This window comes from Anopheles moucheti, chromosome 3, assembly GCF_943734755.1.
Source record: "Anopheles moucheti chromosome 3, idAnoMoucSN_F20_07, whole genome shotgun sequence".
In the NCBI taxonomy this organism is placed as follows: Eukaryota; Metazoa; Arthropoda; class Insecta; order Diptera; family Culicidae; genus Anopheles; species Anopheles moucheti.
The window spans coordinates 48,470,067-48,521,834 of NC_069141.1; the positions used below are offsets into that span (position 1 = coordinate 48,470,067).

General features: G+C 39.7%; 4 protein-coding genes across 6 annotated transcripts; 1 reads left to right on the plus strand and 3 right to left on the minus strand.

The window, feature by feature from the left end:
* Positions 1-16,277: 16,277 nt before the first annotated feature.
* On the plus strand, positions 16,278-24,740 carry LOC128305053 (uncharacterized). Its single transcript, XM_053042338.1, has 2 exons — positions 16,278-16,404; positions 24,127-24,740. The coding sequence occupies exons 1-2, from the start codon at positions 16,278-16,280 to the stop codon at positions 24,738-24,740; spliced, it is 741 nt and encodes a 246-aa protein (XP_052898298.1).
* Positions 24,741-29,365: 4,625 nt separating this feature from the next.
* Positions 29,366-30,488, minus strand: LOC128301999 (rutC family protein UK114). Its single transcript, XM_053038697.1, has 3 exons — positions 30,287-30,488; positions 29,913-30,142; positions 29,366-29,667 (listed from the first exon to the last, which is right to left on the minus strand). Exons 1-3 carry the CDS (start codon positions 30,349-30,351, stop codon positions 29,549-29,551), a joined length of 414 nt encoding a protein of 137 aa, XP_052894657.1. The 5' UTR covers positions 30,352-30,488; the 3' UTR covers positions 29,366-29,548.
* Positions 30,489-30,556: 68 nt separating this feature from the next.
* LOC128301998 (uncharacterized) lies at positions 30,557-34,221 on the minus strand. 2 transcript variants are annotated; one of them, XM_053038696.1, is made up of 3 exons: positions 32,754-32,902; positions 31,594-32,691; positions 30,557-30,648 (listed from the first exon to the last, which is right to left on the minus strand). In XM_053038696.1, the coding sequence occupies exons 1-3, from the start codon at positions 32,899-32,901 to the stop codon at positions 30,602-30,604; spliced, it is 1,293 nt and encodes a 430-aa protein (XP_052894656.1). In that variant the 5' UTR covers position 32,902; the 3' UTR covers positions 30,557-30,601. The 2 variants fall into 2 exon arrangements, with proteins under 2 accessions (XP_052894656.1, XP_052894655.1); XM_053038695.1 differs by lacking the exon at positions 30,557-30,648 and having other exon boundaries at positions 31,399-32,691; positions 32,754-34,221.
* Positions 34,222-34,995: 774 nt separating this feature from the next.
* LOC128301867 (spermine synthase) lies at positions 34,996-40,995 on the minus strand. 2 transcript variants are annotated; one of them, XM_053038520.1, is made up of 5 exons: positions 40,503-40,995; positions 37,630-37,738; positions 36,643-36,765; positions 36,091-36,527; positions 34,996-36,023 (listed from the first exon to the last, which is right to left on the minus strand). In XM_053038520.1, exons 1-5 carry the CDS (start codon positions 40,785-40,787, stop codon positions 35,853-35,855), a joined length of 1,125 nt encoding a protein of 374 aa, XP_052894480.1. In that variant the 5' UTR covers positions 40,788-40,995; the 3' UTR covers positions 34,996-35,852. The 2 variants fall into 2 exon arrangements, with proteins under 2 accessions (XP_052894480.1, XP_052894481.1); XM_053038521.1 differs by lacking the exon at positions 37,630-37,738 and adding an exon at positions 39,138-39,249.
* Positions 40,996-51,768: the final 10,773 nt, after the last annotated feature.

Consider the following 51,768-nt stretch of genomic DNA (forward strand, 5'->3'; position numbering starts at 1 on the left):
TTGGTAAGAATAAACTGTTAACAGGTTATTTAATTTCATGTTTTATACTTTAATGAAAATTTTATGCGGAAAAGAAATGTGTTAGTGGTTATATATGAATTTCTTTGTAAATTAAATTCCTCATACTTGATCTTCATGGAAAATAATACCAACGATTATGATCGAAAGTGACCTAAAGAACGTATCATCTGAATATTCAGATACTTAACTGAAAATAACTTTAAATTCAAGTTATATAATTTTAAAGTGAAAATAATTTTAAATCCTTTTTTTTGTTTCGTTAGAACGGCCTGGCCGTATCGACTTATTTTACCACGTAGCCGGATAGTCAGTCCTTGCTACGGGGGATTGGTCCGGATGGGATTTTGGTCCGGGCCGTTCGTGTGAAGACCGGCTCCGCTACCATCATGCATCCGGGCCGCCCCTTTAAATGTCTTTAAATCTTTTATCATATTTGCAAAAGTCTTGTGCATGTTTACACACTCTTAAAGGAATGTTTTAAAAATTCTTTTTTTTAATTCCTTTTCTCTAGAATTTCAAGACCCTCAAAACATGAAAAATGTTAACTTCAAGAATTGTTATTGTACATTACGTTTTAGTTTTGTTTTAGTAACTACGAATAGGGTGCATTTCGGTTAAAATTTAAGATAGTCCGAAGTTGCTTACAGTTTTGTTAAGCACTGTATTTTCTTTCTTAAATCAATAGTCGCAATATGTTTTCCTACCATTGCAAAGATCCAAATAACCTCCTAATGACACAAACGCTAGCAAAGAAAAAACTCACCATCTGTTCTAATCCATACTGTGGCAACACAAGTGCTACATCTCATCACAAACACGAACATTGCTGCGCTGTAATCACCAACATCACGCTTGACATAGTGCCAATGACGTGGGTGCTTCGTGATAACAGAACCTTTGGAAAGTTTCGGACGGTTTGGAACATCCATCATATGTGAACATATCTTGGGTGAGTTGTGTCTGGAGGAAAAAGCTTACAGATCTCTCTACAGGACGGTTCGAATGCTGACCATGCTTGCTGAAACCTCTACCGATGGGAAACGATTTTGGTCACGATTTATGTGCGGCAAACAACTAAAACCGCACACGAACTTACTCGATATCTACGGTTCGTATCGGAAACATGCATTAGTTTCGATAGTTCGGTCAAATCGAGGTCAAGCTACCGTGCTTTTTATCTTTAAAGAGCAAGCTGTGTACTTTGCATCACCAGTTGCTGCCCTCTGCATGTGGGACGAGTGTTGACCAAAGGTAAAAATGTTAGTCGAAAAGACAAAGCTAATGATATTGTTCTGCTTTACTCTCAAAAAAGCTCCAGTGCAAAAGTTTTAATATGTTCCGTTGGGACAGATCACTCGTACGTGGAACTTCTTGGTCGGTTGGATTATGCGGGACAGCTTTGGCTAACTTTCTAACCACCGAGGTTAACCTTTTGGTAAGTGAGTTAATTTGTGTGGTAAAAGCTAGAACCACCAGCTAGAAGCATCATCGTTTGCTTTCTCAGGGGCGAGTAGCACTCAAGGATGATATGTTGATGTAGCGAAAAAAAGCACAACATTTTCAATGTTATGACTTAAAGTTGCAATATACATTCGATTTCTATGATATTTTTTTAAGTAGTCTATACTTCACAAAGACAATTTTGTTCTGTTTTACAAAACCTAATTTACATTTTTCGGCAGGTGCACATTCCAAAGTTAATTATTTGAACCAGAAGAAACAACAACCATTGTGCTAACCAGCGTTTAAATTGGTAGCCTTTCCTGCTAGCTTCTTATACAAACTGTATCATACCGTTGCGTCTTTTTTCCTGCAACGAAAAAAGAAACACCGCAAACCCAAACGAAACTTCACTTCAAAGCTATCGAGCCAGAACCGATTCGATTGGGTAAAAATGGAAGCATGAAGTGTAATCGAAATTGCTATCTCTAGCCATGCGACGGTATAGCCCCGGTACAACCGTATTGAACCGACGACAGCTACAGAAGGACGTACAGCTAACGCGCTGGGTCGAGTTGTAAACGATAAAACTGAAAGCAAAAAATGTGAGAAATAACGATAAACTCAGTATCTAACGAATGTTTACGCTCAACGCAAGCAGCCACAACAGGAAAAGAGCAGAAAACTCACATATACTACGGAAAGCAACGAAATCTGGTGGGGGTCAATCGTGAGTCAATACCAAACGCGTAGCAGGTTTCAAAGCCAAAGAAGAAGAAAAAACTACACAAAAACCAAAACTTTCAAAGAAAAAGTTACGGTAAAAAATGAAAAGAAAAACTTTCATATGGGTCGAGCGTGTGCAAATTGGCTAAAGCATAAACTAACCATACCGCACTCTTCAACTTTGTTCAACAGGGGCTTTCTACTATACTCTGGTATACGGAACATCCCCAAAAACGAAGGGAAAGTAGCGCATGAAAGAATACCGGTATGTGTTGGGATAAATTACAATGAGTAAAACTGAGACTATAATCACATGACGACGCGCCTCTCGTTGACGCTTGATAGGCCGTGCAAATGTGCGCACGAGAATTGATTATGTACCCAGCGTGGAAGAAAACCTCGATGTGCACGTAATTTTACTTCCTTTAAGTGAATGTTGTTATGATTTGTTTTTTTGTGTTTTCATTATTTATTATTATCCATCATTCATAGTAGTAAGTAGCGAGTAAGGAAGGGTAAAATTAATTAGGATTGTTAACTTCTAATGTAAAGCAGTGTACACACTTGCCTTCTCCGTGTCTTTTTTGTCCTGTAAAGCAAAAGAGTACGTTTAGAAACGTCTTTCGTTCAACGTTACACTTTAAGCAAGTTTGCGAAAAATAGAAGCGGATATTTACAACAATTGTAACAGGTTTTGCAGAAGGCAAAAGAAATAGTAAAATCTTTCAAAAAAACAATCGATCAAAATGGCTGCGGGATATAAATGAGTAGAAGCGGATAAGGCGGACAGGCAAAGCAAGCGTTGGAATGAAAAAAGTTATTTACCACCGTTAACGGGTTAACATCAGTTACCATAGCCTGCTGTCTATTTAGAAACACTCTAGCAAACTAGGCATTGAATGAGCTTTTCACAACACAACGGTCTATTAGAAGCAGAACCAGCTGCACGAAAGGAATCACTTACCAACCGTTTTCCTTCATACTTACATCACGACATCAAAACCAATCAATCACCGAAAACCCTATCCTTCCTATAACACATTGCAAATAAATCCACAACACACAGACTATGCATACACCAAAGACGCTGGAAAAACGAAACTAAAGTCCGTGGAAGCGTAGCTAGATGTCTATTTATTTGATAGTGTACTACACAAAATAGTAGCCAAAATCCATGTGCCAAAAATTGGAACTGGGCGCTGGGCGCATAGTAAAACACACGGTACGGTACACATGTGCGCAGGGTAGAAAACAAATCCAATGTCGAGTGGAAAATCAAATTAACTCCCCAGCGTAGCCAACAGAGCTTCAAGTATATGTTGTTTGTTACGAGCTTTTAGACCGGGGTTCGTACGGGAAACGTTTGCGTGTGGTCCTGCAGTTGAGTGGATTAGTGAACGCCACACACGCAGAGCTGGAAATTAGACGCAAAGAATAAGAGGAAATCATTTTTGTTTAGCACTTTTCGAATTTTATTTGGTTTTATCATCCTTGTGAGTTTCAAACATACAAATTTATTGCCGAACTATCTTTGCTTTTTATCGCATTGTCACAAAAAGAAATGCAGTTTTCCAGCTCTGCTCATCGTATGGCAATTAGTTTAAAATCAACAAAAACACATGCGAAACAACGACCAGAGCAGCATTCTGAACAATTGTTACACGTAATAGTTATATCCCCGGCACTGTTCTAGCGTTTGTATACGGAAAACTGGTATAGAATACTTACACAGAAAAGATGGAGAACATCTGTTGCCTATGGAAAACAGTAAATAAATGTGGTTTTGATGTAGTTACCGGTGTTTGTCTTCTTGTAATAATAGATGGTTTCTTTATTTAATTTGAAAAGATTTAAAATAAGTGGTTGATCAGCGGTTTCAATTTGGGATAATTTGTATGAAAGAAGCATAAACCGTGCCTAAAAAACATGCTATCGTTAATGGAGACGCCTGGTAAGTCACAACATTATGAATTTAAACTGATCGATTTTGTGCTTGTAAAAAACATTTTCCACCATGTAACACTTTATGACACCATCTATGAATAACATATGTTTTTGAGCACTTTGCATATTACAAACAATTTTTAGCATTCCAACAAATGTTTACTTTCAAACATCAACACCGGGGAAAGAAAAACAGGTCATATCAAACATGACGCGCCATACTAAAGCTGGTAATAGCAAAAAAGTACCACACACATATTATGTCCCCATTTGCTCGTTTTACGCGAGTCAATAAAAATGTAAGCCGTCGACCACTAAAAAAAATATACCTCACCCGAAACGACCAACGCAAATATCTCTCTCCAACCGCTCGAGCACCAGAGCCGACCGAGTTATGGAATAATGTTAATAATAGCGACACCACTTGGATGATTAGAAGCCGCATCTTGGCACCTCTTTGCATGTATCATCGTACAAACAACAGGCAAAACAAACCTCCGTATGACATAATCGACCAACCAACGTTACGATCGCCTCCAGCTAAGGTAGTCTCTTCTGGGAAAGTGGTTGAGTGTTTCCCCACTCGGGATGTTATCGCAAAAAAACAATAGCGCGAGGAATGACATACTTTGACGGTGCAGCATCGTTGTTTATTTGTTCTTCCGCATTCCACACCAATGCTCGATCGGTTCGCGCTAACGACCCGTCGACGAGCGACGAAGACACAAAGGTACTCCACACGGAAAACCACATTTTGTGTCGCTATCAGCGTTGGCATTGCTGTGGGCGTTGCAACGTTGCACCATTGTCGAGTGGCAGATGCCTTGGAATGAATGGCCGGAACGCGGCTAGGAATTCCGACAATAGGTACAAATAATCCTCCCCGAAGGAAATGGTTCCTGCTTTTACACCATTCACATCCTTTGTTAGTGTTTTCAAGGATACTACAGTCTTTTTTGTCTCCCCACTTTCCTCTTAGCAAACAAAAGCCTTGCTTTATATTATTACGCTGGCATTGTTATTTTTCAAGGTGAGCTCCGAAGTGCTTTGTAATGAACGATACTGTACAAAGTATTGCTTACCAAATATATAAAGCTGGGAATATATACCTCATTTATAAATTGTATTGCAGGTAAATGAGGATGCAGAAGTAAAAGCGTTGTCTAAAAACATCATCATAAAGAAAAAACTAAAATTTCACTTTGTATAATTATAGTAATTTCGATATATCATACAGGTGTGACTAAAAATGGTCCTTCCTTTGCACGAGCATTATCCATCTTGTGTCAAGTTTGCGGAGCTTGCGTGACCGGAAATTAAGCCATGACTTGTACAAGAAGGCTTTTTCTTCTCTTTTTACTAAAAAGCACACCTTACACGTCAACGACATCAAGACATGGGTGAAATAAAAATATAAACACCTTAATTTGGCGCCATTGACCTTCTCAAGGTTTTCACTCGTATACTGCAAATAAAAAACAAAGCTGTATGGATGTTACATAAACCATACAAAGGATTAAGAAACGCAACGTGTTAAAATATTCGTTTCAGAACATTCGTTTCAGAGTCATCGCTTGTTTTTTCATATAACTTTTATGATTTGAGTAATCTAAAATTGAACATGACGGTATGAACTAATTTTTAAGCTGTACGAAAATTTTAGGATATTTGTTTACCCCTTAGCTTTTATCTATTTTCAATTATTGAATTCTCAATTTAATCTGTTTGTTTTGCTTTTATATGTTTTTTATGTAACTGTTGATATAAATAAAATTTTGATAAAACGCCCTTTTCACGCAAGTTTATGCTACAATCTCAATTTTCTCGTAGTCCCGACCCCAAAGAAAACATTGAAGGTCGAATGAACCAAAAGGATATCGAGACCCCAATGCTCCACATAATTATTTCACCGCCTGGACATAAATATAACCCAACTTGCAAAAATATCCCACTTCCAACTACACTTGAACCATTTACCAACAGAAACCAGTTGGGCGTTGGGTCACATCAATTTGACCAAGAAGGAATGCGAAAAAAGCAAAGTTCGTCGTCATCAAATTCGATGACGGCACAACTTTAGCTACCCCTCTTCGTGATGGAGTTTTCAAAAAAGGAAACAGCAGGTTAGGAGACTTATTTCTATTTCATACCACATAACGTCACCTCTGGATTAAGCAGGGAACGAGCGAGAATAGGGAAAAATAGAATAATAAAAAAAATCCTAGACAAGCTAATATGTATTCCGTAGGTGAGGGTGAGGTTTTATTGCTAGAAATAGACCCCACTAACGATGGAAGAGACGCCAAAAAAAGAAGGGACGAAAAGTGGCGGGAACCCGTCTATAAACGTTCATGATTTATGCTGGCTCGGTAACACCAGCACAAAACTTCGCTTGCGCTTCTTCGGCATTAACCTTCAAGATATCGGTACCCATGCCCTTTATGCTGGGGCAAGGCAAAGTTCGTGCCTTATGCCGCTACGAGCGCAAGCACGATAATTAAATCAGCCAACATGGATGTTAACTCCGTTACTCTCGGTGTGGCTCCCAAAAGCGGGAGCTCCCAAAACTTTTACCGCGCCGAGGGAAAAGCTGACAAATGAATCCACTCGGGTGTGATTTCCTGCTTGATTGCTTTACAATCAACTACCGATTGGTGCTACTACCATTAAAAAGGAACAAATCGTTTCAGGGTGTACGCATAAACATATTTTAAGTTCTCCGATTTTTCACTCCATGCGCGCCCTTTTGCGAACTCAATCGGAAAGGAATTGTCTGGTGCTGTCGGAATCAGTGCGATACGCCTCGATGCGGGACGCTCATTTGGACACGATAAAATGGTCTGAAATATGATTTATAGCACCATAATTTTCGGTAATAATTTGAAACGATTGCTGTGATTTCTGTAACGTTGCTTTGTGGCTTGCCCAGCGATACAGTTTTATGTATTTATTTTCCACATTTTATTATGGATTTAAAATCATTTTAAAAGTACTAAAAAGCAGAAATAAATAAAGCTAAAATTAAAATAGATTTATTATTGTAATCAAAACTAATAGTTATGCAGTATAGTTAACAAAACTAGGTTATTAAAATATTCATTATTCATGATCTCTTTTCTATTCGTTAAACCATTCACCAGTCATTTAACATTCGCTGAGCTCAATGACATCAACAGCGCTACTAGACTTTTGATACGCGTTGCGCTGCTTGGTCGGAACTTTCCAAAAGCAATCACACATTCGACTGATGAAGTGTTTAATTATCGACAAATTCTGATGCACACAATTAGGCACAAAGTTTACATAATCTACTCCTCACAACACCACACAGACCTGAAGATCGATCGAAATTGATTGAAACTTTTGCAGTACAGTTTCAACAAAGTTTTCTCCTCGAAGTTAAAGTACAGCAGGTGTGATTGGACTCATTCAATGTGCTCGACGAGTTGTTTCGTCTGGAACATGCGATCGTTTATTTAAATGGTTTGTGCTGGGGTCGCATTGAATTTCCCACATTTATCATTCTTATTGAAAACTTTTAGGGTTTGTTTGTTTAGGCAAAAGACCGTTTAAACAACTTCGTTTTAACAGTTGATTTGGTTATGTCGGACAGAATAACATGAAGTGATGTTTTTATATAAAATACAGAAAAAATGAAAAATCCTAAAATTTTATGTCGATATAGTGCACTCCCTACTTCACAAAAAAGCATGAATCAGTTCATCTAATTTCTAAAGAGCTATCATTAGCTTTACACCACCACAATCATACCCTTGAAATGCTTGATTATCTGACTTTTTTGCAATTACCAGGCTCATTTAAGCTGCAATAGGACCTTCGGGCAATTTTACATGATTATGCACGCTCTTCAAGGTTTAGCAGGGAACACCAGCAACGTCCTTGCGGAGATGCATTTATACTGCGATCCGCAGAACGGGTCGCAATGTCTGCGTGTTGCCAATGCTTGGTACCGGCTGATTCACCGATTAATATCGCCCGCAGTCGTCAACACTAACCATGAAAGCAACTTCCGTATCCGCATACTCCTTACCAACGTGCAGGGAGGGTAAAACATAAAATACAATGGCACGTTTCTGGTGGTTATCGATTTTCTCTCGCGTGCACTTGCGCAGCCAAATGCAAATGGGTACAATGCTTCGGGAGATGCAGTGAACCACCTTTGCGTGATCTTTTGACTTTTTTTGTGTTTACTCCTTCAGGCCTTACACGGGCAAGGTTAAGACGAGAATTAAGCAAGGAGCATGAGGAGTAATAACCGGGAGCAGGTATGGAAGCGAAGGAATTAATGGTGTGCACGTGCAATGAAACTAATCCAAAATGCTCACCTATACCTATGAGTCAAACACTACACCATCGATTATTTACAGGTATGACCGTTTTTCACTACTGGTGTGTAAGGTAGTTCTTTAAAGTACTGTTGAAGGGTGAATAGCTTAGCCGAACGCTTTGAAAATGTATAATTTTAAGACACATGTCAGCAACAATAAAATTCGTTTAGTAATCTCTAAAACAGGCAAATTGTAAAACAATTCAAGCTCCTTTTGATCTTTCCGGCGCTAGTTATCTCATATGCAATGTGGTTCTCTAGGATACCATTATTTGTGGTACTGATCAAACTGATAAAAAATCAACTGAAACAATGGAACTGATCAAAACTGGAGGAGCAGCACTAGAAAACGATAGTCGTCGAATTATTGCTGAGGTATGGGATAATTAATCGATGCCTTGGGATTGAAATCTTGATATCATCTACCCCATATACAAGAAGGGATAAAAGCAAAAGTGTACCAATTACAGGGTTATTCCGGTGTTGAATTCCACCTACAACATATTTTCCCTTATACTTCAATATCGTCCAACCGTTGAAAAGGTAGTTGGACACTATCAGAGTGGATTCCTAAACGGAAAATCAACCACTGATCAGATTTTCACCATGCGGCAGATCTTGAAGAAGATGGAGGAGCAGCAGCAACACTCCTTCCATCTCTTCATCGATTTCAAGGCCGCATACGACAGCTTAACCATAGGATAAAACTTTACGTAGCAATTAGCTCGTTTGGAGATCCGGTCAAACTTACCAGACAATGACCAACGTCACATGCCAGGTGATGGTGGATGGAAAACTCTCAGGGCCCATGGCTACCACTAAGAGTCTGCGCCAGCGAGACGGACTAGTTTGTCTACTCTTCAACCTAGCGCTAGAGAGGGCCATCCGCGACTCGGGAGAGGAAACTTCGAAGACCGTTTTCTATAAGTCAATTGAGATCCTGGCATACGCAGATGACATAGACATCTTTGGTGTACGGCTCTCCAACGTAACAGATGCTTACTTGAGCTGGCGACAGAAAACCTTGGGTTGGAGATTAACGAGGCAAAAACCAAGTTGATGGTGGTACCATCAGCGGCCCTGCTAAAAAATCCTAACTTACGCAGGGGTGATGTACAAATAGGTGGGCGCACTTTCGAAGTCGTCCAAAATTTCACCTATCTTATGTCAAAAGTCAGCACCGACAATCACATTGGTGTTGAAATCCGCGCTAGGGTGCTAGCTGCCAACCGATCTTTCTACAGTTTTAGAAAACTTCTCTACTCGAAATACCTGTCACTCTGAGCTGAGCTGAGCTGAGCTAAGCTCTAACCTCACCTCTGAGATATGGACTTTGTCCAAAACTAACGAAGCACTCCGGAAGGTTCCGGAGGGCTGGTCACGTCATGAAAATGACTCCGAACGATCCATCCCGTAAAGTGCTTTTAGATCGTCCACAGGCCCAAATTAAATTGAAGTGATGGCGTTGATGCGTCCGATTAAAAGGACAGGATAATGGATTGGCAGCCGGTTGCGTCTCTCTACCGAAAGCAATTTAGAGGACTATCACAGCAGGCCAAGATCGCGAAGTGGTTTTAGCGCCTGATAAGTAAACTAGTTATGATTCTGAATAGATAGACCACTTCACCATTACACTTTAATTCGTTTTGTTATTTCATTACATGGATGATATAACAAACATGCTAAACTACACTTTTATTTACGTTTCTACTATCTGTTCTCATGTGTTGAGCTTAAACAAACTTTGCCTATCAAACCAATAATACATGTACACGACATCTGCTATGCAGGGGAAAAAGTCCTTTTGTATTCTTAAACTTTCGCTATTATAAAAGTTTCGAGCGGATGTGCCAGTTTTCCGCAACCATTCAAATATCGCTTGGCATTCACTCGAACTGAAATACATCGCATCGGTATGGCTGCATCCATGATTAAAAATACACGAAACTAAACGATAAAAACTCCGGCAGCCACCATCCACGGCCAAGGTAAGCGCGATGGTCGTAAAAAGTTGAAACAAACAATTCTCTCCCTGCTTCCTTCGAAGGAATTTTTCCAAAGCTACCCCCAACTCACCGTGCACCGGGGTACGGAAATAACGGGCAAACTATTACGCCATGTCGGGGTATATGCCGACCAGCATACAGACGACATCCAAGACGACGACGTAATAGGTTAAATGTCTAGCGTACATTTGTTAACATCAATTTATGTCGCTTCGCCCGAAACAAGACAAACGCTGCGGGTATGTCCTGTCTATTGTTTCTAGCGTGCAGTAATGACGATCAGCGTCATTGAACATAAGGAATCTAACAGAGACCGCAACAAGCGGGTTGAATTCGTTGTTTTGTTGATGTTTTTAGGGCATACGTACCAGGTGACCTTGCTTCTATATTTAAATAATAAAACTATCACATTTTTGAAATCATTATCTTTAACTGCTTTTTTGTTTTTATTTAACTGCTTGCCTTTACCTCGAAAGAACGAAACAATCAAAAATATAGCTCAACTGATAAAAATGAACCTGAATAAACGCTTTTAACTTTCATCACATGTGAAACTAGTCTCGGCAGCGAAAAAGAAACACTTTAGCTAACGTATCCCATTTTTCACTCTACTTCATATTAGGGATAACTCCATCCATACGCGAATTGCGGTCAAGCCAACATGCATTTCGATCATGTTGGTGGTGAGAAAATAAACTGGGGTAAATCATCATTGCTTTTCCTTCCTAACTTACTTTTCCAACCCATCGTGTACCCAATTATTTTCCACTTTCGAAAACCAAACGCGGTACCAAACCATGGTGATGATTTATACATGGTGATGATTTATTACAAACCATCAAACTGTGACACAATTTCTACCTCCCGCTACTAAAGACTAAAAGAGCGATACAATGGATATTAGTTTGTTAGTTTCGCTTTGATCGTTAACGGTGCTCTGGGAGTAAATTAGTAAAAGAAACCAGCTGCAAGGTAAACCAACTCGTAAGTAGACTTAAGGTGTAACGATATTAGTTTTTTGATGTCCAAAGATATCCCAATAGACACCCATTACCACCATTGCGAGGCAGTTGTATTCTCAAAGTTTTTCGAAATAATTATAACACTTTATAATTATAAACACACTTATAACAATAATTCCATTTATATTTATCACCAAAAATAATTCTTTTTTGTAAGAAGTGTGACTTTTCCTTTCTTACCAAACAAACTGATTTAAGTTCGTTTCGAAGTATCAAGAGCAAAAACATTCAACGATAATAGCAAATAGCACAACGCTAGCGCAGAAATATTGTTGATTCATACGGTGGAATGTAACCATAAATGACGCGTGTAAATTCATCCACATTTCTATTCCTTTTTGCCAAAACATTCATCTTTGTCCGCATAGAGAACGTTAGCTAGCAACTTTTTTCAGCCAACACACACCCTTCCACCGAGAGCTATTAATTGCGTCACGTTCGGTTGCGAATCGCTTTCCTTTCCATATGTACATGTCTCCCACTGTCCACACTTTTTCCGCGTGCTTAATGCCTAATTAAAGTCCATTTGTAAGACCACATAGCAGAAGAACGGCCTCTTTTTGCTATATCTGCTTATTTCTTTCCCTTACTACAGACGTTTGTGAGCTGGTAGGTCTCTTCTCTGTATGAGTGTATAGAGACGCACGGCCGATCCTGTAAACCACAAACGTGCACACACAAACACATAAACCCACACGTAAACCAAAACGATAGGGCTTTCGAACTCACATCAACGCCGTTCGGACATTATGTGCCTAATCGTGTGTCTTGAGCCCCGTAACATTCCATGCTACCCCTTTTTTCTTTTCACCACCGAAAAATTCACCGGTCAGAGGGTTAGTTTTGGGCCTACCCAATGACTGGAACGCTCACACGGTCGGCATATAAGACACGCTCACTCCATCAACTACAGCCGTTGGATGGGAAAATATAGGTCTATCACGAGAGCGGTGAAGCGAGAAATATGAAGCCATCCTGCTGCTTGTGTTTGTAGTGGAACGAAGGCACAGGCCTGCCGATGTTAAATTGCTTTAAGCGAATCAACATGTCACGGGTAGTAGTACACCTGCTGCTTGACTTTCGGAACAGTTTTGCGATTCCGCTAATTTCGTCAACAGCTCTTGAAGGCGAAACGTACACCAAACAGCTTAGGACTTCTAGCAACACCATTGAAAATCAGACCTGTGTAAGACAGATTCATGAACAGCGTTTAATGTTAGACATAACCCTTGAAGGGAGTCCTTTGTCCAATTGTATATAATCCGGGTGAATGCCTATTGAAAATACTACATTTTAGGTCTAAACTTAGCAAACTTACTTGTAGACCTTTTATAAATCTCACAAAATAAACTTTAATAAACTTACCACCTAATGCAGTTGAAATAATAATGAAAATATTACGCCAAATTGATATTTCAACGATGGTTATTTTAAATGATACTCATAACTTTTGTTGTTAATGTAAATGGCTACTTGATTGATCTTGATTGTTGATACTTCCATTGATTAATAAGCACAATTGTAACATATCCGGACATCCAGTTAAAAGTGTTTTTAACCGATCTGACTGTTTCAGCTTGTTATTTCGTGTTATTATACTATACTTTAATTTATCAACACAACAAATATTCATAACTACAAAAAAAAACAGAATAAATACAACCTGTCAAACCACATCGCATCCAAGGGTTAAGTGAAAACCTTAGAACCCACACAGCGGGAAAGCAACAATGAAAGGGAAACGACATGGCACGATATAATTACATGATTGGCTTGTAACACCAGCCTTGCTACAGGATCAGCCGTACTTCAACATTGAAACAACTAACCCATACACACATACCACACTTTTCGCCCAGACGCCAGACGTAACCAAACAAGCGGAGACCCCAACATTAAGGCTTAAAATAGCCCTGCCTTGCAACAGGATAGATGAAAAAAAAACGATTCTACTAAGACCGCACACGCACACATACAAAACCAGTCACCATCGCTCACGTATTGTTACGAACACTATTGCCACGTGATGACCAACGTGTTTTTGTATGCCCGAAGACCCCACTTTTAGCTGAAGGTCTGGAACCGTTCAAAGTGTTTGGGGAAAACTTTTCCAACTTGCGGACCTGCGGAGAGGTAGAAAAACTAAATGGAACACGTAAAGCATTGTTTGGTAGAAACCCCCAGTTTAGTAGCCTTTGGACTCCACCGAGGTCTGGACTTTGGTCAGTTTTGTTGTGACCGTCAGGCGAGACGGTAATAAGTGACTCTAGAGTACAAAGACCTCCGACAACGTGAAGTTAAAAAGCACTCTAAGCAGTGATCGTATTCGGCAAAGTGTAATTTCAGTTAAACAGACCAGTGCGCATTAAATGACTCAACTGAATCGAATTCATCAGCTTCAAATAGAAAGAGTTTAGACAAAAGCGTTTCGTGTATTGTATACTAATAGTTTTTTACACTAGTGAACTGATTAGTGTGATCTTTAATTAAAGAGCTCAAAAAGAAACTTTTCTATGCAGTTGAACTTTTTCATCGATTCTTTGTCAAACACAAGTCAAACAAAAAGGTAATAGCTCCACGAAATCTGTGCAACTTACATTCACAACTACCCCAACTTCAAGCCTTTGGGAGGGACACTTAATGGGGTTGGGACACAATTTTCCAACGCGCGAAGTTTTCGCTTTGTAAAACGCCTTAGCTTTTAGCTGTAAGTTACATCCCTTTTTTGGGTCACCGATACCATTGTGTTGTGACCCAAATCCGAAATGGGGTCCAAAGTTTCCATTTGCATTGGATCCAACAAGAGCCTGTGTGGGGTTTTTTTTTTGTTTCACGTTCATTATTTTGGAGGCTGAATGGGAGTATGAACGGTTTTTTATTGTCCAAAAATTATACAGCACTACCGCGGTTAAACTGTGCAGCAGTCGGGAGGAAATATCCCAACCGCTTTTATCATCAGGTATATCTAAACTACAAATCCGTAAAGATAGTGAACGCAACACCGCAACGTTCCATCAGGTGTTGAAACAATGAGGGACCTCCCGAAGCTAGTACTGCGCCCCGCGAGTAGGTGGTAGGGCTAATTTATTGTTACAGAAGGTTGTGATTTAATTTGTGCCCCTTTACAGGGCAATATGTGGTTTGGCACTAAAAGTGTTCTGCATTATTTATATCTTCATGTTTAATTGAAATAGTGCGGAAATGTATGCGGTAACAGTGTGTTGATGATATGTTGCCTGAGTGAAAACTGGCGAAACTACACATCATGGTGAAAGCGGTGAATGTTTTAATCATTTCGATGTCATTAAGCAATTTAAAGTTAATTGTTTTTGTTGGTGTTTATTAACAAACTGCTCTTGTTGAAGTGATCGTTAAAAATGGAGGTACAATTTTTCTTTATATGAGCTCCATAATTCTTTCAGAAAATACTTTAATCTGGTTCAATTGATATTTTCTCTGTAATTTTTCATACTTTATGAAACGGAGATTTAGTTTTGTTTGTGGAACCTATTTGAATATAGTCCACCATTGATCGATTTAAAGATTTATAATTTAACACTCATAATAATAATCAGCGATACTTACACACTCCAATTCATACATTCATTTTTGGTTGGAAAATATAAAGATACTCGAAGCACCATTATTGTTATCTAATTCCTGAACGTTTCGTATTATTGCTAAATCCAATTTAAATTTTAGCACTAAAACCACTTGGCAAGTTCTTCATCATTCCGACGGGTGTATGCGATTTATTTTATCGAACAACACTTAAATATTCATTCTTTGGAAGCATGCCAACAAGTACCGTCCATTGATCTAACCGCTCAACGTTGATTGTAAAGCGAATTCACCATCAAGTTAATGTTACTTTAAGCAGCGGTGAAACGAAAAACACAAACGTAAAGTAACATTCAATTCCGATCAATCAACTACCTTACGAACTTTATCGTCACTCTTTGTGATCGTCTCGGGTTTCGTGGGTGGAACTATGCCGAGGGTATATTAGTGACTGTTCGCTCCACTTCCCTTACTTCACTGTCCCATATATACCCATTACAAACTTCGACTTCAACTGATACCGAATTTTCGCATGTGTCTTCCACAGAACTAACAGGAAAGGGAAAACTTTTCGGCCACGTGTTTCTCCATCATTCGGAAGATGTCCAGACAGATTGCGTTCCAGTAACAGAGTTAGAACCGTGAAACATCGTGAAGTGTGCCCATTAACGGAGCTGTCTCAAGATTCAAAACTCAACAAACAAAAGCATTTCCCAAGGAAGAGTTTCTTAACGGTTACTTAGTGGTGCCTGACCTTTAGTGGCATTTGTGCAGTGGCATCAATTAGACGTCTCGCAAAACTTTATCCCAAACAGAAATTGAAATCATTTACAAAACAAAATACACACAACCCATAAACTACAGTGCTTCCACCATTTTCGGATGCAACTTCACTACGCTGCAGCTGAGAAAATCAATCTACCAACTGCATCTCGCAAACATTCCCACCAGTTGGGGCCAGTGGGCCAGTAATTGAAGACAATTAGTTAAGTCAACGGCTTCGCAATCGCATTCGTTATCCGTTTGTCCGTTTGGTGAAAGTTGCTGAACAGGGACAAACTTTCACCCCAGCTATAGTGAAGTGCAATTTATCAGTGCTCCCTACCGACCCATATTCACGGGTGTGTGTACTTTTCGAGTGTGGTAAACGTGATAAAAGTTCCCTGTACTACGTGATAATCACGAAGCATAACGTTTTGCAACGACGCGATGGGTTGTGCAAGTAGTTCTCCGTTAATCAACGGTGGTGGTCCCGGTGGTGTCATCGAGACAGCCAAAGAAGCGGCCAGCAAAACCGCAAACGATGTGCTCCATGCCGGTGAAGCGGCGTTGAATGGTAAGAAAAGCTTAATCACTGCACTCGATGCAAGTTTGAATTGTGTTTCGTTCATTCTCATATTGGTAAGATGGGTTAATTGGTAAAGGTTTGGAAAAAGGCAAATCGCTTCTTAATTTATAAGTTAATGATTAAAGGAGAAGATAACAAAATATTGTTTGGGTTTACAAAATAGTTATAAATCTTTTTCTAAACTTGACGCTACCGTTACATTATGGGAATTTCATTCGTTTTCCTTTATAATGATTTAGACTCAACCTCTAAGGTAAGTGTACCAATAGAGGCGCTAGTACCAATAATGGCCGGAATCATACTCTAAGCTAGTTTTTTTGTATGCGTTTTGACGTTTTCATACTTATCCGCTTACAGCTCCTCAGACAAATGGCGAGCCATGTTAAGCCAAGGAAAAAGGATTAGAAAGTTTGTCAAACAAATGCAAAAACAAAACATTTTGCTTGTTGGTCTGAACCAGAATAGGCCGGGCTTACCGTATGCCAAAAATGTAAATAAACATTTTATTTATGAAAACAAAAAATAATATTGATTGAAACAGATGTTTTAATATAATTCATAATCAGACTTATAATTTGTTTTAAATTGACTTTGATTTGATTTAAAGTTGACTTTCTAAGCCTTCATCGATTTTTCTCTAATTGTGGTTCCGCAAGAATGATTCCTTATGTCATTCTGTATGTCAAAATGCTATATCCTTTACGAATCTGTTCAGAATGATACAGCCCGGTACCTGGATTATCTCAGATTTAGGCTGAAAGCTTAAGCTTTCTAACTTATGGTATGATCTGCCCCAATGATGGTAGGGGAATAAAATATCATCCCTACGACAAATTAAGCTCCACGAAGTTTGGTATAGTAATACGAAATGTTCTCTGATCCTTCACGAATCATTTGTATTGAAATAGCTCAAAAATTCAACTTTTTTAAATAGGCTGCAATATTATGCAAAATTTATTTTTCATTATCTTTTTCTTAAGGCTATAAATGGCAGGAAAATCATTAAAATCATATAAAGTCTTCACTAATATTCCAAACGGCAATTGTTGATTTTAGCAAATGTGCAGTCTTTGAATATAATTTAATCATTTTTTTGTTGATGTTGGCTATTGTGCCACTATAGGAACCAAAGTGTCATTACCTCATTGCTAAGGGAAAATTGTTGGTGATAAAGAGAAGAACGAAAAATAACACCATTCTAGTTATACAGCATTATAATAGGAACTATTCCATCATTATAGTTGCAATAGAAGGTTTACTAAAAGTTTTTTTTTTATGTTTCTCTATTTCGTGGCGATTATCGTTGTTTTCTAAGAGAAAAACGTAATTTCTATCATATTTATTTGAAACATACAATTTGTCTTCTTCGAAACTCCTGCAACAAGTTCCGATCGTTTGTATGCTTGTTGGTACAATTACTCTACAAAATTTTTATATTTAACCTAAGATTGGGTAAATGATAATTTAACGAGGTCTATGATAACACATAAACGGGGTGGAGAAAGAAGAAGGAACTAAACACGTGACACCTTAATTTGGCGGCATGTTAAGATCAGTTGAGTTCAAATCAAAATTAATTATGATCATAAACGAAAAAAAAACAATCTCAGCGAGCAAGCTCGATTACCACCAAGCCGAAATATTCATCCACCGAAAATTAATTTCTCACATTAATTCGAGCCGTTCCGAAACCTTTTCGTCTCCAGCCAATTGAAATGAAACGGACACTATTAGATTTTCACAATGTTTCAATCGATGCAAGCCCAAGCCCAGTACACCCAATACATACATAATATAAAGAGAACATAATTCGATTAAGTTATTAACAACTCAACTAAGTTAAGTCAATTAACATTCAAGTTAAGTAACAATTGCGAAATATTATTATTTATTGTTTGAATTTCATGGTCTTAGTCGTTAAAAATATACATTACACATACACAATATACAATACATTACAGATAGAACAGTAAAAGCAGTATAAACTTGAGAGTATTGCAACTATTCAATTATTTTTGTATTGTCGTATTTTCGAATGTTCGTAATATCTCCAACCTACTTTTGTAACCAAATTCATATGTATTTTCATAAAATCTGTTTTTTTTAAATAGAAATGTATTTCCTTTTGTTGATTTTCCGATGCTAGATATATTGATACCATGATCATGCAGGTCGTGATGAAGTATCTAACATTTGCGACAAGATCCCTATGTAAAGCGACTCTTTACTACATGAGTTATACAGCTTTAGAATTACATGCAGCAAGCAAAAGAGCATCTTTCATTATCATGTGAATGTTTGGATTGACTATGTTCAAAAACCGTAAATTGAGCATAGATTTGATGTTAGATTTTTACAAGAGATATTACCCTCCCCATCGTATGTTTTTGGCAGTATATCGATGCTCTCTAAATTGATGCACATTATTGCTCAAAATTGGTTAGATCTCGAAGTTGGAGTAGATATTTAAATCATGCCATATTCGTTACTATACAGCATGCATGATGCGTATCGTTTCGAATAAGTTTTCTGTTTTTACTACTTCTGAACTACTACTGAAATACTGCAAAATCATTCGTTTTCTGACAATTATTACGCATTACCAAAATACTGAAGAATTTCTACAACATCCTACTGTAACGCTTTCCGATAAAATTTGCTTTGGCTTCGATAGACTATTCAAACAATATATCCTTCTCGAGGCCATCTGACAGCAGAATACACACGATTTACTTTTCAATCATTCCTGCAGCGTGTTGACTGACATGGCTATTTATACCCGCCCGAGTGATCAACAAACCCCGAGAAGGGGATGGAGCGGACGATGGCGCTAGTATCCATTGTTAGCTCAGCCACCCAATTTAACAATCCAGCACCAGTAATGGGGGCCTGCTGTAATCGCAAATTCCATACCACACACCCGAATAGACGCATCATTACGAGCAATAAACTCTATTACGCTGGCGGACACCAGGCGTCTCCATTTCATTGGCATCCATGAAGCACCGGGCGGCTCCATCGTACCGATCGATAGCAATTTTTCAAGACCTCTACTATGAAGGGGCTACAATTCGGTTGCTAAAATGGATTGATTAGACTGTGGTTGATTGGCCCGGTGGGATTGAGCTTAAACATCCTTTTCTGATCATCTTTACCAAATATCGACATCAACATGTGTTTGTTGTGTTTGCAGTTGCTAAAGCTCTCTACAACTTCTACAACCGTACAATATGGGCACTATTCCTGCACCAACATTCTCGAACCTCAACAAAAGGTCAATGGTTTGTGGGAAGCTCACAAATCCACTCAAGTGAATCCTGCCAAATCAACAATTTTCGTATGGTGCCTGTACTAAACTCATCATAAAGCGTTTTCTAGCGTGTCCCAAGTGGTGATTGGACAGAGTAAGGAAGCTTTCGTGCTCCTGCTTTTTTCCATTCACCGAGGTGACGCTTATTTCCCATCTTTCTATGGTTCAGTCTTGCTTACAGTTCCATTTTGGGTACCGCCAAAAGCGAACCATCAATCTAAGCATTGATGCATATCTTAATTTTATTCATGGCTTGATTTGTACACGCTACCCGCTATCGTTTCAGGTACGGAGCAACATTTCACAGTTTCACGTTTGATTTTATATATTTTGGGTTTGCTGCAACTTGACGACCACGAACGAATCACCTCAACTGTCACGATAAGGAGTTGCACACAAGGGCTATAATTAGCACTTAGCTCAGTCAGTTACTTTTAAGGGTAATACTTTAGATTTATTTTATCAGTTTAGATTCATGTTTGCATGGGCCTGAATCAGCAGAAGAGATAATTCTTTAAAAGATTGATTTATGCTTCTACTAAACTAGTTTCTTTGCAGTTTGTTTAAATGAAGGGAGGTATATTTCAAGATAATCACCACTCCGAATGAATTAGATACTTTTTAGTTCGTCAGTTACTTCTTAAATTCTTAAATAAATAAACTCATCAGCTGATGTCGCGAGACTTATAAATAGTACCACTCAACTTAAGTTGCAAGACGCAATAATTCATTGCCCTTTTAACAACAATGGTCAGGTTTTACCCAGACCAACTAATGGTTTACTGCCGTTACCAACATTAACAACAAATCAAAACAAAACCTCGATTAACGAGTGTTGTGTTAGGAGAAATGGCACTCTATGAAGCTACTATTTGTAACTTGTTTTCCTTCCTCGAAATCAAATAAAAACTCAAAGCTCCCCTATGACATTTGCAGTGCCTTTGAAGTGGCTCTATTCGGTTTCGGTTTCTTTAAATAATGTCCCGAAATATAAAGCATAAAAGTCGCTGCAAGGCAAATGGTATCAAATTTCCTTCACACGCACACACACATACACTTATACGCGTGGTAGTCGCTTCACATTTCATGCTTTTTCTTAAACCTTGACAAAGACGAGAAATCATGAATAATTAATGAGCTTCCTCCAATATTGGTTGTTGTTTCCGTTTGGTTTTTGTTGTGGGATTTTTTGTCTTCCTTTGAAATTGTTCGAATTTTTCTCTTCTCTAGCGTTTTCTTTTTGTGTGTGTTTGTGTGTGCTTTTTCTGACCTACGTTTTTATTTTGCTTTCCTTTACCGATGACACTTTTGCTCCAGCCGTTTACCGTGGCTCGTTTACCAATTTCCTTCCGGTTGTTTTTTTTGTTTCATTTTCATTGTTACCAGAAAAGGCAGAATCGATTTCACGTGTTTCGTTTGTTGACTCTTTTCTGTTTGATGAATCTCTGTTTTCTGCCGTCCAGTCCGTTCGTTGTTATATGTGTGCGTTTTGTTTGTTTGTTCATTTTTTTTGTTTTTGTTTACCGTGGTTGTTTTCTACTGCCAACTTAATCCACTTATTTGTCATAGATTAGCTAATAGGTTTAAACTATTCAGCTTAAAGTTCAAGGACAAGACTCCGTTTTGTATTTGGAAAGTTGAATGTCATTGGATTAGACATTTTCAAAATAAAGTTACTTAATTCTTGACCTATTGCTTCAATACTTTTGTTTCGTGTTTCGTCATTTATTGGAAATTACACGCAGTATACCTTAATAACCTTAAAATTTTATTCAAACAAAAATGTATCTTAATTTCGTCACATTTTGTTATGCTTGAGTATTTACTGTTTTATTTTATTCAAAATGATTTTTACTTTCTTTAAAGAATCTTAAAAATTACTTGCCCGCTGGTTTATCATTCTTTCATCATTGGCCTTACCCTGTCTTGTCCCTGAAAATTTACCCCTTAGTTCCTAATTCTACAATACCTCGGCAAACAATAAATAAACAATGAGCTAACGAAATACAGCAAGTTCACCACATTTCCACGAGCAACCTACGAAAAAAAGGATAAGGCGTGGAAAAAACAGATAAACCAGTGCATAATGGAATTATCGCACGGGTGTGTCCCACGAGACAAGGACGGTAATTGAATTTGTGTGCCCTTGCTGAGCCTTGAGCTGTTTGAAATATGCAAGACGTTACTTTCAACACTTTGCTAATGATCGACGCACGAAGGAGAAAACTCCGAAGTGGTAATAAAATTTCACCAAGAAAATCTCTTACCAGTTCCGGACCCAGTCATGAATAGATTGCGGTGTTGAGATAACATTGTGGAGAACGCCACGGCAAAAGCCTTTTCTTTCTTGGTGGAACAAATTCATCTGATGCCTCGAAATGCTTGCCTTAGTTTCTAAACCCTTAAAAGAAATGACCGTACTTTCCCGTGGCACATTTCACTGTCCTAACCCATTAATAGGTATTGATCGTGGAACCCAAAATCCAGACGTCGTTGCTTTTTTTCTCGATGGTGATTCGCTTCCACAGCACCCAAGTGGCCATCGATTCTTAACTCATTTTCTTCCACTTTGCTCTTGGTCCGTTTTGGAACAACAAAAAACGCAATTACCCAACCGCAGAGCCTAAAAGTACACCTGGGACACGTGTTTCTTATGCATGTTTTAGGTACGCTGTGTCCGATGATTACGCTGTCTGTCGATGACCTTTAGGGCGTTCGGGTGTTGATGAATATCCTTGCCACAGGTCAAGGCAGTTCAACGTTCTTCAGTAATCCTAAAAAAGGACCTCTAGAACCTGTGTGCTATATTTTCATGCTTCAGTTGGAAATAAGCCCTGATGTACACGTTTCACTGTTAATCATTGATTTTTGACAGCGCCTAATGACAGTGACAAATAAAATATGACACTATGAACGCACAATTGTGGCTTCGTTCATGACGTCATAGCAATAGTTTAATAAACAAAACCTACTATAGTCATCGCGTTACCATAGAGATAAAAATTTAATCATTAATCAACCTAATTTATAATTCAAGTTGTAAAACTTAGAAAATAACTATTAGAATATAGTTTCTATTGAAATAGTTGAGCCGTAACGAGGTTAAAATCGCAACAGTGTTGCTTGATCTACGATGTTGACAATTAATTTACTGCACCATGCCCTTTAAACCATCTTTTCAGTCGCCACACAAACCAAGACCAAGGGTCATCAACGTTTTAATGAGCAAAAACTCAACCTAATGAAAGCACCATCGCGATTGAAGGAAAATTCAGATTTCGTCTTCGTAATGATACATCGAAAAAAATAAAATAAAAAAAAACTATCATTTGAATAGATTCACTTTGCATGGGATGAAATCAGATATAAAAATTGAATTTAGTTTTGCGGACTTGTTTCGACTCACAAATTGTGATTAATGGAGGAACTAGGTCAAATTTTAATATTAATTTTACACTATAAATATTGAACAAATCATATGCTTTAACCAAGAGTAATTCTTTTACAATTTGTAAATTTGTAGTATAATAAAATTTAATTTACAATTGCATCAAATATCAATATAATTACATTTAAATTCTTGTTGGTAAGTAGGCGAACAAAAGCTTTAAACAGCTTGTCATAATGCAACCTCGTTGCTCAGCGCACCACTATAATGTAACCGCTTTCAACCTCATGCTTGAAACAACCGCAAATCGTCTGACCGAATAGCAACCCAAAGACCGGCGTTTACCAGTGCTTTAGCATACCGCTGTGGCTTTTACGAAACTGGTTGCTTTTGTGAATTTGTGAGAAAAAAAACCCGCAACTCGCTTGAAGGTCGAAGAATCGCATACAAAGGTAATGGTGCAGCATGAAAATGAGAATAGAGAAGCTTTTTTCCTGCTTCATTTTCACCTATGCGCCACAAAAAAACACCCTCGTTTTCAAGCTGGTTGAATGTTAATTAATGTAATACACGTCTTCATTCCCATTTGAAAAGACTCTCCAGAGATCCTGCCAAGGACCAACGTAACGATACTCTCTTTGATATTTTGTATTTTTTTCCATACATGCCTAGGGGTTCTTTCTGTTGCGTACATTGTGGTATTGAAAAAGCAAAAAAAAACAGCATAGATTTATGCATATCCTTTCACTTCAGCATGTGTTGCACATTCGCCTGCTGGATGACGAGCGTAAGCGGACAGGTTACTTATTTATGGTATCCGGTTCTAGGTTGCCATTTAGCCGTAGCGGAGCGTTTGTGAATGTGCTTGATTCAGCAGTATGTGGTTTAGCATATGAACACGGATCTAATTTCTATTTTCAATTACAAGAAACACTAACTGTTCAAAACGCCTCCAGATATGGAACAAACTTCTCTTCTCTAATAAGTCCGCATGTCTTTGTTTTATTCTCAGATGTCGGTGAACACGTGAAGGAAGCGGTCCATAACGTTACGCACGAACTGGAGAACGTGCTCGGTGGCAAAAAGGACAAATCCGATCACGTTAACGAAGACGACCAGCCCGCAGCGAACGGGCACGATGATGCGGACAATCCGGACTATCAGATCATCCGTCTGAAGGGCTCCAAACAGAACAGTGTGGAGGAGACGGAGAAGATGGAAAACATGAAAAATGATCTGCTCACCAAGGCGCAAAGCTTCGGCGACGACACGGACCGGATGGCGGACGATCTGATGAAGGAAACCGAGGATCTGATGCGGGACGCCGAGACCGGCATCGCTCACCACGAGATGACAACACGCATCACCTCCTCCGAGGACGGTACGATCGAGATCCTTAACCTGGAAGGTAATGCGCCCAAGTCTCCGAACCATTCGATTGACAGTTTAAAAACTACTTCACCAGAGCCCGAGATCGAACGGATACTGGCCGGTGCTGGGGCGGACGATGGTGCCACACCCGACTCTCCCAAGGCAACGCTCAACACACTGTCTGTTCCCGCCGTCAAGGACAGCGGGATGCCGATGGACTCGATGCCACAAACTACGGACAAGCCGGACGTGTGAGTACGGTAGTGCCATCGCATCGGTTAGCAACGCCCTCATACACAACCACCATTCGCCATGTCCTTTCATCGACACGCTACACTCCTCTATCACAATTTTGTACATCACCCTAAACTTGAACATCACACAACGTCAAACCATCCTCTCTCATCTCATCACACAGCAATTTTTTTATCAACCATGAACCATGATGTACATTTTAAGAACTTTATCTGATATAATTGGAGCATTTGTGAGTTTGTAATTTCAGTTCTTTAGGTGTACACGATGTACCGGAACATTCGCAACCAAACCCATCCATATCGATGTAAAATTGCATTAATTTTTTATACTATCACCCATTGTCATTGTCAGACAACAAATTTTTTGCCACTCGTATTGTAAATAATCTTTATCGATGTAAGTAATTGTAAAAAGAATATGTTTGAAAATAAATGTACCATTACTATACAGTTAAATATCTTGCCTGTGTTCATGATGTGCATTTTTGTGTGAATGTGACAAAGATGACTTTCAAGTTGGCAAGTCTTAAAATTTGTTTTTATTTCCCACTCGGATAGTTCTTAATTTGGTTTATATATATAATAGGGCTCATTGGAATATTAGTATGTATAGTCAACCCGCTTAAAACGTGTATAATCCGTTCCGATATTTTAATAGTTATACGAAAAATTTGTTATGCAGGAGGGGCATACAATTTATAAAAAAGGTGAAATAATTTGTTACATAGCGAAATAATTCAAAGTGCATGTAACTTATTTTAATTTAATTTCATTTAACTTATGAAAACATAATCTCTTAATTTATTCTTTAGTTGCTCGTTTTTTGGGGTAATAACATATGAAAACAAACTCTCATGTTTCAATATATTTAAAATGTCTTCGGACAGTTTAATACAGTTTTTCTTGGCATTAGTGACTCCTCAAGTTTTTCGAAAGATTCGAGGTGCTCCGCTAGAAGTTGTCCGATATTATTGTTTCCAGTTGCCAATCTTGAAATAGTGACCTACGTTGCTACTGTATTAACTATTGGATCTCTCATGTCGTTGATCTGTGCAGATTCTGAAAATTTCATATCAGGCCAACGCTTCTTCACTGTGTTGGCTTTGATACCGAGCGGCAAAAAAGAGCTAAAGGAAATTCCTATATTTATTCACAGATATTTGCGTATCATTTAAAATGGCTAGTTTTGCTGATTTGTTTTAAAGTACTGTTTTTGAAGGAATAAAAGTTTTCTTTTAGATAAGCTAAGGTTCTATTGTTTTCTTTTATTTTAAATTAAATCTTATTAGGCGGCCCGGTGGCATGCTGGTGCGGAGCCGGTCTTCATACGAACGGACCGGACCAAAATCCCATCCGAACCAAACCCCCGTGGCAAGGACTGATTTTCCGGCTACGTGTTAAAATTATTCGATACGGCCAGGCCGTTGTAACAAGACAACAAAAAAAAATCCTATTAATGTTCCAGTAATCCTTATTTTTACATATTTAACCTAGTCTTAAACACACTACATATTAAAGGTCGGAATCGAATCAGCAACAATCTCTCGCGAAATTATATTTAAACGCTCCCCGTATCATGGAAATCGCAATTGAAAATTGAAATTCAGTAAGTTTGAATGACATAATTACACGTAATAAAATACTCAAAACAGTATTTTATTGTTATGGTTACTCCTTTTACCATAATAAGTTTTTCAAAGGAAATAAAAATTTTTGTGAATGTATAAATGATTTGAGAGAATAACCCAATATTTTTTTACATATGCTAACATATAAAAGACCTTAAAAGCTAGGTAAAAAAAATTAAGGTTAAAAAGTAGTGCTTCAGCAATACAAAGCACAATTTCATCAATCCTGATACCATTTAATACAAGATTTAAATAATTATTAAGGTATTGTTTGATATTTAAAAAACACATATTAAATACTAAAACATATATATTATATAAATATACTCATATTAGTGCGTTAATACTCGTTCGAAAATTTAGAAAGCACTGTGTCTGAAGCTTTTGAGATTTGTCTAGAAAGTGGATTGGACCAATCGATAATGAGTTGTAAGTATATAGTAAGTAAGAATGTACAAAACATAGCCTTATGGCTTACATAACTGTACAAAATGAAAATATTTTTATATGTCGATGTAACGCGACTAAAAGTAACACGGTCTACGCGTTTATATATTATAAATTAGAAAAAAAAACCTGATATCCCATGCGATCTGTGGAAGAGCATGTAAAATTACCTGTAATTATCTAAATTGTTAATTAAAACACACACAAAACTTTCTTCTCTACCACACCGAAAAATTATCTCATAAAGGTGACCTCATTCAATACTCCATGGACTAGTTCGGTTAACCAAACCACAATACTTCCCTCCATGAATTCATTCAAATGCATGATTAATGTCCTTATCACATTTCTTTCCCCTTCGTTGCGGACTTGCGTCCGCGTCATTGGTTGCGTCACTTTCAACCTTAAAAAAACTCTCTGCATCACCGTTACTTACCTTCACGGTACAGACAGCAGAGCACAACATTCGTGCCCACTTCACAGACATCGATCGATGGTGAATCGGTGACCAGCAGTGAAGAGTACTTCCGCATGGAGGTCCTTAAAGCAACATCCACGCATACACCAGGCCGATCGGTAGCACGCCGCTCAACCAACACAAACCGTCCTCCACCACCTTCCACTGCAACGGCCGACCGTGTACAACGTTTCATTTTCAAACTCAACTCCATCATCCTGAGCGACATCGAGGAGCGGGTGGACGAGGACGGTAGCATAGTGCGGCAGCTCGAACGAAACCCAGACCGGGTGGTTGAGCTACTCAGCAAGCCTTCCCTCGATGTGGACGACGATGATGACGGTGTCGTCAGAACGAACGAGACAAACGCCCGAAAGGAACGTCGAAAAATGCCCAACGGAATACGAAGACAGCAATCGATTTCGGTTGACGAGACCACCGATCTGGACCCTATCGAGCGCACAAAAACGCATCACAGCGACCCGAGCCAGGACGACTTGGACCAGGAGCAGATGGTGCTACTTCGAGACATCCCACCCGCAGTGAGACTGAGAGCATTGATGCGATTTAAATCGCTCGATGCTTCCGACCGAAACATGTCACTGGAACGGCCGGGTCGCCGTCGAATGAAATCCCTCGAAACGATTGATGCCAACGATGAGCAGGATGAGGAGGAGAAGGAAGTGGATGACAATGCCTTCACCGATGCGCCGTACGATGCAGAAGAGGAAGAACGCATCTGCGAGGAGCTTCTGGAGGAACTCCGGTTACTGGAACAGGCGGATCGAAACGAAGTTCTACCCGATAAGCAACCTATGAACGACGATGAGCTTGAGCCGAACGTCGGTACGTCCGGGACGGACCAATCGATTACCCAAACCGATGATGACCACAAAACTGCTTGGGAGAAGCTACAGGACTATCTACAACGGGTACCGAAGCGACGGAATAGTAATTACGATCTCTTTTACGACAGTGATGAGGACACGCTCAAGACACTGTTCAAGCGCCACAAGTTGAAACTGATGTTTCACTATAGCGACAGTTCGAGCGAACCCTCCGACGACACGCTGTGATGCAGTCTAGATTCGATTTTTAGTTGTGGGTGCATCGTGTCGCAAAGTTTTATGAAGTATTCTCCAGCGGTGACGCAGTTTTACAGTAGCCAAAGTTTTACGCACGCCCTAGCCCAGTTTCCCTGCCGCTCCGGGGAAGTACTCGTGTCAAAGAACATGCAAAGGAATCATTATTGCATTGTAAATTAGCGCTACGTGCTGTCAATTACAAAGGGAACGTAACACCGGGTTCGAAAGTACAGAAACAATAAATTGACCATGCATCGTTTGGCTGCAAAATTCCAACAGTATCAAAAGTTTTTTTTCTATTAGTTCCGCAACGTCGCACATTCCGTTGAGCGATTATTTGGTAAGTACCTAAAATAGTTAACCATAACATAACGAGTTGCTAAGTCATGCCTGCCATAACTGGTTGAATTTTACTACGTAGCTGATGCTTGCGAATTGATACCAGGTGAGAGACACCTGAGACAGGTTTAAGAGGTCCTCGCACGCAGATCTGAATGTCCCACTACGGATGAATAAAAGTCAAGAATAACTAGACCAAGAAGACCTAATCCAAGATCTCAGAAGACCCTGTAGTGCCACAGCGAGAGAGACTTCACGAATTATGTGCAACATCGGCATGTCAATCCTCATTATCTGTAGCTTAAATTGTATTTAGTTCAACACCAATTCCGATGTATCAAAGGATTCGCCATGGACCCAAACATTCTCGCAGACATAGAATGTGCTATCGTCGATGACGTTTTCTAGACTTTTAATTGCTCATATGCTTTGCCCCATGTTTGGCCGGGCTAATATGGAAAAGCTTTCTGTTGTACTATTTTCTGATATTTACGGGAAACAATAAGGAGTTTCCCAGGTATGTTATGACGCACGTACATGAGGCTCTTGTTGAAATTCAATTTGTTCAGAAAGTTACATTTTTTACGAGTGTGTGATCAAGGTTAACTTTAAATTCAATTCGATTCCTCGCTTCTCATACAGAAATACAAAATTTCGTTAACGATTTGTTCACCATTTATTACGGGTATGCTAAATCAACATGAGGTAAGTTTCACTGTTGCCAATAGACAAATTTATGTTTCACAGTGCTGCACGGGGAAAGATGTAGCAACGATGTTAACCGTAACCGCAAGCCATTAGTACACCGGATCTCGGTTCAACTATCGCTACGTTACATTTTCGAGTCTAGTCATTCGGAAATGTTTACCACAGCGCCGGTCAGCGCGATGGCCTCTATCTCGACGGCAGCGCCGAGGGGCAACTTGACGCCTCCGAAACATGTTCGGGCTGGGAAGCTGCCGCTGAACACTGGAAAAAAAAGAAAAACACCCACCCAGTTGTGGTGAAACATTTATGATTTGGCTTTTCGATTAGCATCGAAATCATTATTATCATAGCTTTGGTGCGCAGTGTGCGAACTGTGCACCGTGCTAAAAGGTTCCACACAACAACAGCCTCGAAGGAAGTTTAAAGGCAGAGGAAAGAGGAACATTACACAAACCACGGCTGCAGTGCTTATCATCATCGGAACCCCCTTGCATGTACGCCCCTACCTTTCCTGTACTCCTCGTTTACGATGGCGTAATCGTTCATATCGCCCAGCAGAACGGTCGTTTTGACAACCTTATCAATTCCGGATCCCGCCTCGGCCAGCAGGTTGGTCAAATGTTCTAGTGCTTTCGCCGCTTGTGCTCCAGCACCGCCCGGTACCAATTTCAGCGTATCCAGCTCCATACCGAGAAGACCGGAACAGTACACCGTGCGGTCTGCCACGATGGCTTGGCTGTAATGTGCAAAAACAAAAGACCAAACGTTACACCGACACATTCCACTGTTGCTAACATCGATAGCGTTTCGCGTCCACTCGTTATGGGGAACGATAGGGCACATCAGCAAACCACTCGAACGTTCCACATCGCATACGTACTTGTACGCTGCCACTGCTTTCGGGACCTTCTTGGTGGAGATCACTTTACGCACGATCGAGGACATTTTGAGATGAGCTGCACGGTGCTGGTTTTACTGCAGTTTCCGGAGACTGGTTGCGGCTGCTGCACTAGCACGAATGATGGACACGGCTATCAAAGCTCGAAATACGGACCACCGGTACCAAAATCTCGTTTGTTAATCAGTTGTTGATGTTGTCATGTGCGCACTGCTGAAGAGCAGGTTTGTTGGTACAGGGGTTTTACCACTCGGTGTTTTTAACGATCTCAACTCCAATTGTTAATTTTCATAACACTCACATGACGAAAACTATGGAATGGAATGTTATCCAGGAGAATGATTCTGAAACATTTTAATTGTGGGTTATAATAAAATACAATTAAAATTGGCATATTAAATGCATTAAGCTCCACTGAAAACCCCTGCCGATTTGGAATTGTTTGAATCTTCTTTTGCCAACCACTTGCTTTACCGGTTCAACTCATTTGTGGATCAGTTGAGCCAAGGGAAGGGAGCAGCTCAAATTCCTATGCAAGTGTTGGTGAGTTCGTGAAACATGTCTAGCTAATTGCATAACTTAAGGGGGTCAAAAGATCAAACCGATCAGACGAACTTCAAAGCCAACACAGGAATGGTATTTGCTCATAACGTTATTTTTTCACCTGTCCGCTCCAAGTCGCAGCGCCTGTTTACTGGAAGCTCTGATCGTGAAGTATACGACAGTTAGGGCATATGAGGATGCCGAACTGTTTCCCTACCCTGAGAGAAGTTATGAATCGAATTTCCAGCATTAATGTATCTGACCATGTCAGCCAGACGTGTTTAACCGGGAATGGGCCAAGCAGTAGTTATTGCTTAAATAAATATTTTCATCATGAAACAAAATTGTAATCACACTTTTTACATGCGGATGAATGGATATTCTCCGACCTTTTATTCTGTAGAAGATAAAAATCAATTTATTTTAACCCAACAACAAGAGGAAGTACTGACAATGATCAAAACTATGCATAACGCAAATTTAATATAAATCGCAATTGTAATAAAATAATACAAATAACCGGAAAAAAAATTCATTCTCTTCTTTGTGCATGTGTTCCCTTAATGATTCTTAGTAATACTGACAAAAAATAATGCTCTAAATAATTAATCCCGATTACTTTATGAACCCAAACAAATTTTCATGCGTAGCTAACCCCATTTGACATGCCAGCATGTTGGAGTTGTTTCTAATGGATGCATTCGCTCCATTTTCAATTAAAAATTCTACCATCTCCCACTGCTTACGTTCAAACGCGTTGTGTAACGCTGTATTACCCTGGTCATCCTGTTGATCCATCCCAATTCCACGCTTCAGCAACAACGAGGCCAGTTCGAGAGGCAAGTGGCCACAATTTTTCATCCATCCAATTCCATTCGCTAGAATCATGAGAGCATTTCGACCGAAATTGTTTGTCGCGTTGACATCGATCGGTTTTTGTAGTAACTTTTGTACCATACGTAAATGTTCCTCTATGCCACACTTTACATAGCCAAGCAATCCCAACAGTGGTGTTGAATCACCCCACATAGGATAATTGTAATTAATATCATAGTCATACTCCAAAAACCACTGTACGCAGCAGGGGATTGCGTTGTGGCACACTCGCGCAAATAGTTCAGCCATTTCGCTCTTAGAATGTTCGTACAAACTGTCGAACAATATTCGACGAATATCGGGATACGTCTCCAGAAACTTTCCAGCAGTAGAGGAAAAGCAATACCGACTCTGTTCTCCTACCATCCACGGTAGGTACATGTGAGCACATTGGCGAAACCAAGGCAGATCAATCAAGCGTGGTATTAGTACTGTCGCTGCACAGTAATGCATATGGTTCAGATTGCTACTCAGAAGATCACCATTTAATAAATCAACACGTGCTCCACGATCAAGTAAGAACGTGACCGTCGCACAGCATGATGCCAACGATAGTGGTAACTGTCCATCGGGTGTCGGACCGTTAACGTCCATACCGTGCTCCACTAGCTGCCCTAAGACCGTACCATGAAGCCCATTTCTGCAGCTTATGTGCAGCAAGTTATGTCCTGCTCCATTTATGTACGATAGCTGTGCCGTTTCGTTTCTGCGTAATAGCATCTCGAATATGCTTTCGCTCCTGTACACCAAATGTATCGGTAGGCACCCATTGTCGTCCAACTTCATAACGTCCATATTGCGGGAAATGAGCTTTTCTACCAATGACTTATTGCTCCACAAGACTGCTGCGTGCAGAAATGTCCTCCGATTGCTATCCAAATAATCATCCAACCGTTTTCCATTTGCCTCGAGTTTGGTGACTGTTTTCGCAAAATGGTCACAAAGATTACGTAGATCCTCATAAAAATCTGTAAAATAATAGTAACAATTATTTCAATAACTTGTCGCAACATGCCACATAGTACCATACCTCCTTGTGGAGAACCATTTTCCAGTTTGATTGATTCGATATCTTCTCGTAGCTCTGGTACTGCTTCCGCAATCACCTCCAAAAGCTTGCTGTGCGATGGTTCAGAACAATTCTGTTGTTGAACAGTAACTTCCCGAAGTTTTGTCATATCTTTTGTGTAAAAATCACAGTGATATTTCAAGACGAACTTTACACCTTGTTCGTCCGCATTGTACATCAACAAGCGAAGCAGTTTGAAAGGGGCATCGTTTTCCGGTTCCTGTACTTCAAACATTTCTTTAACAAACGTACTGTGTTTTCGGTAGAGAGCTTCAACAAATGCCAAATGTTTGCATCTTATCAAGTTGTGCAAGATGTTGAACTTTTCAAAGTTTCCTTGTAACTGAAGAAGCGTCAAATCTTGTTCAATTTGTTCAAAACAGTATTGTAATGCTATATCACGGCTAATCAAAGCACTAAGTGTTGTTGTATCACGCAGTCGTATTCGTACATCCAATTGGCATTCTCTTATATATTTTTCGCACAGTTTTTTCATCGGCACTGACCGTACAAAGTTCCAGACGTTCACCGTTGTGTCCTCTGCCGACTCGTACAAAAATATTCTACTCAAAGCTACCGATTTTGACTCATTCAGCTTTTTGGTGCGATACTTCAGTAAAAAGTTTACCAAATAGTCCACCATTTCTGTATGTTGCCGGTGCATCATGCGGTGCAACACTGTGTACTGGTTTCCATCACAGGCAAACGGGTCAAACCGATCGTCGTACTTGGTAGTTAGCAGAACGATAACGTCCTTGCGCATCTTTTCGCCAGCTGCCATTAATGGTGTTCGGTGTTGCAAACCAGAAGCCACGGTCAGTGAGGCTCCTCGGTTAATAAGCTTCGCTATTATTTCCTTTGTCGATAAGATACAGGCAAGCTGCAGATAATTCTCCACATCCCGTCGCATATCGCACCGATCGATTGACAGCACACCGTTCGCTAACAATCGTCGTACAAGCCGCATGATGCCGCACCATTTCGTTCGGTTACAAACGTCCAACGCAACGAAACGATGTCCATTAGTTGGGTTTCGTAAAAGTACAAAAATTTGCAAATTAAGTGGAATTCCTGCAGGACAATTGGAAACGACGTTCAGTGCAGCTTCACATTCCTCTTCTGTCCAGGCAATCAATATCGGTCTGCTTTTCCAGCCAGTTTGTTCCACTTTCCACAGAAACTGATGTTTGATCGTTTGCCGCACGATCGCCCAATCTTGCTCGTAGCGATCAAGCAGTAGATCAACCACACGTTCTGTCTTGTTTGCAATCGCCACATGTAGCGCAGTCCAACCGTCCTCTGTCGGTTGGTAAGGATTAATTTCACCGCTTCGGAGTACTTGTGCACACTCGGACAACGATCCTTTTGCTACTGCAAGGTGCAATGGAAAGCATTTGAAGCGATTCGGCGTAAAATTTGTTGGATGCATTTTTTACGATTTTTCAATCACATGTTCACTGGCACGGTAACTGTTAACTGTAGGAACACGTGTTTGCTTTAGTTGTATTTAAAGGGCTGTGCAATTGCATAAACGGATGAAATCCTATGCTTTGAGTACGAAACATTGCGACAAGTGGCGTACAAAAATGATTCATGCCAGCCGTGTACTATTGTTGTTGTTTTACATTTCAAAACAAACCCCATATTGGGTGCGTACACACTCCAATAGAACTTGGTGAAAATTTGAACACATGAACGAAGTTGAAAATTCCGGTACACCGATAAATGCAGGAAGGAATGCTAATATTTTTTTAGGCCAAATTAATTGAAATGCAGTAAAGAAAAGTAAATACAATTTCCATTTACGGTATCATCGGCCTGCACAATACATACGAGTGTATATGCAACTATCTGTCAAATATATTCGAAGTTGATTTGGACAGCTACCAGGTTTTCGAACTAGTTCAAAATGGCAGTTGTCAAGCATTTCCCAATAAGAATATCAATTCCATCCGTTCAAAACAACAAAAATGTTGTAGCAAAGTATACAATGTTATCCACGTAAACCATATCTTATGGTGAACGGTGAACAAACCATATCTTATAGACGTGACGAGCATATCTAATATAGAAGCTTTCGACATTCTAGCGATCTGTACAACCAGAAGCGTTAGTGTGTATTCTTTCGCACTGTGTATTACGTGTGTATTTCTTTGCCAGTAAAGGAACATTTTGCTAACAATAATTCATATATTCACCAGCCACTCACCGAATTTTATTTTGACTTAGAAGGAACACACTCGTTTGCTTTCTAATCAATTATATTTCATAAATGGCAATTTGTTTGGACAACCTACATGTAACCAACAACTTCACTTTCGTAAGTACACTCTGTAGAGTCAACATTAAAATTAAATAAGAAACTCATGTCTAACTAAAACTATCTCTTACTCAGCATGATTTCTTGCCTCTATGCTTTCGCTTCGCAAAGTACTTTAATACGTTTAATTGATGCATACTATAAAATACACACGCTTGTGTATTTGTATGAGAAAACAAACGTAAGTAGCATTTCGTACCGTGTTGAGTTACATATAAATTAATATGAGCAAACAGGTTAAACTATGTTTATCGGTGTCACTTACTCGAAACAGTAGTTGAGATTAATGCTTTCGTTCCTATCGCTCCTATTCGCTGCAACAGCACTGTACCTATACGTGATTCCATCCATCGTTCTCTGCTATCATTGTCCAAGCAGGAAGAAAATAGGAAGATCAAGTAACTTTGCTGAACCTACAGTTTTTGCGCTTCTCAATCTCCTATTTCGTTTTATCTCTGAACAAACTTTGGTAAAGCTCTGCCATACACGCGTTTCATTGTTCAATGTCTTGTTTTCCAACAAGTTGTTGCATTAAGTAGCTTAAATAAGAAGTATTAATTATTGCTACGATGTACTGCTTTTTAATTGTGCTGCTATCGTGATTCGATTCTACTGGTGCTACTCGCGATCGCGTGTGTCAAATGCATCGTTAGCGGAAGAAACATGTCTAGGGCTATAACTACCAATAACATTAGCGGCGTTAGATCAATTGTGGTGGCGGTGATTTTGATGAAACAAAGTCAAACGCTTTCGGTGGCACTAGCGACCTCACGTTGCACCTGGTAGAACACCCATTCCTCCATAAATGATGGTACGAATGCCGAACTCTTAGTGTACTTAACCTTTGGCGTTAGCTTTGCGAGCTGATCCTCGTACATTCGGAGCGATTCCGGGCAGCTGACACCGTTACCCTGTGAAGCATTAGGATACGCATTCGTATAGAGTACGACACAATGATACTCTCGCCATTCTACTTACGTGAGTCATAAACTTTCCGTCTGGCTTAAGCACCTGGAAAGACGATTCCAAGATCAAGCGTATAAAATCCCATATCTCTCCGGTCGGTGTGTCGGAGATCGGTATGTCAGTCAGATCGCCAAACACGTAATCAAACTTGCGTTCCTCCTTAATGTACTTCTTCAGGTACACCATACAATCTCCGACGATAATCTCGTAATTGTCGTCCATGCGCTTCTCCAGCACTTCGCCACAGATGGAGTTCATATATTTATTGCACGCCTGCATGACTATTTCGTCGATCTCGAGCATCACGACGAATTTGGGACCTTCCTTTAGCAGCTCATAAAGCAAAGCTCCATCACCACCGCCCAGAATGCATATCTCCTTTCCAGCATAATTTTCGGCACCTCGGCACATCAACGTTTCGGTATAGATAAGATCTGCTTCGGCAATGTCTATTAAAATAAAAAAAGTACACCAAATCAAAATTTCGTTTTCCAGATAGGGGTCCAATACAAGGAATGTCTTATTTTTATCAGCCATCAGTTACGGTACTAATTGTATACATACTTTGCAATTCATCCAACACCAACATGTTGCCGAGGCTTCGCGAGTGTACGATTTGAATCTTCTGGAATTCAGAACGCTTGTCGAACAACACCCGGTCGATGTCGTACTCGATGACACGTTCGTCTGTAAACGATAATCAATCCAGAAGGTTCAGTAAATTATGGGTAAAATATAGATATAGCAAGGTTCAAAGCATAGTCAAATTAATCATGCAATTTTTAACACTTAGAAGTTTTATTGCTTAGAAGCAAGCTATTTTATCTTTTTTTATAAGAAAAACAAAATAAAACTGCAAATTGTTTAGTTATTTTGTACGGTTGTTATTACAAACAGCTTAGAGGATAAAAACATATTTTTGTGGTCCGATTGATGGTAAACATTTATCATATTCAAGCAAATATTAGATTTAATATAAAAAAAAACATGCGATTCAAAAGCAATATCCTGATTGTAAATTGATTATCTTTAAAATAATTTTGATAAACTATAATATTTTGTACGACGGTACAAAAGATAAATGCTAACCAATTATCGATTTTTTAATCCTATTTAGTGTATAAAGTGGAGCATTTTATTTTAGGTTTACCATACTTATTTACTTTGTTTGTCTTAATCGTATGAAAGACTCGACAAAAGATTGGCTTAAATTTTAATCTTATTCTAATCAACTATTATACTTCCCAAAACCATAATTGATCGTTCATCGATGAACAAACAAACACACAAACAAATCGCGACATTTCATCATTTTAACGCAACAAAAATATTATTCACACAAAAACCAATGGAATGCTTTTACAAGACAACATTGTTAAATATTAAGCAATATAGCAATAACTACTAACAAAGTATATTTAACTTTAACACTATTCATAAACACATTTTGCATAGGGAAAGCTTAGTAAACAGCAGTTAAGCAGACAACGCGAAGTGGCGCTCTCTTATTACGTTAAGTTTTGCTAATACTTCGATGATCGCATGTCTTACCTGCGGTCGGAAAATAACGGGTTAAGGGACCCCGTTGGAGCGGTGGTAGCGATTGGCCATGGTTGAGTTTTAGTTTTTGCACCAAATTGTTCTCGAGCTCACGTATTTGCTTCAATGGAGAATTTTTGGTGTGGTAGGAGCATGGTAATGATGTGGCGTGGTGGTAATGCATGGTAATATATGATGGATGCATGTATGTATTCATTTCGTTCAATCAGTATCCGGTTAGAGTTGCAAAACCATAAAAAAGGAAAAAAGGAAAAAAAAACAAAAGATATTAAAATATGTTCGGTCAAATGTGAACAGATCGATTTTCCCAACATACTGTTTGAGCAGGTTACAAAAGGGTAAACAAGATCGAGCGATTATAACACGAGTAATAGAAAAAGAAAAAATGACACATTGGCAAGAAGCTGTTGGTCGAGAATTGTTGGTAGATTTATTGCCAAAGGTTAAATATATTGTCCTGGGGAAAACATAAACACTCTTTTAAACTAAATTAATTATACTTATTCTAAGGGTTTGGGACAGCCCGGTGGTGTATTGTTAGTGGCGCCGGTCTTCACACGACAAGACCGGTAGAAAATCTCATCCGGAACAATCCTCCGTACGCAGGACTAGCTATCCTACGTGTAAATAAAAACAAAGATAGCCAGAAATGGCAGGTCCAGACCTCTTGAGGTTGTTGCGCCGACAAAGAAAAATATTCTACGAGTTTTCCTCATTGTTTATACCAATGCAACAACACAATAATAATAATGCTATAAATTTTGATTTTTCTTTTCGATTAATATGTGCCGAAAGTAAATATGTTTGCAGTACATGAGAAATACCATTGACCCATAATCGGTAATCTTTACAATATTGAAACTTGCGTATTGAAACCACCAAACAAGAAATAAACGAAAAAACAGCATGTGTTCAAAACTAATTCGGGAATGACATATGTTACGCTAGACCGATCGTATCCTATAAAATTTCGAGTTTTAAAAACAAAAACATTAATGATGCTCCAAACGGGGTTCCCGAGGATGGTAAGAATGAATGTATTGTGAAATGTATAGCTTGCCTAATTCTAGCTAATATTCAATAGATCAATAGAAAGCATTCGATTGTGATAGGGAAAAAACGAACGCATAGCAAAACTCATCATGGTAAAAATAGAACAATATAAAAAACTATAATCAGTTAAAGGTACAATTGAAAAGGGGCGATTCATTTTTTTAAAGATTACAAATATATTAGAACAAACTGGGAAAAAATCGAAAAGTCTATAATAAAACCGATTCGAAACAATAACAATGAAAACAACATAAACGGGAAAGAAAACCATACACATGACAAACACAGTGGTGGTAGTAGGTATAGAAACATTGTTGCATTAGGCTAGTAGTAACGAGAAAGAAAGAAAAAAGTATTGGGGAGAAACCAAACAGGTTTGTGCCGTGTTCAGTGGTTCATAAAATTATTAAATGTGTAAAATCGAGTAAATGCAAGCTATGGCTAACCTGAGCTTGTTAGGTAAACGTCAACGCTACTGCCCCGTTTTATTGGTGGAAGGTGCTTGGAGCGAATTGCCTCTAGCCTGATGCGCAAACCGTTTTCTAGCGTTTTCATATTCTACGGAAAGACAAATCAACCGTTTACGAGCAAAACCGAGGCAAAAACCGTATGTGCAGTAAAATAGTGTGCATTGAGTATTAGAGAAAAATACAACAAAATATTGAATTAAAAAAACCCAACATAAACAGAAAAAGTTCTAAAAAAAAAATAATAATGTTAACAGAACGTACCACAACTAACTGATTAAATATACTAATTTAAGAGAGATAAATCAACAACAACCAGATAATGTGACCTTCGTTAGGTTTTAACAAAGAAGTTTCAGTTGAAACATTAAAGAATTTGTTATTACAGTGAAATTATTGCAACAAGATTAACTAAATTCGCACTCATATGTATGTTACCCTTGGACTGCGTAATCCGCATTCGCAACAGAGAGATGATCAAGTGCCAAGAAGATATGTAAATAACAGGTTGATATTTAGCATGGCAATAAACGAAAAAGTGCTAAGAAGGATTGAGTCCTTCAACAAGCCACTCGTCGTTCATGTGACGATTGAAATATCGTGCAAATATGAACATGAAATTGACCATAAAATACATTTTGGGAGGTATAAATAAACAAGTGGTGGTTTCAAAACAGTGTCTTAAGCACACAATTGTACATGTGATGTCAATTTGTAATGCTTATATTTAAAAACATGCCTATTCTTAATAAAGATCTTAGCACATAATTAAGTGTTCACCAATAATGATGAAGATAAAAAAAAACATACACCAAACATACTATGTACCGCCAGTGGAGCTATAAAATTATCCGCCACTGTTCAATCACCGCGAGCACATGTCAGAATGTATCTGTCAAAACAAACAGCGCGATTTTGCTTCCTTCACACACACACAAACAAAGCCGGCTTTTCATCGCTAGCCTTGTCTGTGTGCGTGCGTAAGTGTTTTGGCATGTGAGGCAGAGTGAGGCGTATCCTACATCCTTTGCTCGTATCGATTTTTCCCATATCGGGAAAAGCTTGCACTTTGGCAAAATATGCAAAATTGCAACAACAGTAAACGCATGAACCCCTCCTATACAGTTAAGCTTCGAATACACGCACACACACGCGAATACATTGGCATTCGAATCCGCAGTAATAAATAGAACAAGAAAAAAGACAAAACGCCCGGGCAAGAGCTGCATAACAGCGACCTAGTTTTTTCGCACGGACCAATACTTTAGGCAACCTATTCGCAATGTTACAGGGAGGAAGAAAGACAACGTGTTTGCACAATAAATTCACAAGCCCAACGCATACTTCAAAGGAGATCTTCGCCTCATCGCCATCCTTCCGGTAGTATTCGACGTTAATCGTTATCAGGCCTTGCTCGAAAATACGGATCGTCACAACGGTTCCAGTGCCGGCTTCAGTGAGGATGCACAGGTACCCATCGGCCGTCAGCATGTCGTAGGATATCTTCAGATCGGCCAAATACTTTTCAAGGCCTTCTTTGCACACTTGTACAATGTCCTTGCGTGACACCTCGTCAATGATACGGGCGGGGTCGAGCGAAAAATCCAGCAAAATCGAATTCACCGACATGGTGCAGCTGAATTCTTGTATCACTTCGTTTTTCCACTAAACCACAATTTGCACAGGTTTCGAAAGGCGTTCGGGGCGCTTAAAAGAATGATGTTTGTCGCTAGCTCAATTTGCACTGCAGATAATTCGCACACTGTACACGCCTTTACTGAAAAGACATTCGCGACCGAACTGAAAAACACGCGCTTAATACGACGATCCGCCTCTTCTTCTTTGTTATGCAAAACTGATTCCTGCTGTAAATCGAAGCAGACGATAAACAGAGAAGTGTGAGTAAAGCGTCGGCCTCTGTGGTAATGTTTGTGCAAGCTAATCCAAACACAAGACCCGAAACTTGCCGAAGATCTCCATTTTCGAAAATTCCGCAAATTGAAAATTCAACATAAAAAAATTGAATTTGTAGTGGATTTATAAAAGACAATATCCATGTATGAACCCGTTAGCAAAAGCAAAACAAAGAAAAGAAAAAGAATTGCATTGATGTGTTGATTTCAAAGATCATTGCTTAATTTTCCCGTCACCGTTCATGTTATATCTATATACCTTGGTAATGGGAAATGTTTTCGAAATGTCACACAACCGTCACGAACATTTCGCCATGGTGGTATTTCCGCCGGACATCTACCAATTATTCTTCCACGAAAAAATTGAAGCAGACCACGTGAATTTTCCTTTTTTGAAGCTTTTTTTTCTATCCTTATATGATCCGAACAGATGATCAGTCGGACAATGAGACGTAGAAGGATGAGCCAATACATTGAAAATAAGGTGTTTGACAAAGAATATTTTGTTTTCGCTTCTTCGAAAAGCGTTACGATTTAATATTAAAACCATTAGACCTCCTCTAATTTCATGTACCAGGTGGCGTTTGTATCGTGTCAACTCGATATGGTCTTTCAAGTCGAAACAATTTATACAGATTTCAAAACTACGTGTGACCGTATTTCTTTGTGTTTTCGTACTTTTTTTTGTAGTACCGTTAATATAAGCTAATTTGTTAAAACAAGTTATCAACTTCATAACTCAAGGAATAACAATTAGCTTCACATTAAGTTAACGCGTTTAACTGTTCCTTCCATGAGGCCGGTGTTTTTCTATGTACAGGCAGTCCCGGAGATACGCGGTTCCTCTTATACGAGTGTTCGGAGATACGCGGGTTTTTGAAAAACATTTCTTTCTAAATGTAATCCTTCTAAAAATCGCGTGATTCGCTGCACAAATTAAGTGCAGAGAAGGAAGTCGACTCTGTAACTTTGAAGTATAAACGAAATTGCCCCAGGATTCAACTTACGCGGAAATTCGAGTTACGCGGATTTTTCCCTGGTTATAGCGGTCCGCTATAATAGCGTATCTCGGGGGTTGCCTGTAGTGTCCTTAGACAGACTTCCCAAGCAACCTAAAGCAACATGCAGCGCTACTTAGCGATAAAAAGAGCGCTTCAATACGATGTACGAGAGCGAAGCGAAACAGTCGAAATGCAGCGCTGCCTCGTTGCCGAAATGTAGCGCTCATGCAGCCAATCCGTGAAACAGCTGCAGCTATCGTAAAGCTTTACAGATTAGCTGCATGAGCGCTACATTTCGGCAATATGCAGCGCATGTATTGAAGCGCTCTATTTATCGCTAAATAGCTAAACATGTTTGTATGTCCATGTCCTTAAAATTTGAATGTTTCGTTGACATGCTGCTTTCCTCCTCATCACTTCCTGATTCGTTTGCTGTTATTACATTAGGAACGTGACAATTTGCTTCACTATTTGGATATGGTTCTGTTTCTTCTATGGTTCTGTTTCCGGGCTCCTCGATGCTTCCAGTTGGAATTTGTGGTGCCTCTTCGTTTGAGGTCTTTTTTTTCATGTACATATCTCTTTTTCGGTATAACACACCAGACTTCCGCAACCTTTTTGCATTCATTTCACTATGTTTGCTTTATCACAACTAAATTCTCCAAGAACAAACCTCACGTACCAAAATGTAGATTGCAAATGACATACACACACCTATATTTGAACTTATACTGTGTGTATTAAGGCGATTTGCCGCAAAATCGCTGCAAAACCGCTGCAGGAGAGGTTGCTTGCAGCGAAACTTTTTCAGTCAACGTGAATCGCTGCAAAACCGCTGCAGGAGAGGTTGCTTGCAGCGAAATTTTTCCAGTCAACGTGAATCGCTGCAAAACCGCTGCAGGAGAGGTTGTTTGCAGCGAAACTGTTTGACTTCACGACATTGGCTTACAATTGGCTATAAGAGCGCTGCATGAGAGGTTTCTTGCAGCATAACTTTTACAGCAGCGAAAATCGCTACAATATCGCTAAAATAGCGCTCTGCGAAACTTTAGCGTTAAAAGTAGCATGTGAAGCAAATATAGCTATAATGCAGCGCCTCATGCTGCTTTAGGCTGCTTGGGTTCCGCCTGATTGGTTGCTGTCCTGTGTCTGCGATTTTTAACCTTGATTCAAATACTGTCTGTAGTTGACAGTGCTACGTTCAGACAAATTTTCCCTTTCGGAGTGTCAAAAATCTCCTCTTTCTAAGCCCCCCTAAGCGTTTCTACGTTTAGTGTACTCTTACGTCTTTGATCACGTACACATCGATCGAGTCTCAATTATCAAATTTCTAAGTGTCACGCTTGACGATGGCTTCGCCGTTCTTGGCGAGGATGTTTAGAGGGAATCCTCTAAACCGCTTACGGTCGAGCGCCATGGTCAGCCAATCCATTTCTGGCGAAGGCATCAACGCCATCACTCCATTACAATTTGGGTCTACCACGCCTCCTCTGTTCATGTGGACGATCTAAAAGGACTTTTCAGAATGGGTCTTCCGGTGTCATTCTCATGACGTGACCAGTGATAGTTCTTCCACACATGCGGGACCACATATCCTCCTGAGCATCTTTCCCTCTCTCGCATTATTTCGTTTCTCTTGTGCTTCTTTTCTCATTGTGCTTATTTTCGAGTCAAATTCAGTGGATTTAAAATTTAAAATGGATCGTTAGAGTTGGGAGCACCCTGTGCTGAGCTAATCCTGAGCTAGGCGCAGACGTCAAACACTCCCTTTTGACATTCGGCGTCAAAGGCAGAGTGGCTTATCTCGCTCTCTTTGCTCCCGACCGGCGTGAGGAACGGACGCGTTGAAGTCTTGTATTTTTATTGTTCAATTTTAATATGTAATTGTATTGTTAATTTTTAGCTAATAAACCACCTCAATGTTAACAATACAAAAGTTAGTTTTATCATAATCTAAAAAACATAATGAATGAATCAAATAGATTTTAGATATGCCAGATACAAACCAGCTGTTTTCAGATTTCCGATACCAGGAGAGCATGTTGTTCAAGAGGTGACATTTTCTTACCTCCTCTCACCCCTTCTCCCTTCATCGCTCACTTCCCGGCGTTTCCCGATAGTTGCAAATCCCAAGTGCCAGTGAGATGGATGAAATGGGAAGTATCCCTTATCTCTCTCGCTCAAACGTTCCATCGACTGGTACGAAATTCCATACAAACCAAGCGGTTTTCAGATTTCTGATACCAGTAGAGCATGTTTTTCAAGAGGTGACATCTTCTTTCCCCCTCGCACCTCTTCCCCCTTCGTTTCTCACTTCCCGGCGCCCATAACTATTGCTATTGCATACTATCAACACGTGAGAACGATCGCCAGTGCAAGTGAGATGGATGTAATGGGAAGTACCCCTCATTTCTCTCGCTCAAACTTTCCATCGACTGGTACAAAATTCCATACAAAACTAGCTGTTTTCAGATTTCCGATACCAGGAGAGCATGTTTTTCCACCACCTACCAAGGGTCACCATCCACCTCTCACGGGTCACTTCCCACCTCCGCCATCTTGTCCGCCATCTTGTCCGCCATCTTGGCCGCCATCTTGTCCGCCATCTTGGTCGCCACCTTGTCCGCCATCTTGGTCGCCATCTTGTCTACCATCTTGGCCGCCATCTTGTCCGCCATTTTGGTCATCATCTTGTCCGCCATCTTGGCCGCCATTTGGCCGTCATCTTGTCCGCCATCTTGTCCGCCATCTTGGCCGCCATCTTTTCCGCCATCTTGGCCGCCATCTTGGCCGCCATCTTGGCCGCCATTTTGGCCGTCATCTTGCCCGCCATCTTGTCCGCCATCTTGTCCGCCATGTCGGCCGCCATCTTGGCCGCCATCTTTTCCGCCATCTTGGCCGCCATCTTGGCCGCCATCTTGGTCGCCATCTTGTCCGCCATCTTGCCCGCCATCTTGGCCGCCATCTTGTCCACCATCTTGTCCGCCATCTTGTCCGCCTTCTTGTTCGCCATCTTGTCCGCCATCTTGTCCGCCATTTTGGCCGTCATCTTGTCCGTCATCTTGTCCGCCATCTTGGCCGCCATCTTTTCCGCCATCTTTGCTTTTATCTTGTCCACCATTTTTTTCGCCATCTTGTCCGCCATCTTGTCCGCCATCTTGTCCGCCATCTTGTCCGCCATCTTGGCCGCCATCTTGTCCGCCATCTTGTCCGCCATCTTTTCCGCCATCTTGATCGCCATCTTGGCCGCCATCTTTTCCGCCATCTTGTCCGCCATCTTGGCCGCCATCTTGATCGCCATCTTGATCGCCATCTTGGCCGCCATGTTTTCCGCCATGTTGGCCGCCATCTTGTCCGCCATCTTTTCCGCCATCTTGTCCACCATCTTGTCCACCATCTTGTCCGCCATCTTGTCCGCCATTTTGGTCGTCATCTTTTCCGTCATCTTGGCCGCCATCTTGGCCGCCATCTTGATCGCCATCTTGGCCGCCATGTTTTCCGCCATCTTGATCGCCATCTTGGCCGCCATCTTTTCCGCCATCTTGTCCGCCATCTTTGCCGCCATCTTGTCCGCCATCTTGGCCGCCATCTTGGCCGCCATCTTATTCGCCATCTTGGCCGCCATCTTGTCCGCCATCTTGGCCGCCATCTAGGCCGCCATCTTGTCCACCATCTTTCGCGCCATGGAGTGTTGGTGGGTGAAGGTGGGGGGAGGGGGAAGGAAGCTGTCACCTCTTGAAAAACATGCTCTCCTGGTATCGGAAATCTGAAAACAGCTGGTTTGTATGAAAAGTTAGTGTATTAACATTGCATACCTCACGGCGCATTGCATTGCAGGTTGATTGCATACCTTCCGGCGCAGTACCAGGAGCTACCTCTTCCGTGGATGCTCTCCTGGTACTATACATTCAAAAACTGGTAGTTTTCGAAAAAATTTTTCGCGACCAACGGGAAAGTTAGTGTTTAAACATTGCATAACTTTCGGCGTTTGTTGAGCAAAATTGCTGTACAAGGTGCTACCTCTTCCGTGGATGCTCTCCTGGTATCGGAAATCGGAAAACAGCTGGTTTTGTATGGAATTTCGTACCAGTCGATGGGAAGTTTGAGCGAGATGAAGGATGCTTTCCGTTTTATTGATCTTACTTATTAGCGATCGTTCTCACGTGTTTGAAATTATGCAATAGCAATTGTGATGGGCAAATTTGTCCCAAGCTGCAGATGTCACCACTTGAAAAACATGCTCTCCTGGTATCGGAAATCTGAAAACAATTGTGTGCGCGGCTATGGTATAGTGGTTTTCACAGTTGACCAGTTGATTTGGTCATTGGACAAATTTGTCAACTCTCGTGGTCCTGCACATATTAATGTGAATTTCGATCGTTCGATTAAATTTCGCGAATGAAGTTTGATGCTCCAATTTTAGGTCGGTTGTCCGTGCGTCAAGAAATCCAAGAATTTCTGGGCCGATCTCTTCGCTCATTGTGAAGACACTTGCGATCATTTCGTCACATTTACACTTGCACATTTACATCAGTATGAAACACACTACGTGCTCCTCCGGCACAATTTGATAGTCAGTAGCAAATTATAGAGATACAACACCACAAAGCACTCACTATTTTTCTCAAACAAACTGAGTTTTCAATGCAAAAAAACGAGACCGCTTTAAGCACGCACGACAATGTTTTAGCAAGACTTCTATGATAGGTTCTTCACTGAACACATCGTTTTTATATAAATGCATACTTCATTTCTTCAAGTAACTTTTTTCGTGTTCTTTTTTTAATTTAGATTAACGATTTCGCGGCGATGATCTAAAATCGTATGGATTTAGAATTGGAAATTTTAGAACAATTTCAGTCTAACAACGATGCGAATGTTACCGAGATTACAACAATATAGTTTGAACAGTATTCTACACGGGGATATGATGAAGTGTTTGGACAGTTTGGGATGGGTGGACATAAGCTGGACCTACAATCCAGCTTCGATTAAGTAATAATCAAGAAAGACAGAAATGGTATTCCAAGAACCATGAGGTTGTAATATCAAACGGAAAGTTCAAGAAATAGAATTCATGAATAGGTAGGTAGCGCAGCCGGTCTGCACAAGACAGGACCACGGAAAAATTTCATTTGGACCACCAAACCTCCGTACGTAGCACTGACTATCCTACGGGTCCTTAAGAAAAGCCAGAAATGGAAGGCTTAAACATCCTGAAGATGTCGTGCCGATAAAGAAGAAGGAGTTTGAGTACACTGCATACTTGCGTAGCCGTGTAACCGTGCCGATATAGCTAAACAAATAGAAACAAATGTTTTATATAACCAAGGATATATAAAATCCAAGGAAATTTTCGAACAAATTTTTACCTTTTTTATTAGATTTTGTGCTATAAATTAACTCTGCTGTTAAATTTCCAAAAATCGCACAATCGGTACAAAATGATTAGGGCCCCCAACACGGCGAGGCCCTAGGCGACCGCCTACTCCGCCTACCGTTTGATCCGCCGCTGACTATTGCATTGCATACTATCAAACCCGTCGCTATCAAACCCGCGATCGCTAGTGTAAGGAAGATAGATGAAACGGAATGCATCCTTCATTTCGCTCAAACTTTCCGTCGGCTGGTACGAAATGCCATACAAACCAGCTGTTTTCAGTTTTTTCATACCAGGAGAGCATGTTTTTCAAAAGGTAACACCTGGTACCAGCCGAGTACCAGGATGTTGCACAACACATGTTGCGCAACATATGTTGCACAACATCTGGCATGCAACATATGTCGCGCAACATATATCGCGCAACATATGTTGTGCAACATCTGGCATGCAACATCTTACATGCAACAACTTGGGACTGCAACTACCGGGAAGCGCGTGATTTGTGCTTGCTCGGCTGATACCAGGTGTTATCTTTTGAAAAACATGCTCTCCTGGTATCGAAAAACTGAAAACAGCTGGTTTGTATGGAATTTCGTACCAGTGGACGGAAAGTATGAGCGAAATGAAGGATGCTTTCCGTTTCATCCTTCTTCCTTACACTAGCGATCGCTCTCACGGGTTTGTTAGTATGCAATACAATTGTGATGGGCAAATTTATTCCACGCTGCAGGTGAAGCAACAAAAAGTCTAGAAAAATAAATAAGTTATAAATAAATATATTACATAAAATTAAAAGTATATTTGTACAAGAAAGTATTTTCACGTTGCAATTGTTTTTCTGAATTTTTCCATCTATGAGCAACATGCAGCAAAGTACCCTACAAGATAAGCTCCCTCCAACATTCCTCAAAACCTTGTGAAGAGTACATTAAATTCCATTTCCACTCTTCTAACTCCGAGCAAATCTTACGTCCATAATGGATATTTCTCCAAGCAATATGTTATTGCGAGTAAACTTGAATTCAATTTTTATATTTACATTTTATTTATTCATTAATTACGAATGATCTCCGAATGATTCATTACGAATATACGAATGATAACTTGTTTCGAATGTTATGACTTGTTTCTTTTTTATATTAGAATATGCACACTATAAAAAATATACAACTTTGCATTGTAGTTCTATATTCATAAAACACTCCGATTTACAAAGATTTGAAAGAAAATAAATAAATAGAAAGCATTGTTTAGCTACGAAAACGGTTAATTGTATACGTCAAAACGTATACAATACCCGGGTATACCGGTTGCCAACTTACGTGTGTAAATTTGGTTGACAACTCTATTGCTGGTGGTTCATAACATCATAATTGGATACAAAATTAACTTTTAGGTCGCATCTTGAAGAAATAATTTTTTGAGTCTTTTTGGGGGTAAAAACTTATTTATTAACACTTAACAAACTCCATACATAAAAACACTTATTAAACGAATACAACGATCAGCGATCGTGTTGCGCGCTAGATCCACGTCCTTGTAGCCTGTCGATCACGAGCCGAATCATCTCCCGCCACATCACAGGACGTAATTTTACCAGCAGGGAGAGAGCTAAACCACAGCTAGTGACAGAGACGACTATATCCGCTACGCATCGGATGCTGTCAGTTCCCAGACAACATCGAGCGTGCGGATAAGCTGTGTCTCGGCTGCAACGTCAGGCTGCAACATAATTGATCGCTGTTATCGAATACCAGGGTTTATATTTTAGATGACCAAAAGCTTCCACGATCCCGTTGGTGTAAAAACGCTATACTGTAGTCTAGTTAGACCCATCCTTGAGTATTGCTCGATCATTCGGTGCTCTGATACATCAATATGGGAGAATAGATTAGAATCTCTTCAACGAACATTATTCCTTTACGCCATTGCAAAATTAAACTGGAGAGATCGAACGAATTTGTCCCACTGCAACGAGCGCCTGTTACTCTTTGGCTTTCAATCACTAGAAAAAAGACGAATAATGGCTCATGCTATATTTATAGCAGGCTTAATACTAGAGACAATTGGCCGCCTAGGGCCTCGTTAAAATTGGGGGTAATAAGGGGCTCCTGGAAAAATTTGTCCGCGGCCAATTCCCCCCCTCCCTTTACCCTTTTTAAAATTAGAGGCCACGACTATCATTCCGCCAAGAGCCTCTAAGGGGATTTATTCGACACTGTGTGCACTTGACAAAATCAGTTTCTCAATCCCTCGCTTGACATCTCGACAAATCGGAATCCTACACAAGAGCAGGTTCACAATGACGCATAATGACGGATAATGTCGTGTCGATTCGACGAGTATTCAAGCCACTTTGATCTGAGTACCAGAACACATAGGAATAGGATTACTGATGTTCAAGTTTAAGAATTGGTCTGCTGTAATAACTCTAATTATAACTTGATACTTTCGTAGAGCCTGCGTGGCGGACGGGAAATATTTGTTAATAATTAATAAACAATAACAGATCAATCACAACATCTAAGCGTATATTTATTGTACCGATAATGCGTCATCCTGACGACAGAGTGTTTCAACGATTTTCTTTATGTATATTTTCGCTCTCGTTTGTTGTTTCAATCGAACGACAGAATAATTATTCATGTTTGTTGGCGAGTGATAATTGCCAATCAGTATGCATATATCTGCTTTCGTATTCGCAGCCATTTTTCTCTTACAAAGTTCAATTATTAAACAAAAAGAAGTTGGAAGAAAATAATTAAAACATATAATAGAAGGACTTATCTTTTAGAATCGAATATAATCTTTTGTCCTTATTGCAAGCAACTTACAATTTGACGCATAAACGTTCTTCCGAACAAGGATGCATAATAGCAAGGTTATGATTAATCGCGTAAATCAAGCGTGTTTACCTGCCCATTGAATCATATTGCCTTAATTTGCAAATGCTCGCTATGCTATGCCAAAGAACATAAACAGCGACTGCCTTTCGCTTCATCTAGATATGGACGACGGGAACAGCAGCGAATTGAACAAAGCGAAAGTTCGAGAAAGTGCTTTCGTTTCATGACAAATTCAAAATATTCCCCGATGTGCGCATTATTGCTCGTTTTATAATTGTTATTTTTCCGGATTGTCGTGTACAGGTGCAAAAACATAGAAATAATATCTTCCGAGCGGAGCGCGGTAGCAAAAACACAGAGACGGATCTGTTAGTTTCCAAGAGCATGGCTGGTCATCAGCGTTAGATTGTTATTATTCATGAAACGATGACGACTACGGGAACAACGATACGACAGCAGTAGCATAAGGACTTTGCAAATGAGCGGCAGCACCCAAGGTAAAGTGCGCAATGTTGTTGATGTATATTTAATTAGCCCGCTATTCTCCTATCCCGTTCATTAGAACGGAATGTGCAGCCTTGCAACGTGAATTGCAAATGCAACCGGGCCAACTTGGAGGAGATTTTGAAGCAAAAGACGGCACACCTTTGAATGTCAGCAGAGATTCCTACCAAGCTGTGTGTACTACATGGACCGGTACGCCAGGAGTATGGTAATTTCTGTGTAACTGACCAAATGGTATGTCAACAGATCCATTAGACCGACGCACCTTGATATTACAGCTATCGTTAAGCATGTGAGGAGTACAGAAAATGTTCCAAACAACAATTCAAAGTTGGAATTTTGTTCAAAATGGAAAATTGGATTTATTAGTTTTTTTTATTAGTTGTAACCAGATGCTTGCGATGCTCTTGAAATAAAAAAAAACACAAGTTTTGGCGAGGGATCAAAGAGATGGACAAGCGGTTGGTTTAGGTTGTAGTTTGTAGAGAAAATATATCTGAACCTGAAATAAACGTATGATTATATCTGTATTCTTTTTGCATTACTGTTTAGGTAGGTTATTTTGTTTAAAATGGAAATTTTGGTTTATTAGTTTTATTATTAGGTGCATGACCCAACGCTTAGCAAATTTTCAAAATATGATGTTTGTCGTTTCATGCCTGTTCTAATTTTACAATCGTTATATTGCTGTACGGTTAACCAAATTTGGTGTAAGCTTGACTTTATTGTTTATGGTTGTGCGTGTCACATTTAATGACGTTTAACTGCAAGGTTTTGTTTTATTGTGGGTGTTCCATGTAGTTACCTAAATTCAATTTGTTTTTTTTTTAAATTCATTGTTTTATTGTATAGTGAAACCATAAAACTTGATTTACTTATTAATTCAATATTTTATTTCGTTATAACGAGCAGGCTTTATTGACTTATTTTTACTACGTAGCCGGCTAGTCAGTCCTCGCTCTC

Excerpts from the sequence above, each read along its gene's own strand:
- LOC128301999 (XM_053038697.1), bottom strand. The coding sequence starts at position 30,351 with ATGTCCTCGATCGTGCGTAAAGTGATCTCCACCAAGAAGGTCCCGAAA. Across the intron at positions 30,143-30,286 it reads AAAGCAGTGGCAGCGTACAA|CCAAGCCATCGTGGCAGACC; the intron begins GTACGTATGCGA and ends TGCACATTACAG. Across the intron at positions 29,668-29,912 it reads AAACGAGGAGTACAGGAAAG|TGTTCAGCGGCAGCTTCCCA; the intron begins GTAGGGGCGTAC and ends TTTTTTTTCCAG.
- LOC128305053 (XM_053042338.1), top strand. The coding sequence starts at position 16,278 with ATGGGTTGTGCAAGTAGTTCTCCGTTAATCAACGGTGGTGGTCCCGGT. Across the intron at positions 16,405-24,126 it reads CGGTGAAGCGGCGTTGAATG|ATGTCGGTGAACACGTGAAG; the intron begins GTAAGAAAAGCT and ends TTTTATTCTCAG.
- LOC128301867 (XM_053038521.1), bottom strand. The coding sequence starts at position 40,787 with ATGTCGGTGAATTCGATTTTGCTGGATTTTTCGCTCGACCCCGCCCGT. Across the intron at positions 36,766-39,137 it reads CGTTTACCTAACAAGCTCAG|ACGAACGTGTCATCGAGTAC; the intron begins GTTAGCCATAGC and ends TATCGTTTACAG. Across the intron at positions 36,024-36,090 it reads ACGGAAAGTTTATGACTCAC|GGTAACGGTGTCAGCTGCCC; the intron begins GTAAGTAGAATG and ends AATGCTTCACAG.
- LOC128301998 (XM_053038695.1), bottom strand. The coding sequence starts at position 34,221 with ATGCATCCAACAAATTTTACGCCGAATCGCTTCAAATGCTTTCCATTG. Across the intron at positions 32,692-32,753 it reads AAATGGTTCTCCACAAGGAG|ATTTTTATGAGGATCTACGT; the intron begins GTATGGTACTAT and ends ATTATTTTACAG.